The sequence below is a fragment of the Bos javanicus genome, chromosome 7 (genome assembly GCF_032452875.1).
Source record: "Bos javanicus breed banteng chromosome 7, ARS-OSU_banteng_1.0, whole genome shotgun sequence".
NCBI classification, from domain to species: Eukaryota; Metazoa; Chordata; class Mammalia; order Artiodactyla; family Bovidae; genus Bos; species Bos javanicus.
The window spans coordinates 4,829,207-4,880,557 of record NC_083874.1 but is presented as its reverse complement, the minus strand read 5'-3'; the positions used below and the strand labels follow the sequence as shown (position 1 = coordinate 4,880,557).

General features: G+C 48.2%; 1 protein-coding gene, 1 non-coding gene and 2 pseudogenes across 4 annotated transcripts; 3 read left to right on the top strand and 1 right to left on the bottom strand.

Annotated features, from left to right (window-relative positions):
• Nucleotides 1–11,677: 11,677 nt before the first annotated feature.
• On the top strand, nt 11,678–51,123 carry PGPEP1 (pyroglutamyl-peptidase I). 3 transcript variants are annotated; one of them, XM_061421550.1, is made up of 6 exons: nt 11,679–11,821; nt 12,608–12,682; nt 13,813–13,865; nt 35,031–35,147; nt 41,741–41,973; nt 46,542–51,123. In XM_061421550.1, the coding sequence occupies exons 1-6, from the start codon at nt 11,788–11,790 to the stop codon at nt 46,732–46,734; spliced, it is 705 nt and encodes a 234-aa protein (XP_061277534.1). In that variant the 5' UTR covers nt 11,679–11,787; the 3' UTR covers nt 46,735–51,123. The 3 variants fall into 3 exon arrangements, with proteins under 3 accessions (XP_061277536.1, XP_061277534.1, XP_061277535.1); XM_061421551.1 differs by lacking the exon at nt 12,608–12,682 and having other exon boundaries at nt 11,681–11,821; XM_061421552.1 differs by lacking the exons at nt 12,608–12,682; nt 41,741–41,973 and having other exon boundaries at nt 11,678–11,821.
• On the top strand, nt 22,598–22,704 carry LOC133252181 (U6 spliceosomal RNA). The gene has a single exon (XR_009737811.1). It is a non-coding gene; the product is annotated as a U6 spliceosomal RNA (small nuclear RNA).
• LOC133251755 (large ribosomal subunit protein eL30-like) lies at nt 23,808–29,329 on the bottom strand (annotated as a pseudogene).
• On the top strand, nt 29,541–30,426 carry LOC133250383 (coiled-coil-helix-coiled-coil-helix domain-containing protein 2-like; annotated as a pseudogene).
• Nucleotides 51,124–51,351: the final 228 nt, after the last annotated feature.

The window sequence follows — 51,351 nt, the reverse complement described above, 5'->3', positions numbered from 1 at the left end:
ATGTAATTCAGCTAAGGAGCCTGGGGTCATCTGGGATTTAGGTTGGAGCTGGAACCCAGTGACTGATATTCTTCTAAGAAAAGGCAGAGGAAGATTTGAGACACAGACAGAGAAGACAGAGGTGGAGACTGGAGTGATGTGGCCACAAGCCAAGGAGCCCCCAGAAACAGGGCGTGACAAAGAAGGATTCTTCCCTACAGCCTCTAAAGGGAATGTGGCCCTGTCAACACCTGGATTTCAGACTTCTGACCTCCAGGAGTGCAAGAGAATAAATGTGTGTTATTTAAGCCAGAGTTTGTGGTCATTTGATATAGCAATCATGAATCTCATACACCGCCTTCATCAAGTAATTCAGATTATGTCACTGTGACAAGTCACACGGAAGTCAGGGATCCCTGATATGGCGAGATGGGAAGGGTGCCTCAGCTCTGTGGCTTTCCTCAAACGCCCATTCTAATCATGACAAAGACACCAGATAGACCCAGACCGGGGGCAGCAGGAAGGACGCCTGGCCTGTCCTCCCCAAGACTTCAAAGGTCACGAGCAACAGGGAAAGCATAAGGAGCCATCCCAGCCAGAGGAAACTGAGGATCTGTGAGGACTTAATGGGACAAGGTTCCCTGGCCAGGGTCCTGGGCCAGAGAGAGGACGTGAATGGAAGAACTGGTGACATCTGAATAAGGCCAGATGGTTGGCTGACAGCAGTGCGCTGGTGTCTATTTCTTAGTTGTACAAACATTAGAACTGATCATGTAAGCTGTTCCTATTTGATGACTATGGGTGAAGACATAGGGAACTCTCTGTGTTGTCTTTGCAACTTTTCTGTAGATCCGAACTTATTCTAGTATAAACAACTTATTTAAAAAGTCACATAGGGCACTTTCCTGGCAGTCTGAGCTCCTAATGCAGGGTACACGGGTTCAATCCCTGGTCTGGGGACTAAGATCCTGCATGTCACAGGGTTGGGGCCAAAAAGACCAAAAAGCAAAAGAAAATTTCAAAATCATATGACCAAAACATGGATGCATTCTAAATGTCAATCAACAGGTGAATGGATAGACACATGATATATTGCATATATAAATAAATAAAATGGATATTCAGTTCAGTTTAGTTCAATTCAGTCGCTCAGTCGTGTCCAACTCTTTGCGATCCCATGAATCATAGCACGCCAGGCCTCCCTGTCCGTCACCAACTCCTGGAGTTCACTCAGACTCACGTCCATCGAGTCAGTGATGCCATCCAGCCATCTCATCCTCTATCATCCCTTTCTCCTCCTGCCCCCAATTCCTCCCAGCATCAGAGTCTTTTCCAATGAGTCAACTCTTCGCATGAGGTGGCCAAAGTACTGGAGTTTCAGCTTTAGCACCATTCCTTCCAAAGAAATCCCAGGGCTGATCTCCTTCAGAATGGACTGGTTGGATCTCCTTGCAGTCCAAGGGACTCTCAAGGGTCTTCTCCAACACCACAGTTCAAAAGCATCAATTCTTCGGCGCTCAGCCTTCTTCACAGTCCAACTCTCACATCCATTTATGATGTGAGATGGATATTACTCAGCCATAAAAAGGGCTTCCCTGGTAGCTCAGCTGGTAAAGAATCCACCTGTAATGCAGGAGACCCCAGTTCGATTCCTGGGTCGTGAAGATCTGCTACAGAAAGGAAAAGCTACCCACTCCATTATTCTTGGGCTTCCCTGGTGGCTCAGCTGTAAAGAATTCACCTGCAATGCGGGAGACCTGGGTTTGATCCCCGGGTTGGGAAGATCCCCTGGAGAAGGGAAAGGCTACTCCCTCCAGTATTCTGTCCTGGAGAATTCCATGGGCTGTATAGTACATGGGGTGGCAAAGATCTGGACACGACTGAGCGACTTTCATTTTCAGCCATGAAAAAGAATGAAATAACGCCATCTGTAGCAACAGGGATGGACCAGATATTATCATATTAAGTGAAGTAAGGCAGATAAAGACAAATATCATATGATATCACTTGTATGTAGAACCAAAAAAAAAAAAAAAGATACAGATGAGCTTATTTACAAAACAGAAATAGACTATCAGACGTTGAAAACAACTTATGCTTACCAAAGGGGATAGTGGTAGATGGGGGAAGAGAGAAGTTAGAAGTTTGAGGTTAACATACGCACACTACTACATATAAAACAAGAAAACAACAAGGACCTCCCACATAGCACAGGGAACTATACTCAGTATCTTGTAATAACCTGTAATGGAAAAGAATCTGAAAAAGAGTATGTGTCTATGTATAACTGAATCACTTCACTGTATACCTGAAATAAACACACCCATGTTAAATGAACCATACTTCAGTTTAAAAAGGCACCTGGAACATACATGCTACATGTAGGGCAGGTTATGATGTTCAGAGGCACTATATGGAGTAACTGTGATGAGGAGTAACTGTGACAAGGAGGAGCTCTTCCACAAGTTCAGGGTCTTTGAGCACAAGCCGCCGGAGCCCCCCACTCTCCTTTATGGTGCCTTGCAATAATTGTTACTCTCTCCTTCCCCACAAACCTGTATCAGTAGATTGACTTTACTGTGTGCATGTGAGCGGACACAAGTTTGGTTCATTAACAAAAGCACCCCTTCCATTTTCTAGCCTGAGACCCCTAAAGGACTCACAGGTATCAAGACCACCTGGAGTACAAAAAGCATTCACCTTTTTAAACGTGCATATCTACCCAACTGTCCCTCTGTCTAATTTGATCAAAATGCCATCCACATCCCTGAACTGGGCCCAGTCTGCCCTTTCACTTCAGTTCAGTCGCTCAGTCGTGTCCGACTCTTTCGTACCCCATGAATCGCAGCACGCCAGGCCTCTCTGTCCATCACCAACTCCCGGAGTTCACTCAGACTCACGTCCATTGAGTCAGTGATGCTATCCAGCCATCTCATCCTCTGTCGTCCCCTTCTCCTCCTGCCCCCAATCCCTCCCAGCATCAGAGTCTTTTCCAATGAGTCAACTCTTCACATGAGGTGGCCAAAGTATTGGAGTTTCAGCTTTAACATCAGACCTTCCAAAGAACACCCAGGACTGATCTCCTTCAGAATGGACTGGTTGGATCTCCTTGCAGTCCAAGGGACTCTCAAGAGTCTTCTCCAACACCACAGTTCAAAAGCATCAATTCTTCGGTGCTCCAGCTTTCTTCACAGTCCATACATGACCACTGGAAAAACCATAGCCTTGACTAGACGGACCTTTGTTGGCAAAGTAATGTCTCGGCTTTTCAATATGCTATCTAGGTTGGTCATAACTTTTCTTCTAAGGAGTACACAGAGTCTAAAGAAAGGATCCCCAAGAAGGAGTCATGGGGTCCTTTGGGCTTCCACTCTCTCCCTCCTCCCCCAAGGCCACACCCAGCAGCAGCTGGCAATGTGAAGAGTCTTGAAGATCCCAGGGGTAGGGTCTGAACCCAGGTCCAGTCCCAACCTCCCCAACCTGGCTCTGTGTGGCCACGTGTCTCTAATCTCCCAGTGTTGTCACAGTGGGAGCCCCCAGGAAAACGCAGCTCCCTTCCCAAGCCAACCTCCAGCGTGGTGGATTCTGTTCTACTTAGCACATTTATTGAGCATCTACTGCGTGCTGGGCCCCGTGTACAGCAGTGACCAAGTCACACCCGGTCCCGCCCTCTAGGGCTCACAGTCCAGAGGGAAAGAGCCTGTAGCTGCATAAGCACATGAAGAAGTGTGAAATTACAGTAGTGACACATGTTAAGAGAGATTGGAGGTGGGATCTGGAGGGAGGGCATGTGGAAGACACTGGGTAGGCTGTGGGTTTGTTGACCGACTAAGCAATACACCACGCTCATCTTTCCACATCCAAACACGCAGACCATTCTATTAAAAAAAAATACTGTATAGTACAGGGTACTATATTCAATATCTCGTGATAAATCATAATGGAAGAGAATATGAAAAAAAATGTATATGTATAACTGAATCATTTTGCTGTACAGTAGAGATTAACACAACACTGTCAATCAACTATACTAAAATACATTAAAAAAAAATATGTCCCACAAAGACACACTGACCACATTTTTATCTATGCTGCTGCTGCTAAGTCGCTTCAGTCGTGTCCGACTCTGTGCGACCCCACAGATGGCAGCTCACCAGGCTCCTCTGTCCACGGGATTCTTCAGGCAAGGACACTCCTATTACAGACTTTACCTTCCTTCCCAGGACTCACTGGGGCCTCGGCACTCTTTGATCCTTATTTTACAGATGAGGAAACAGGTTTGGAAGGTGAAAATAACTCATCCAAGAGTGCACACCGTATGAGGAGCCAGGAAGAATTTGAACCCAGGTCAGTTCGCTCTAGCCACTCTACTTCTTGCCCTCCATTCTCTCCCTGAGAAAAATGCATAATAATTTTAAGAGGGACAGTTCTCTTTTTTTAGGAACAATTCTTGGCAAAAGAACTTTTTTTGTTTGTATTGTGACTCTGTGGCATTTGGGATCTTAGTTTCCAGACCAGGGATGGAACCCACACTCCCTACATTGGAAGTGCAGTCTTAAACACTGAACTGGCGGAGAAGTTCCTGAAATGTTTTGCTGTTGTTGTTGTTTTTATTTTTTAACAACTCTGGGAAATAATATGTGGTTCCTGAATCTATTGGGCTTTCCAGGTGGTGCGAGTGGTAAAAAACCCACCTGCCAATGAAGGAGACATAAGAGATGTGGGTTTGACCCCTGTGTTGGTAAGATCCGCTGGAGTAGAAAATGGCAACCCACTCCAGTATTCTGTCTTGGAGAATCCCATGGAGAGAGGAGCCTGGCAGGCTACAGTCCATGAGGTCACAATGAGTCAGACACAACTGAGTGACTACTGTTTTGGGGCTTCCCTGGTGGCTCAGAAGGTAAAGAATCTGCCTGCGATGTGGGAGATTTGAGTTTGATCTCTCGGTCAGGAAGGTCCACTGGAGAAGAGAATGGCACCCCACTCCAGTATTCTTACTTGGAGAATTCCATGGACAGAGGAGCCTGGTGGGCTACAGTCCATGGGGTCGCCAAGAGTCGGACATGACTGAGTGACTCCACTTAAAAGGGAATGACACATGCTACAGTTTGGATGAGACTTGAGGACATGATGCTAAGTGAAATAAGCCAGGCACAGAAGGACAAATACTGTATGATTCTGCTCTTATCAGTTTCCTAGAAGTAGTCAAACTCACGAAGAAAGTAGAATGGTAGGTGCCAGGCACTGGGGGAGGGGAGAATGGGGAGCTGTTGCTTTTTCATGGATACAGTTTCACTTTTGCAAGATGGAAAGAGCTCTGGGCCTATCCTGGTGTGCAGTGGGTAAGAATCTGCCTGCCAATGCAGAGGACACAGGTTCAGTCCCTGGGAAGATTTCACATGCTGCGAGCAACGAAGCCCGTGCGCCACAGCTGCTCAGTCCGTGCGCTGCATGCAGCTACTGAAGCCCACGTGCCCAGAGCCCACGTACCACAACAAAGAGTAGTCCCACTCGCTGCAACCAGAGAAAGCCCAAGCAAAGCGACGAAGACTCAGCGCAGCCAAAAATATAAGAGTTCTGAAGACTGGTTGCACAACAATGTGAAGAATGTTCTTTTAAGCATCGCTGAAATGTACACTTGAAAATGGTTGATTTTATGTGTGTTTTACCACACACACACACACACACACACACACACACACACAATCTAGGACTTCCCTGGTGGGCCAGTGGTTAAGACTCCACACTTCCATTGCAGGGGGCATGAGTTCAGTCCCTGGTCAGGGAACTAAGATCCATGTGGCCATGCCACATACATGCTATGTGGCATGGCCAAAAAAAAAAATCTAGCGGTGTTTTTCAAAGAAGAGAGTGTCCATATCATCTTTATTTCTGAGTAGTACAATTCAATTCAGTTGCTCTTTGTGACCCTGTGAACTGTGGCATGCCAGGCTTCCCTGTCCATCTCTAACTCCCAGACCTTGCTGAAACTCAGGTCCATCGAGTCAGTGACACCAATGGGAGAAATGTGGTGTCTCCCTCCCCCACCACTCTCACCCCCACACCTTGGCTCCCTCCCCAAAGGCCCAACTGCCATCAGTTTCCTACTCTTCCTTCCTCAGATATTTTCTGCATTTGCAAACAAATCTTTTCTTTCTCTGACATTTGTATTTCATCCCAACAATGCTCCCACACTTAAAAAAAAAATCATTATGACAGAATACAGTTCAGTTCAGTTCAGTTCAGTCGCTCAGTCATGTCCGACTCTTTGCGACCCCATGAATCGCAGCACGCCAGGCCTCCCTGTCCATCACCAACTCCTGGAGTTCACCCAGACCCACATCCATCGAGTCAGTGATGCCATCCAGCCATCTCATCCTCTGTCGTCCCCTTCTCCTCCTGCCCTCAATCCCTCCCAGCATCAGAGTCTTTTCCAATGAGTCAACTCTTCGCATGAGGTGGCCAAAGTACTGGAGTTTCAGCTTTAGCATCATTCCCTCCAAAGAAATCCCAGGGTTGATCTTCAGAATGGACTGGTTGGATCTCCTTGCAGTCCAAGGGACTCTCAAGGGTCTTCTCCAACACCACAGTTCAAAAGCATCAATTCTTTGGCGCTCAGCCTTCTTCACAGTCCAACCCTCACATCCATGCATGACCATAGGAAAAACCACAGCCTTGACTAGACGAACCTTTGTTGGCAAAGTAATGTCTCTGCTTTTGAATATGCTATCTAGGTTGGTCATAACTTTCCTTCCAAGGAGTAAGTGTCTTTTCATTTCATGGCTGCAGTCACCATCTGCAGTGATTTTGGAGCCCCAAAAAATAAAGTCTGGCACGGTTTCCACTGTCTCCCCATCTATTTCCCATGAAGTGATGGGACCAGATACCATGATCTTAGTTTTCTGAATGTTGAACTTTAAGCCAACTTTTTCACTCTCCACTTTCACTTTCATCAAGAGGCTTTTTAGTTCCTCTTCACTTTCTGCCATAAGGGTGGTGTCATCTGCATATCTGAGGTTATTGATATTTCTCCTGGCAATCTTGATTCCAGCTTGTGCTTCTTCCAGCCCAGTGTTTCTCATGATGTACTCTGCATAGAAGTTAAATAAGCAGGGTGACAATATACAGCCTTGACGAACTCCTTTTCCTATTTGGAACCAGTCTGTTGTTCCATGTCCAGTTCTAACTCTTGCTTCCTGACCTGCATACAGATTTCTCAAGAGGCAGCTCAGGTGGTCTGGTATTCCCATCTCTTGAAGAATTTTCCACAGTTTATTGTGATCCACAAAGTCAAAGGCTTTGGCAGAGTCAATAAAGCAGAAATAGATGTTTTTCTGGAACTCTCTTGCTTTGTCCATGATCCAGCGGATGTTGGCAATTTGATCTCTGGTTCCTCTGCCTTTTCTAAAACCAGCTTGGACATCAGGAAGTTCACGGTTCACGTATTGCTGAAGCCTAGCTTGGAGAATTTTGAGCATTACTTTACTAGCAGGTGAGATGAGTGCAATTGTGCGGTCGTTTGAGCATTCTTTGGCATTGCCTTTCTTTGGGATTGGAATGAAAACTGACTTTTCCAGTCCTGTGGCCACTGCTGAGTTTTCCAGATTTGCTGGCATATTGAGTGCAGCACTTTCACAGCATCATCTTTCAGGATTTGGAATAGCTCAACTGGAATTCCATCACCTCCACTAGCTTTGTTCATAGTGATGCTTTCTAAGGCCCACTTGACTTCACATTCCAGGATGTCTGGTTCTAGGTGAGTGATCATACCATCGTGATTATCTGGGTCATGAAGATCTTTTTTGTATAGTTCTTCTGTGTATTCTTGCCATCTCTTCTAAATATCTTCTGCTTCTGTTAGGTCCATACCATTTCTGTCCTTTATCGAGCCCATCTTTGCATGAAATGTTCCCTTGGTATCTCTAATTTTCTTGAAGAGATCTCTAGTCTTTCCCATTCTGTTGTTTTCCTCTATTTCTTTGCATTGATCGCTGAAGAAGGCTTTCTTATCTCTTCTTGCTATTCTTTGGAACTCTGCATTCAGATGCTTATATCTTTCCTTTTCTCCTTTGCTTTTCTCTTCTCTTCTTTCCACAGCTATTTGTAAGGCCTCCCCAGACAGCCATTTTGCTTTTTTTGCATTTCTTTTCCCTGGGGATGGTCTTGATCCCTGTCTCCTGTACAATGTCATGAACCTCATTCCATAGTTCATCAGGCACTCTATCTATCAGATCTAGGCCCTTAAATCTATTTCTCACTTCCACTGTATAATCATAAGGGATTTGATTTAGGTCATACCTGAATGGTCTAGTGGTTTTCCCTACTTTCTTCAATTTCAGTCTGAATTTGGCAATAAGGAGTTCATGATCTGAGCCACAGTCAGCTCCTGGTCTTGTTTTTGCTGACTGGATAGAGCTTCTCCATCTTTGGCTGCAAAGAATATAATCAATCTGATTTCAGCGTTGACCATCTGATGATGTCCATGTATAGAGTCTTCTCTTGTGTTGTTGGAAGAGGGTGTTTGTTATGACCAGTGCGTTCTCTTGGCAAAACTCTATTGACTCTATTGGTATGACAGAATACATGTAACACTTCACATGTCAACCATGTTAAAGTGTCTCATCCACTGGTATCAAAGACATTCACCATGCTGCACGAGCGTCGCCTCTTATCTGGTTTCAGAATGCTTTCATCACCCTCAGGAGAAACCCTGTCCCCATTAGCAGTCACATCCTATCCCCCTCCCCTAGCTCCTGACAACTACTAATCCACTATCTGCCTCCACGGATTTGCCGGTTCCGGACATTTTGTATACTTAGAATGATACGCTACGTGGCCTTTCCTGTCTGACTTCTTTTACTCACATGATATTTTCAAGGTTCCTCCAGGTAGTACCATGTGTCCATGCTTCATTTACTGTTAAGCAGTATTCCACTGTTGGGAATGATGGAAAGTAAACAGTTTTGTTTTTTTTTAAATCTGCTAATGAGCATTTGTTTTCTCTTCTCCCTTTTGGTGATCCTGAATTGTACTGCCATGAACATATTCAAAAACTTTCACAGTATTTGGACACTTATTTGTAATTATTTTGGGAGCATCCCTAGGAGTAGAATTGCCAGGGGCTTCAGTAACTATGTTTAGCCTCTTACTGCTAAGTCACTTCAGTTGTGTCCGACTCTGTGCGACCGCAGAGACAGCAGCCCACCAGGCTCCCCCGTCCCTGGGATTCTCCAGGCAAGAACACAGGAAGAATTGCCAAACTTTTCCACAGTAGCTATGACTTTGCAGGAGTGGCTTTCCAATGTAACAATATATATATATATATACATTTTTTTTTTTTTAATAAAAAAGCTCTCTATCCCACCCCTTCCCTTTACCTAGGGGTGTCACAGGCACTGTGCTGCTGGTTACACTGGTGCCAAGCCAGACTGTGAACTCACAATTTGGCTCTTCCAGCCAACTTTCTTTCACCCTGCTTGTCCCTCTCTAAGGACTCAGTTATTCCTGATCCTAGTCCCAACCCCTTCCATGTGTGACTTGGGACAAGTGACTGAGCGGCTCTAGGTTCCTTTTCCTCACTCGCAAAATGGGATAAGAACAGTTCCTCCCTCCAGGGGTTTGTGATATTAAAAACAAACACACACACACTAGGGACTTCCCTGGTGGTCCAGTGGCCAAGACCCTGCATTCCCAATGCAGGGGGGCCTGTGTTTGATCCCTGGTCAGGGAGCTAGATCCCACATGCTGCGACTAAGTTTTTGAATGCCATAGCTAAAAATCCTGAATGCCACAATGAAGATCCTGAGTGCCGCAACTAAAACCTGGCACAGCCAAATAATTTTTTTTAAAGACCTTAAAAAGAAAAAAAGAACACTAGTGATATGCTTAAACGGGGACTGCATCCAGTGACCGCGAACTTTCATCCCCACTCGTGCCAGTAGCGCGTGACTCAGTTTCTCCGATCACCATTCACTCTGGGTGTTAACAGTTTCCCTTTATTTCCCCAGTGCAATGGGGGGAAAATGACACCCACTGTGGTTTCTCTCTTTCCAAAGCCCCGGCTTCTAGCAATGCATGCACTCCATCCCAGACACTTATTACATGTTTGAATGATAAAATCTGATTCTTGGTTAAGATTTTAGTTCTGTTCTCTTCTTCCCATTGGCTGAGGTCTCACTCCCAAGCCAGCCCAGGCAAGATCTCAGATTTTCTGAATTCTACCTGAAGCTGCCAGAGACCAAAATAGCCACTAAGTATGTGATCTCGGGTTTGAGCTTACAAACAAGGCTTCGGGCAGTTCAGAGAATGCTGCATTGGGTATTCTGAGGCCTGGTTTCAGAGACAGACGGTCCTTGGTCAGCACCCTGGTTAATCCAGGCCAAGGCTGCTTGGAATGAGAGGTCAGTGACCCAACTCCAAGGTCCAGCCCTGTTTCTAAGGATGTGGCCAGAAACTCAGCGTTATTTTTCTGGCTATCTTGGGAGGAATTCTGACCTCTGATGAACGTGGACTGGGGACCTACTGTGTGCCAGGCACAAGGCTCTAATGCCCCTGCTCTGGAATTTAGGGCAGGAAGTGGGAAATAAACCAGAACAGCAGTGCCTCTAAAGGGATGATTTCTGAATGTGATTGCTGCTCTGAAGAGAGTGGAACAAGGAAATGAGATGGACCTAGCAGGGTGGTCGTGAAGTGGGGTAGGGATTTCAGCCGAGGTGAGGCGGACACCTAGGGGGAGTTTATGTTCCAGCTGAGTTCTGAAGGAGAAGCATTTGGTTTTGCAGGAATCTTCAGAACACGTTCCAGGCAGAGGGAGCATCAAGTGCAAAGGCCCTGAGGTTGGGCGCTTGGAGGACTGCTGGGGTTAGAGCAGCTGTGTATTGGAGAAACAAGCAGGGGAAGGCCTGGTCTCTGGGGCCACATCAGCCTCCTTCTCAACGTGCTGCTGCTGCTGCTAAGTCGCTTCAGTCGTGTCCGACTCTGTGCGACCCCACAGACGGCAGCCCACCAGGCTCCCCTGTCCCTGGGATTCTCCAGGCAAGAACACTGGAGTGGACTGCCGTTTCCTTCTCCAATGTGTGAAAGTGAAAAGTGAAAGTGAAGTCGCTCAGTCGTGTCCGACTCTTAGCGACCCCATGGACTGCAGCCTACCAGGCTCCTCCGTCCATGGGATTTTCCAGGCAAGAGTACTGGAGTGGGGTGCCATTGCCTTCTCCGTTTCTCAACGTAGGAGCCTGCTTTAAGCACCACCCAGTTGTGCCATGTTTTCACTTTATTTCGTTCCCCTCCTCAAACTCCTGGCCTGAATGCCGCATCTGTGGCCCCAGGAGGCTTTAGGTGAGTGGCTTTCCAAACTTTGCCTCAGTTTTTCTCTGTCAAAGGGACAGAGAAAAAGAGCCTTACTCACAGGGAGATGGGAGGGGGGTTCCGATATAATTCACAGAAAGCGATCAGTGAACATTTGTGTACTAAATGACCAGCTCGTCCCCAAGGCATGACTCAGTGAGTTCGAGAGGCCACAGCCTGCGAGACGAACCGTCCGAATTCTGCAGGTGGGGAAACAGGTTGGGGACCTCGAGCAGCCACGCACTTCTCAGCGGAGAATTATGGACGCGGCGCGCACGCTGCGTCTCGGGCCGGGCACGCGCACGACCGGCGGCCCGGACGGGGGCGGGGCCTGGCGGGGGCGGGGCGGGCTCGGGGGCGGGGCCGAGCTCGGGGTTAGGGTTAGGGGCGGCGCGGGTCCGAGCGGCGGCAGCTGACTCGCCAGCGCCGACCGGGAACCGGTCAGAGGCACAGCCTGAGCCCGCCATGGAGCAGCCCAGGAAGGCGGTGGTGGTGACGGGTACGAGGGCATCGCGCGGATGGCGGCCGCGGCGGCGGCGGCCCGGGGCAGGGCTGGGTGGGGCGGCTCGGGAGGCGGCGAGGCGCGTCGCGGGGAGGGACGCGGCGGCCCGGGTGGGGTGGGTGCTAAAAGTCGCCTCAGGTTTGGAAGGTGTCATCGCCCGCGGCAGCCCAGCGCAGTCCGCGCGAAACGGAGAACGTGGAGAAGGGGGCGCCCCTGTGGTCCCACTGTCAGGGGTCGGGGCAGCCAAGGACGTGGGGGGTCCTGGCAAACGCCCCGCACGGAGCAGGCCCCTGGGCGTCCTTCCTTTCCCCGTTGGGGACAGTGACCCTTCGGACACCTGTTTGTTGTGTCTGCCCTCCCGAGGTCGGGCTTGTCACCACCCCCGGTCCCAGGGGACAAAGGCCGAGTTGCGGGCAGGAAGTGCCCCGGTGACAAATGAACGTCTTGCCAGACACTGCTCCCCGAACCCTGCCCTAATGAGGGGCTGCTCCCCCGAGGCAGGGGCAGGCGGAGTTCGGGAGACCTCGGGTGCCGGCAGTTCTTCCGGTTGTTTCAGGGACTGTCTTGATCAAAATCTTTCCTGCCTGTGGATAAGCCTGCTCCCCCTTCCCCCCGACCCACTCCTCTGTCACCAACTCCCCGAAACTAACTGCGCCTCCCCCTCCGAGAGACTCCGCCTCGGAGCCTCGTGGGCGTCAACTTCCGCCGGGCCTCTGCGGGGGGGTGGGGGTGGGGGACCGTCATGAGGGGTGAGAGTGAGAAATCTGGCCACGATTCAAACAGGTGGTGTGTGGCCCAGGAAGGTCCGGGCTGGTCCTGGAACTCCTAGGAAGATGGAAGAAGCCACTTACCTGGCAGGTGTGTCGAGTTGCCAGAGGGTCACTTTCCCTTGCAGCCCTCCTGTGTCTGCTTGTTTATTACTTTAGGGCTGACTCTGGCGGCGGCCCTGGGAGGGACATTTTTCTGGCCTGAGGTTATTACATCTTTACCGTTTCATTTTGTAGAAGGAGAAACCGAGGGTCACAGAGGTGCCCTTGTTTGTCAGTGGCTGAGCTGGGACCCATATTTGGTCCATGCAGGAGGAGGAAAGGGGTAGAGAGATTCTGACCCTACTTGGGGGCCCCCTGCTATTCCAGGGCACAGTATTCCTCCCAGGGCCATGATACCACCAGGGGCACTTGGCCCAGCTGGAGTGACCCATGACTCGTGATCAAGGACAGCCTCTCTTCAAGAGATTTATGTTTTAGATAGTGTGTGTGGGTTGGTCAGAAGAGGCAGGCCACAGACTCTGCTGGGCCTGGATTTGAATCCGTGCTCTTCCGTCTTCTCACTGTGTGACCTTGGACAGCTGATTTCACCTCTCTGTGCTTCAGTCAGGAAACACCCTTGCCTGAAAGGGAGGCACAGGGGGGCTGAAGGCCACAGGGCATGCAGAGCACCTGGCACCTCCTCAGGTACAGTCTGGTTTGTAAATGAATGGGGAGGAGGAGGATGGGATGGTGCCTGGACAGCCTGACCTGGGAGATACCCATGTACATTCCTTAAGGGCCATTCCTTATCAGACCGTGAATCACGGAGCACCTCCAGCCCTGTAATTCCAGGGTCCAGGAATGGTGCACAAAGACAGTGATGGAATAATTATATTTGGGAATCAAGGATAGGGGAAGAAACTGAGAGAGGAACAAAGTCAGCCTTTTCTGGAGCAAAAAGGGGGCACTGGCCCCTTGCTGGCACAAGATCAGGTGAGAGTGAGAACAAGATAGGACTCACAACTTCAGTTAAGAACAGTTATGTGGCAGGGCGCTCTGAAGGGACCACTGGGTGTACCCCAGAACTTGGACCAGGCCCCTGACATTGTCCCCGGGGATGGCTGCTCCTGAAGCTCCGTGCTCCATTCTCGTGGATACACACAGCCGCCTGGCCCTGGGCAGGCCAGGAGGGGCCACTGGGTGGTGATGTGCTGCTTTTCGTTTTTTTTTTTTTTTCAGGATTCGGCCCTTTTGGGGAACACACTGTGAATGCCAGCTGGATTGCGGTCCAGGTAACTGAATCCAGAGGGGAGGAATCAGGCTGGGCTTCCCCTGGCAATATTTGGTGCCAAGGAAAGCGAGCAGCCTAAGAAGAGAGTGTCTCCTGTGAAGCTTCGTGGAGAGAGATGTTAGCAGTCTGACAGATATTCCTGCTCAGATAGTTACTGCTGTACTGTTTGTTGAGAGCTTGTTCTGCGCCAGACATTTTTTCTGCCTAGAGCACTGAGTTCTTCCAACAACCCTTAGGTGTGTTTATTCTTGTGCCCACTTTACAGATGAGGAAACTGAGGCCCACAGAGTTATTTGAGGTCATCCAGCTCAGAAACCAGAATGGTCTTTCTTCAAAAGAGTTCCCATGCTCCAGCCAGGTTTAGGGGGGACCAAGCACGGATATTGGGAATTGTGGCAACCTTGTAGAGGGGATTGCAGTGATCCTCTGTGTTGCCTCCTGGCAGCTGAAGGAAGCAAAGACTGCATATTGAGGGCGGGGAGTGGGGAGTCCTTCCTGTTGTCCCAAGCCTTCTGGTTTCTTTGTCAGCTGGGGCATTTGGAGAGACAGACTGGGGAACAATGGGCAGAGAGAAAGAGAGAAACGTTTTCTCCTTATATAAATCAGATCTGCAGAGACCGGAGCCAAACTAGTGTTAATCCTAGCCCATTAGCTGCTTGATTTAAAGCACCCCCCGCCCTGACTTTCCACTCCAGAGCCCTGAGTTTGGAGAAAACTCCAAGTTGAAACCTCAGTGTATCAACACCTAGTTGGGAAACCCCCATGTTTTTTTATCACCCTTCTTCCAGACCTCAAAATCTCAGCCACATTTGTCTCTCTTTTATAAAAAAAATTTCACCCCACTTTGGAAGCAGGACAGAGGGACGGGATCCCCGGGACTCCACAGATGGGAGCATGTCTGAGGCCCTGCTCGTCGCACCCGCTCCCTGGAGCCCCAGACAAAAAGGAAACAGCGTGTTTCTCAAGGCGTGTGTGTCTGGCTTTGTGCGAGTTTCAGACAGGAGCCTTCACGGGGCTGAGTGGATACAAAGCCGTGTGTCTGAATTCCCGGGCCCCCAGACACTATGATCTGCATCTAAATAGGAGAAAAATCAATTAAACAATCTTTGGAAATCCCTCAGAGCATCAGGACTCGGATGGTGAAGGATGGCAGCTTCTCCTCCTGCTGCCGGAGGGGAGATCCACTTTCTATTTCAGTCAACCCTCTCTCCAGACCTCGCCTCTAGAAGTCTTTGAATTTTCTTCCTTTACTTTATGAGACAGCAAGAGAGGGTTCTCCACCATTGCCCAGCTAAAAAGATGCCAACCTTCCCAGACCTGATCATTTCCCTTTTAAAAAGCTGGAGGCGCCCCCAGGTACCCTGAGTGCACTCAGCTGTCTAACTCCATGATGTTTGATGCCTGTGCACCTCTGTGGCGCCTGAGCCCAGATTGAAATCTAGAACATTCTCAGCCCCTTCTGTGCTCTTCGGCATTGCAGAATCCCCTTATGTCCTTTCCCAGCTACTCCCACCACCCGCTGCCCCCCACCCAGGTGCAGACGTCTCTGCAGCCGTTATGGCCACCACAGGTGCATCCTGCCTATTCTAGAACTTGGTGTCAATGCAGTTGCAGTTGTGGCGCATGCCTTTGCACTCCAGTATTCTTGCCTAGAAAGTCCCATGGACAGAGGAGCCTGGTGGGCTACAGCCCGTGGGGTCACAAAGGGTCGGACATGACTGAGCGACTGAACAGCAACCCACACCTGCTGTACAGCAGGGCATCTGCAGGATCCGCCCATGGGGTAACTTGGAGCTGCTGGTGGTGCTTTCCAGTTACTCTGGATGGAACACATTTGCCCATGGGAGGAGTGTAGCCACTGGACGGGTCTAACCCATTCCTCAAGAAAATATGCCTAGGAGTGCTTTTGGTGTGGCCCAGACATTAGCTGTGGGCAACCACTGATGTCATCACCTCAAGCTGAAGATGGGTGTTGGGTGAGGGGAGGTGAGCAGCAGTCACCTCCTGTCCCAACTGCTTTTTCCTGAAGCTTAAGCTGCCACCTGGGGAAGGAACTCCTCCTCCTCTGCCAGGGACCGGATTGCCCCTCTCAGCCTGTCTCTCCACATCTCTGTCTCTCTCGGCTTCTCTCTGGGTGTCTCTGTTTCTCTGTTTCTTGCTCTCTGGACCTCTGTCTTTCCCCTTCTCTCTTCATATCTCTCTTCCCTTCTGTCTCTCTCTTCCAGTTTCCCGTGGCCTCTCTGGGTCTCTGTCTTTCCCCTGTTTCTGTCGCTCAAGCTCTCTCTCTCTCCCCTTCTCCCTCCACCTCTGTCTTTCGCTCCCTCCTTTCTCTCTCCTTCTCCCCACTTCTTTCTCTGTCTGTCTCGCTCTCTGTCTCTCTGTCTGTTTCTGTCTCTCTTCTCTCTCTCATCTGACCTTCCTTCCTCACGCCCTGGGTGAAGTTGTGCCCCAGCAGAGGGTGACCTGTTTCCCACCAGCTCCATGGGGGAGGTGGGAGCTCTGGGGATAGAGGGGCACCCCCCTTTCCTTTTGTCCAAGACGCCGCTACCTCTCAGCACCTCAAGCAGGAGGGGAGTGCATTTTTCAAGTGTCATATCTCCTCGCAGGTCTTGGGTGGTTAGCATGGGATGCTAGCTGTGGGTGTGTCTCTCCCTAGGAGGCTCAGGTGGGTGTCAAGGGCTGGGACCCCTTAGCTTGGGGATGTCTGGAGCCTTCTCTGACCAAGCAGGGCAAGGAGGAACTGGGTCACAGGTCCTAGTGACATCACGGGACAATTACTGCCACAGTGAGTCTAGACAGACCTGCTAAGGATATTAACCAGGGAACAAAGGGGGTCTTTGTTGTGGGGTCAAGGGAATCGGTCAGACGCAGCCGAGCAGCAGGGTCTTGTCAGGTAGATGGGTGTAGACAATGCGTTGTCTGGGGCGCCCAAGTCCCTTTCCTTTCACGATATGTGCCTGGCGGACTCGGGGTGCACTGTTACCCTCCCCCCCAGGAGAACTGTCCAGACCTTTTGGAGCAGAAAGTATTCAGAAGCCAAGAATTTAGCTTCTCCTAACCTTTCCAAACTTCAAATGAAAAGTGTAGCTATTCCTCTCCCACCCTTGCCCTTCTTAAAATTTGGGGAATCATTTGTTTAAAATCATGTACCCATGTCTTCAATGCCCCCATCACTTTGGTGAAAAGTATTTATCCTAGGACTTCCCTGGTGGTCCAGTGGTTAAGACACTGTGCTTCCACTGCAGGGGACTTGGGTTCAATTCCTGGCCCAGGAAGATCCCCATATACCGTGCTGTGTGGCAAAAAATAAAAAAAAACAAATAAATAAAAAAGTATCCATGTCCATGTCACTAATGCTTTGAGCAAGATAGTTGTTTGATTCCCATCAACCCCGAACATTCTTTCCTGCTCAGTACCCACCCGCTGCCCCCCATCGCCTCATCCTGCCCTGTAGGCAGCTGCTTCCTGAGCTCTGTCACCACAGATGGGTGTTGCCTGGTCTCAAGCGGCAAGCAAAGGAGGTGGTCCTTGGAGCAGGCTCCGTGATCCTCTCCCACTGGCTGCTTTTGCTCAGCCTGCACTGGTGTGTCTCTGGGGGCAGGGACAGCTGTCCTCTCTCCCGACCCCCCCTCTTCTCCTTGGCACTGGCACTGGGGCCTTCAGGGTTTGCTCCCCAGGAATACAGCAGCAAGGACGCCCCTCTCAGGGTCTTTGATGAGCATGTGGTTGCCTCTCTGGGGATGCTGGCCATGTGACGTGTGTGTATCTTCAATGATGATTTTCTTTTCTTTTTAAATTTCAGCGTCGGTGCTGGGTCTTCATTGCGGTGCGGAGGCTTCTCTAGTCTCAGCACGTGGGCTTAGTTGCCCTGAGGCATGTGGAGTCTTGGTTCCCCAACCGGGGATCAGACCCACGTCCCTTGCATTGGAAGGCAGATTCTCAACCACTGGACCACCAGGGAAGTCCCAGTGATGGTTTTCTTAGTTTATTTTACCCCCAGCTGGGGAGGGGGTAGGTGAGGACCCAGAGGACATGAGGAGAAAAGGTTAGAACAAGAAGGTGACCCACTCCATGACACCCTGCTGGCATCAGGTGATTTTTGAATCATCAGCAGTCATGTGGACAGTTGTTCCCACTAATGCCCGGTAGACATCACCCAGTGGGTGGGAGTGACCCTTGAGTTACTGTGTGCAGATGAGGGTGATCAGCAGGTGGGAACCAGTCTGCGAGGTGAAGAGAGGCAAAGAGAGGATCCACAGGGTGGGGCTGCTGCATGTCTGTCTGGCACATCACACTGTGGTGGCCACCGAGGGGGTTCCTGTGCCCTCTAGAGTTTTCCTGGCTGGGTTACTAACCGAGTCAGCAGCATCTTCAGTCTCCCAGCCCCCCACCCACAGAGATGGTTCCACCAGTTGACTTGCCCGCACATTGGGTGGCCCGCTGCAGTCTCGCTTTGAGGACAAGTCCCCAAGCGAAACTCTAAATGAATAAAGGTAATCCTTTGAAGTCCTCACTTAACCTGGGAGATGGATTTTTTTTCTTTAGAATTCTTTTAACAAATTATTTATTTTCGGCTGCACTGGGTCTTCGTCGCTGCGTGCAGGCTTTCTCTGGTGCTGGAGCGTGGGGCTCCCCTCTGGTTGCGGCGCGGAGGCTTCTCACTGCAGTGGCTTCTCTTGTTGCTGAGCACAGGCTCTAGGGCTCAGTCTTCAGCAGTTGCCGCACGCGGGCTTAGCTGCTCTGCTACACGTGGATTCTTCCCGGACCAGGGATTGAACCGGTGTCCCCTGCATTGGCAGGCAGATTCTTAACCCCGGGACCGCCAGGGAAGTCATGGATTCTTTTAATTACTGCCCTTTCATCTTCTGTTGCCAGAAAGGGCTGCCAGGTCCATGGGGAAGAAAAGCCGGCGAGGAGACAGGGCAATTTCAAGCTGCAGGGGGCAGGAGGGCAAGGAGAAATGAGGTTGTCGTTGACAGGATATAAAGATAGATGAAATTATTTACCTTATGTCGAGAGAAGGTCTTTGCTGGAGATTTCTCCTCTCAGCAGTGGTGGGAGAGAAAGCCATCTTTAACCCCATTCATTTAAAAAAATTTATTTTTTGACAAGTTATAAGGATAGTGCCAAGAAGGCTTTTCACACCCGGAGTCCCCAAATGTTAACATTATATTGCATTTCTCTATAGATAATTAGGGGCTTCCCAGGTGGCTCAGTGGTAAAGAATCTGTCTGCCTATGTAGGAGACTCAGGTTAGATCCCTGGGTTGGAAAGATCCCTTGGAGAATGAAATGGCAACCCACTCCAGTATTCTTGCTTGAAAAATTCCATGGACAGAGGAACCTGGCAGGCTACAGTCCATGGGGTCACAAAGAGTTAGACATGACTAAGCACATAGATAAATAGATAGGGAGAAGGCAGTGGCACCCCACTTCAGTACTCTTGCCTGGAAAATCCCATGGATCGAGGAGCCTGGTGGGCTGCAGTCCATGGGGTCGCAAAGAGTCAGACACTACTGAGCCACTTCACTTTCACTTTTCACTTTCATGCACTGGACAAAGAAATGGCAACCCACTCCAGTGTTCTTGCCTGGAGAATTCCAGGGACGGGGAGCCTGGTGGGCTGCCGTCTATGGGGTCGCACAGAGTTGGACGCGACTAAAGCGACTTAGCAGCAGCAGGTGGATAAATAGGTAGGTAGGTAGATAAATATAGTTTAAAATATTTTCTTACTGCTAAGTAATTTTTTTAATTGTGGTAAAATATATATAACAAAAACTTTACCACATTAACTGTTATTAAATACATTCACATTGTTTTGCATCCATCATCGTCATTCATTTCCAGAACTTTCTCATCTTCCAAACTGAAACTCCATTGCCATTAAACCCTAACTCCCCATTCTCCCCTCTCCCCATGGCCCCTGGCGGCTATCATTGTACTTTCTGTCACTAAGACTCTGACCACACTAGGGACTTCATGTAAGTCGAACCATCCAGTTTTGTCCTTTTGTGTCTGGCTTATTTCATTTAGCATAGGGTTTTCAAGGTTCACTCATACAGTAACATGTGTCAGAATTTTCTTCCTCTTTAAGGCTGGTTAACAGTCCATTGCAGGTATATACCACATTTTGCTTATCCATTAATGGGTCAGTAGACACGCGGATTGCTTCTACATTTGAGCACCCGTGAGTAATGCAGCCATGAACACAAACAGGGAGTATCTCTTCAAGACCCTGCTTCCAGCTTTTGTGGGTATGCACCCTGAAGTGGCATGGTTGCATCGTAAGATAATTCTGTGTTTCATGTTTTGAGGAACTGTCATGCTTTGTGTTGTTTAGGAGTCAGCTGCAGGCGCGAGACCCCTCTGTCTTTAAATATGTCACTGTATGTTTCCTAAAACACGACCTCAGCACGGTGATCAAAATCAGACTCCTTGAACGCTGACACAATTCTGTGATGTACAGCTCTGATTCAGATTTTGCCCCGCATCGTATTAAAATTCTTCATGGCGAAAGAGAATTCTGGATTGTGCATAGGGTTCAGTCGTTCCATTTCTCTAATCCCTTGTGATCTGGAAAGTTCCTCAGTCTTCCTTTGAGTCTCACGGATGATGTTGTTGGCTAAGAACGTCCCTCGGGTGGTGTCTCCTCAAGACTAGACCGGAGGCTGTGTGCTTGGGACAAGAATCCCACAGAAGTGATGTTGTGTCCTTCTGCAGGGATGGTATCAGGAGGCACTGGATGCGCTGTTGACTTGTTAAAGGCGAGAAAGGATGGGTTTCTTCTCTGCAAAGTTACTTTCTTGCCCTTTGTAAAGAAAAAGTATCCCATAGAGAGTTACATCGAGATCATATTAGGATCTCCTGGTGAGTCTCATTCAATTAGTTTTTATTTTCCTATGATGGTTGCCAAATGATGGTTTTCTAATTCCTTCTTTCCTTCGATACTTTTTATGGCTTTCTACTGGAAGTGTATTTGTATCTGTGTGAATTCATGGGTACTGACTGTCCTCCACAGATGATAATCTCTTACTGTCTTTATTTTTTAAATTATTTTTTCTTTGACTATGCCCCGTCTTAGTTGTGGCACATGGATCTTCATTGCAGTATGCAGGATTTTTAGTTGTGGCAAACAGGATCTAGTGCCCTGACCAGGGATGGAACCTGGGCCTCCTGCATTTGGAGCACAGCATCTTAACCACTGGACCACCAGGGAAATCCCTCTCTTAATTTGTTTAAAAAGATTTTATTTTATATTGGAGTAGAATTGGTTGACAATGTGTTAGTTTCAGGTGTACAGCAAACTGATTCAGTTGTACACACACACACACACACACACACACAATCTTTTCCAGATTCTTTTCTTACTGTCTTAATTTTGATGTTCAAATTGTCCCACATTTGGCCCATGGCAGCCTGTTCAGGCTGGCTCCTGTGTCTGTAGTCCATGTCCCTGTCATTCTTGTGTTGTGTCATGTCGCTTCAGTCGTGTCCAACTCTTTGCGACCCCACGGACTGTAGCCTGCCAGGTTCCTCTGTCCATGGGATTTTCTGGGCAAGTATACTGGAGTGGGTTGCCATTTCATTCTCCAGGGGATCTTCGCCATCCAGGGACTGAACCCAAGTCTCTTGTATCTCCTACATTCTCAGGTGGGTTCTTTACCACTATTGCCACCTGGGAAGCCCATTATTCTTGAGCACTTTCTTCTTTTTTTGATTCCATGCTCACTTTTTGAAAATACACTTTTTAGAAAAATAATAATCTATTTTTGGCTGCACTGGGTCCTCATTGCTGCATGCAGGTTTCTCACTGTGATGGCTTCTCTTGTTGCAGAGCACGGGTTCAGTAGTTGTCACATACAGGCTTATTTGCTCTGTGGCATGTGGAATCTTCCTGGGCCAGGGATTGAACCTGTGTCCCCTGCACCAGGAGCGTGGCATCTTTAGTCACTGGACCACCAGTAAAGTCCCTGGAAATACATATTTAATTTCCCAGTAATTTTAGATCTACTGATTTCTGCCTGAGTGTTGGATGTCAGATGCTTTGTGTGCTTTTTAAAGTTGAGATATAATTTTATTGCGATATAATCATGTACCATAGATTTCACCCTCTTAAAGTGTATAATTTAGCGATTTATTAATTATAGTCACAAAGTTGTACAACCATCACCTCAATTTAATCCAGGACATTTTCATCACTTCAAAAATGCCTCATACCCACTGACTGTCATTCCCATTCCTCCTTTTCCTCGGGTCGCCACTCATTTACCTTCTGTCTCTATGGATTCGCCTTTTCTGGACATTTCATAAAAATGGAATCATATAAGACGTGGCCTTTTATGTCCCTCTTTTCTCCTCTCAGCACAACATTTTCGAGATCCATTCCTGCTGTAGCATGAATCGGTGCCTCACTCCTTTTCGTGGCTGAGTAATATTTCACTGTGTGGATGAGATCATGTTTCATTTATTTGTTCACCTGTTGACGGCCATGTGGCTTATTTCCACCCTTTGGTTATAAGAGTAATGCTGGATGGACATTCACACACAAGTTTTTGTGTAGATGAAGGTCTTCATTTATCTTTGGTGTGTATGTTTGTATTAGAAGGGGAGTTACTGGGTCATATAGTAACTCCAGGACTACCTTTATACTCTCCCTGCCCCATCCCTGAAATTAGCCACTTCTCCAAGAAAGCCTTCATTCTTAGTGGATAATAGTATTTAAAACTGAGAGCTAGAGCTCGCTTCTGTAGCACATATAGTAAAATTGGAACAATACAGAGACGATTAGCATGGCCTCCACCCAAGGATAACAGGCGAATTCGTTAAGCATTCCATATTTTTGGCAGTGACGTATATCCACTACCATGTGTAAAGTAGATAGCTAGTGGGAAGTTACTGTATAACATAGGGAGCTCAGTCCAGAGCTCTGGATGACCTAGAGGGAGGAGATGGGGGTGGGGTGGGAGGGAGGCTACAGAGGGAGGGAGCATATGTATATTTATGCCTGATTCACATTGATGTTTGGCAGAAACCAACACAACAGTGTAAAGCAATAATGAAATCCTCCAATTAAAAATTTAAAAAAAATCATAAAGCTGGAATCGGGGAGCTGTGTGTGCTCATTGCTACTCGGATGTCATTGTTTCTGAGCTCTGTCAGTGGGCAGAGCCAGAAAGTGGAGGTGTGTACATTCATACCCACTCACCCACCCCTGCACCTCCTTCTTTAAAAAAAAAACAAACACTTTTTATTTTATATTGGAGTACAGTTGATTAGGGCTTCCCTGGTGGCTTAGTGGTAGAGAATCTGCCTGGCGATGCAGAAGACGTGGGTTCGATCCCTGGGTTGGCAAGATCCCCTGGCGAAGGAAATGGCAACCCACTCCAGTATTCTTGCTGGGGAAATCCCATAGACAGAGGAGCCTGGCAGGCTAGAGTCCATGGGGTCGCAGAACAATGAGTTAATTGTTAATCACCTGCAAAGTGATTCAGTTATACATACACATATATCTGTTTTTTTTTTTTTCAAATTATTTCCCTATTTAGGTTGTTATATAATATGGAGTAAAGCTCCCTATGCTATACAGTGGGTCCTTGTTGGTTATCCGTTTTAACAATAGCGGTATTTTGAGAGCATCCAAACTCACACCCATTTCTGTATCAAAACCCTGAAATTTGCACGGATACCTCCAAATTGGATCCAACATCACAGACATATAACGCCTTCCTCCGACAGTGTGGCCCTCCCCCGCCATGATCCCCGGTGTGTTCACTTCTTTGATCGATCCCAGAATAAATAGAAAGAAACTTCAGAATGGCTAACCCACACTTCCCCCAAGGAAAACCTACTCACTAGAATTTAGTATCTGCTGACGGTTCTTTTTGTCTTTAACCTGAGGGCAGAGTCCGAACACTGTGTTCAAAAAAATTACTTCCGTTAGTCTTTTTTTTTTTTTAAACAAGCTCTGGCCAGTTTTATTAAGGAAAAATTGTACATGATTTACTTGTCACCAGTCTGTTCTGGCATGCTTCTAGTAATATCAGAATCACCTGGCTCAACGATAGCCAGCGTGCGTACTCTGCAGGATTTTCCACATGCTGTGCCCAGTTCAGTATTATTGCCAGTGTGGTGATGGACACCAGTGCTGTTGGCCAACATGGCGAATACTCTCTCTCAGATTTCCTCAAGGCTGGGCAGTTGTTGGCGAGGATGGCCAGTTTCGCTTTGCCTTGTCTGATCATTTTCAGAGTCTGTTTGTACCCCAGCACGTACTTTCCACTTTTCCTAACCAGCTGGAGCCTAGAGCTGATCGACTCCAGTGACTTTTCCGTCTTCTTTGCGGCCACCAGCTTCCTGCCTTAGATGCGGGACGCCCCCAACCAAGAGCAGCCGCCAAGATGGCCAGGGAGCGAGAGAGGCTTCAGTTAGTTTTTATTTATATATTTTTAGTAGAAATATAGTTGATTTACAATGTTGTGTTAGTTTCTGGTGTATAGCAAAATGATATGTATATATATACACACAATATTATATACATGTATATATTCTTTTTCAAATTATTTTCCATTATAGTTTATTACAAGATATTGAATATAGTTCCCTGTGCTATACAATAGGACTTTGTTGTTTATCTACTTGAGTTAGTTTTCTTTTTTTTTTTTTTAACTTGAGTTAATTTTTAAAGGAATAACTTAAAAATACTTTTGGAGGAAGAGAGCAGTGCTTTAAATTATTTTTGAAATATTTCTTTTATGAAAAGTATACGCACACTGTATATAGGTCAATCGTGAAATTATGGTGGCCATGTCTTTAATAATACACAACTGGTCGACTGAGCACGAAGCACATGTCTTTAATATATAATGTATCTTATATTAAAGTTGCCCTGTAACTCATGGGTATTGTCACCTAGTATTTGTGTGTGCGTGTGTGTGTGTGTGTGCACGTGCTCCATCACTCAGTCGTGTCCGACTCTTTGTGACCCATGGACTGTAGCCCGCCAGGCTCCTCTGTCCTTGGAATTTCCCAGGCAAGAATACTGGAGGGGGCTGCCATTTCCTTCTCCAGGGGATCTTCTCCAACCCAGGGATCGAACCCATAACTCTTGTGTCTCCTGCATTGGCAGGTGAGTCTTTACCACTGTGCCACCTGGGCACCTAGGGATACAGCTAAATGTATTTAAGGGAAAAAATTAAATGATTGCGCTTGAGGAAAATATTAAGTAGTATTAGCTCCACTGGGAGAACGAACTGAACGTGGTGGACTGTCCGGCCTGAGGCTTGGGCGAAGGTGCACTGTGCTCTGAACCCATGACTTTCTGGGAAATTCACATTCCTTGCAAATGAAAAGTTTGTACATCCCCATTTCCCCTACACGTTCAAGATCCTGACAAAGGGACACAGTTCATCATTTAAGGAAACCGAGGGGGACTCCACACCGGGGCCTTCGCATGTCTGGCTGCTTCCTGTGGGAGACTGAAATCATGAGTGTGTGGAGGGCTTGGAAGTGGATGTTTACTCTGTGGTGGCGGTTTAGTCACTCAGTCGTGTCTGACTCTGTGACCTCATCGCTCCTCTGTCTGTGGGATTTCCCAAGCAAGAATATTGGAGGGGGTTGCCTTGTCCTCCTCCAGGGGTTCTTCCTGACCCAAGGATCAAACCTGGGTCCCCTGCGTTGCAGGTGGATTCTTTACTAACTGAGCTACCAGGGAAGCCCATTTACTGTGTAGATTTTATTTTGTTTTGTTGATTTATTTGGCCATACTGCGTGGCATGTGGGATCTTAGTTCTCTCTTGCCACCTGCAGTGGAAGCTCAGAGTCTTAACCACTGGACAGCCAAGGAAGTCCCATCCTGTGTAGATTTTAGATTTTTCCATTGAGCTTGAGAGAAAAAGCAGGAAGGAATTCCAGAAAGTTCTGGAGGATATATAATTAGAATCTAATAGTTCCCAGGTTTCAAAAAATGAAGTACAGTTGGTAAAGAGCCAAATTAGAAATCTCCAACGTGGAGAGTCCGGTGCGCAGGGAACAGCTCAGACCACAGGGAATCATGTGCTAAGATCCCACAGTCAGGGAAGGAGGCCTGATGGAAGCTGTTTGTCTTCCTGATAACAAGTGCCTGAGAGTCCTTGGTGTCAGCACTTCAGCAGATGCCTTTAGTGTTCCTGCTCAGTAAGGTGATTGACACAGACTGTAGCTTCCAGCTTTTTCTTTTTCAAATTGCAATAAAATATACAGAACATAAACGTTGCCCTTTGAACCGTTTGCAGGTGTACAAATCAGTGGCACTAAGTACATCCCCACTGTTGTGTAGCCATCTTTACCGTGGGCTTTCCAGGTGGCGCTACTGGTAAAGAACCTGCCTGCCAATGCAGGATGCTCCAGAGATGCAGGTTTGATCTTCCCTGGTTGGGAAAAGATCCCCTGGAGGAGGAAATGGTACCCCACTCCAGTATCCTTGCCTGGGAAATCCCATCGGCAGAGGAGCCCCATCGGCAGGCTACAGTCCGTGGAGTCACAAGAGTCAGACACGACTGAGCACCACACCATCACCACCTTTCATCTCCCGAACTTTTTCATCTTCACAGCTGAAACCCTGAAACACCAATTCCCCATCTTCCCCTCTGCCCAGTCTCTGACACCCATCATTTTAAATACTTTCTGTCTCTATGAATCTGACTGCTCTGTGCATGCTCGGTCGCTTCAGTCATGCCTGACTCTTTGCAACCCCATGAACTGTACTATCTATGAAATTCTCCAGGCAAGAATGCTGGGGTGGGTTTCCATTTCCTACTCCAGGGGATCTTCCTGATTCAGGGATTGAACCCAGGTCTCCCTCACTGCAGGCAGATTCTTTACCTGGGAAGCCCTAGGTGGCTCAGATGGTAAAGGGACCTCATATAAGTGAAATCATTCAGTTTTTGTCCTTTTGTGTCTGGCTTCTTTCATTCAGCGTAATTTTTTCTTTTTCTTCTTTCTGGCCATGCCCCATGGCATGTGGGATCCTTATTCGCTGACCAGGGATCGAGCCTGGGCCCCCTGCATTGGAAGCATGGAATCTTAGCCACTGGACCACCAGAGGAGTCCCTGATTTTTTTTTTTTTAAGGAAACACATTATTGTTTTAAAATATGATTTAACATGTTTTGAGCCCTTTTCAGCACTAGGCCTTTCACATGTGTTGTTTTATTATTTTTTCCCCTATGATATGGGCACCACTGTTCATCCATTTCCAGGTGAAGGAACTAAAGTGCACAGAGTGTGAGTGCCTTGCCTGGAGTCACCCAGCCAGGAAGGAGGGGGAGAACAAACCCGGTCCCCTGGCTCTAGAGGCTCTGCCCCAACTCCCAACTTCCACCATCTGCGCAGTGAAGAGCTGCTTTTTTCCCCTTTCTTAAAAAAAAATTGAGATGAACTTACATAATATAAAATTAACCCTTTTAAAGTATACAAATCAGGGGCATTTATTACATTCACCATGCTGTCCAACCACCGCCTCTAATTCCGGGATGCTTTTATCATCCAGAGAGGGAGTCCTGTCCCCATTGGCAGTCATTCCCCACCCCTGGGCCCCAAGCCCTTGCCACCACCGATCTGCTTTCTGTCTCTGTGGGTTTGCCTGCTCTGGACATTTCGTGTAAGTGGAATCACTTAACACGTGACCGTTTGCGTCTGACTTCTTTCACACAGCATGATGTTTTCAAAGCTCGCCCACGTTTTAGTGTCCGTGTTTCCTTCCTTTTCATGGCTCAGTAAAATTCCACTGTGTGGGTGGACTGTGTTTCGTTTATATCCTTTCATCCGTCGATGAACACGCAGGCTGTTCCTGCCTTTCAGCTGTTGTGAACAGTGAGGCTACTTTTATTTTATTCTATTAATGTTTATTTATTTAGCTCTGCCAAGTCTTAGTTGTGGCCCGTGGGATCTAGATCTAGTTCCTGATCAAGGACCACATTCGGGCCCCACTGCGTTGGGAGTGCACAGTCTTAGCCACTGGACCACCAGGGAAGTCCTGAGGCTACTTTTTTAAAAAATTTTATTTATTCTTAATTGTAGGATAATTGCTTTACAGTATTGTGTTGGTTTCTGCCATATATCAGCATGGATCATCCATAGGTATACATCTGTCCCCTCCCTCTTGAACCTGCCTTCAACCTCCCACCCCATCCCACCCCTCTAGATCGTCACGGAGTGCTGGGCTGAGCTCTCTGAATCATGCAGCAAGTCCCCGCTGGCCATCTGTTTTACATATAGTAACGTGCATGTTTCCGTGCTCCTCTCTCAATTCGTCCCACCCTCTCCTTGCCCCACTGTGTCCGCAAGTCTGTTCTCTGTGTCTGCGTCTCCATTGCTGCCCTGCAGGTAGGTTCATCAGTATCGTCTTTCTAGATTATGGAATATATACGCATTAATATATGGCATTTGTCTTTCTCTTTCTGACTTACTTCACTCTGTATAATAGGCTCAAGGTTCATCTGCCTCATTAGAACTGACTCAGATGTGTTCCTTTTTAGGGCTGAGTAGTATTCCATTGCGGAGAAGGCAGTGGCACCCCACTCCAGTACTCTTGCCTGGAAAATCCCATGGAGGGAGGAGCCTGGTAGGCTGCAGTCCATGAGGTCGCTGAGGGTCGGACACGACTGAGCAACTTCACTTTCACTTTTCACTTTCATGCATTGGAGAAGGAAATGGCCACCCACTGCAGTGTTCTTGCCTGGAGAATCCCAGGGACGGGGAGCCTGGTGGGCTGCCGTCTATGGGGTCCCACAGAGTCGGACACGACTGAAGTGACTTAGCAGCAGCAGCAGCAGTTTTCCATTGTGTGTATGTACCACAGCTTCTTTATCCATTCACCTGTTGATGGACATCCAGGCTGCTTCTGTCCTAGCTATTGTAAATAGTGCAGCAGTGAGTACTGGTGTACATGTGTCTTTTTCAAGTATGGTTTCCTCAGGATTTATGACCAGTTGTGGGATTCCTGGGTCATATGGATGAGGTGACTTTTAGATGTAAGAAAGGATAAAAAGGAAAGAAGCGTCTTAGCCAACAGCAAGTCCAAACCCATTTACAGTTAAGGAAAGCAAGGCACCCTCAGGGGCACCGAGTACTTGCCTAGGCTCGGCTAGTTCTGTATTTGTTGTCAGCCCATGCTTGAGCTGCTCACTTGTTCAGCTGACATTCATCAGCACCGAATGCGTGCACATCCTGGGCTGTGGCTGGGACCCCTGTGGGGTCAAGAGAGCATGTAAAGTGGGCTGGACTTCCAGAAGGTCTTGGGAGGCTGAGACATGAGGGCTGAGAAGTCAACTGACTCCTCAAAGAGAGGGAAGAAGCATTTTAAGCAGAAGGAACAGCCAGAGCAAAGGCCCTGAGGCAGGAGTGAGTCTGGTACATAGGCGACTGCACTGGGGGGATGGAGCAGAAGGGAGAGGAGGGCAGTGTCCAGACCCCCGGGCGTCATGGGCCATGGTGGGGAGTGAAGAGTTGTATTCTGAGCGCGGCAGGAGTCACAGCAGGGAAGAAGCAGGAAAGGCTGTGATATGACTTGGTTTATTTTTTTTAATATTTATTTATTTATTTGGCCAAGCTGGGTCCCAGTTGCAGCACATGAGATCTTCGTGGTGGCATGAGAACTCTCAGCTGCCGTATGTGGGATCTGTTTCCCTGACCAGGGATCAAACCTGGATCCCCCGCATTGGGAGCACAGAATCTTAGCCACCAGATCACCAGGGAAGTCTCATGATGTGATTTTAGATTCTGCCTTGGGTTGGGAGGATCCCCTGGAGAAGGGAATGGCAACCCACTCCAGTATTCTTGCCTGGAGAATTCCAAAGACAGAGGAGGGGCAATTCAGGAGAGGAGAGGAGATTTGGTCTCCAGTCAACTTGCCAAACAAAACTTGTGCTGTGCTGTGCCTGGTCGCTCAGTCATATCTGACTCTTGGCGACCCCATGGACTGTAGTCCACCAGACTCTTCTGTCCATATGATTCTCCAGGCAAGAACACTAGAGTGGGCTTAGCAGTGCAGTCAAGATGCCTCGTGGAAGCCGAGGCCATACTTCCTGCGTGGCCCCTCCTGCCAGCCTGAGATGAGAGCAGCGCCCAGGCCAGGGCCCACAGCTCAGCCGCCAGCAGCGGCTCCCCCACCTGCCGCTGGTACCCGCGCTGCTCCCCAGCAGTCAGGTCTGCTGGCCCAGCTGGCAACACTGCTGCCAGTGTGGCTGTGGCTTCTGCCTTGGGCCGCGCTCTGGGTCACACCATCACGGGGGACTTCAGTGGAGGAAGCAGAGCTGAGTCCCCAAGGCCTGAATCACTTAGCAGGAGCCTCAGGGAACCCAGCTGGCACAGCTGCAGCAGAATGGCCCCTGCTTCTATGCGGTGAAACAGTTTTTAGAGTGTGCCCAGAGCCAGGGTGACCTTAAACTTTGCGAGGGTTTCATCGAGGTGCTCAAACAGTGCAGATTGGCCAACGGATTAGCTTAATCAAGAAGTGCCAATTGAAGACGTAAAAATCACCTCTCTTGACCGTGTTGATTTAGCAATAAAGTAAAATTAATAGTGAAGATATGAAGTGTGAGACCACCCGTTAAACTTCTCCTTAATTATTAATAGCTTTTGTGCTTCAGGACTGCAGTGGAAGAGGGCGTTGTCACTATATGGAAGTTCATTGGGATGGTATTGAGTTTGGGTTTGGGCAGAAGAAGCAGTTATGCCCTCTTAAACGTGATTTTCTGCTGTTATTGTTTGTGAACTAATTAGAATGAAGTGATTTTCTTTCTAAAAAAAGAAAACCACTAGAGTAGACTGCCATGCCCTCCTCCAGGGAATCTTCCCAACCCAGGAATCAAACCCTGGTCTCCCTCATTACAGGCAGAGTCTTTATCTGAGCCACCAGGGAAGCCCAAACAAAACTTGGGTGTATCCAATAAGCCTCAAGCAAAGTGGTCTGTAATGTCTTTTTTTGTTTTTTTTGCCCACACCGAGCAGCATGTGGAATCTTAGTTCCCAAACCAAAGATTGAACCCGATCCCCCTTCAGTGGAAGCACGGGGTTTTAACCCCTGGACCTCCAGGGAAATCCCAAATCTTGTTATTTTTAATGTGTGGCCATTCAGAATAATCGGCCTGGGCATGCAGTGTGCAGAAACAGGGTGAATATTGATAAAATCATGGGAATGGGAACAGGGAGCACAGAACTAAAACTTCCAGCTCTTCTCAGGGGTTCGATGGTGTAAAAAACAGTATGGTCAGGTAGAGATCGTGTCTGTGTGCCGGGAACACCAGGCCTGTCTCATCTCTGGATCTGCAAACCTTTAAGGAAAGTCCCCCCTGATTCCCATCTCCACAGACCGGGGAGTTGAGAGGACAAGGGAGCATGAAGAACAGAACTATTAGTGACCAAGAAAAATGATTGTGCGAGAAATTACATATTTTACAAAGTTTTTTCTTTAGCGTGTTTTAAAATAGATTTCACATAAAATATAACCCCCTTGCCCCCCAGTCATCTATCCACCAGTGTCTGCAGCTCACCATGCACCAAGTCTGCATTCTGCCCTTATCTCTCCGGCTGTGGAATTTCTTGGGGGACCCCTCCTGATCTTACATGTCACTGGGCTTGGCAAGAGGGTTGGGGTCCTAGTTCCTGGTGTTGGCATTTGAGACCCCCCTACACCCGCCACTACCCTCCAGATGTTCTGGTCTCCAGATGACCTTGACACACCCTCTTTGGGGAGCAATTTGGAGTTATCTATCAGTGAGGGGGCGCTTCCCAGGTGATGCTAGTGGTACTGTAAAGAACCTACCTGTCAACGCAGGAGACATAAAAGACGTGGGTTTGATTCCTAGGTTGGGAGGATCTCTGGAGGAGGGCATGGCAACCCACTCCAGTATTCTTGCCTGGAGAATCCCATGGACAGAGGAGCCTGGCGGGCTACAGTCTATGGGGTCTCAAAGAGTCGGACACGACTGAAGTGACTTAGCACACAGCACATCAGTGAGGAGAGACCCGCCTTTCCTGGACACTCTCTAGAGCAACTGCAGTCGATGGGGCACAGAGTTGGAATAGTGTGGGTAGCAAGGTCAAGGTGACTGGAGAAGGAAATCCTGCAGCCGCTGTAGGAGATGCAAGAACTCACCTCTGGGGACTTCTCCTGGTGCTCCCGGAACCATTCACCTCTGACTGGGGCTTGAACCCATGTGCCGCAACTTGAATCAGGCCAGAACTCACGGTCTTCCAACTGAGATCACAACACCGGGTTTCAGGACTTAATGAAGCTCGAGTTCTTGAGGTCTCAGCGCAGAAAGAATTCAGTGAGAGACAAAGTGAGGCAAGAAGTAGATTTATTAGTATAGCATGCTTGGAAGAGATGCAAGCGAGGGAGCTCTACCCTGAGGATTAATTGGCTACAATTTTATAGTCAGAGGAAAGGGGGCAGGGAAGACTGTCTCCCTCTAGTAGATATGAGGCTTACATCACTAGCTCTTCCTTCATTTTGGGCAGGAGAATATCTGACCCCCTGAGGTCAACTCAGAATATTGTGATGCTTGTTCAAATCAGGGGAAGGGTGGTAGGACTCCCCAGGTGGCACTCAGTCAATTCAGTCGCTCAGTCTTGTCGGGTCTCTCTGTCTGTCACCAACTCCCAGGTGGCGCTAGTGGTAAAGAATCCTACCAATGCCGGAGACTCCAGAGACACGCGTTCAGTCCCCGAGTAAGGAAAATTCCCTGGAGGAGGAAATGGCAACCTGCTTTGGTATTCTTGCCTGGAAAATTCCATGGGCAGAGGAGCCTGGCGGGCTACAGTCCCTGGGGTCACAGAGTCAGACGTGACTGAGCATATATACATACATAAAAGGGTGGTGACATTTTTCTTCCACCTAATGGCCTGGGGCATATCTCATGCTCTTATTTTTGACTTTATAGTTAAGCATGCTGTTTCATTCCATGACATTCCAATAGCTTACATGAGTGATCATTAACTTACAGTAATCTCCCCAAAATTCTTGGGTTTCCCTCTCTACTCTCTACCCATAGTCCCCTCCTGGAACTTCCACAGTCACCTGTTTAACTATCCTATTCTGTCCCTACCAGTCCAGTGGTTAGGACTCCACAATTTCACTGCCAGGGGCCTGGGTTCGATTCCTGGTCGGGGAACTAAGATCCCAGAAGCCATGTGGCATGGCAAAAAAAAAAAACAAAACATAAAAACTCACCTCTAGTGAATCCCACAAGTGTTAGGTATACAACTCTTTGTGACACTTTGGACCACAGCCCACCAGGCTCCTCTGTCCATGGAATTCTCCAGGCAAGAATATTGGCGTGAGTTGCCATCAACTTCTCCAGGAAATTTTTCTGGGTCTGCTGTGCACTGGGCCTTGTGCCAATCTGGGGGAAGAAGCCCAGTCATGAGCACTGCCACACTGAGAATCTGAAGAAAACACCTGTTTTCCCAGAAAAGTACCCCTGTGGTGGTCCATTAATAGCCCCTTTTCCCAGATATATGTTTATATGCCTGCATGTGTACTCAGTCAGTGCCTGACTCTTTGCAACCCCATGGACTGTAGCCCACCAGGCTCCTCTGTCTGTGGGATTCTCCAGGCAAGAATACTGGAGTGGGTTGCCATTTCCTCCTCCAGGGGATCTTCCCGACCCAGGGATCGAAACTGCGTCTCTTGTGCCTTCTGAATTGGCAGGTGGATTCTTTACCACTGAGCTACCTGGAAAGCCCCATTTTTTATTTATGTAAATATATATATAATATGTGTATCCATATGTGTATCTATGCATATAGATTTTTTCCATTATAGGTTGTTACGAGATATTGATTATAGTTTCCCGTGCTATACAGTAGGTCCTTATTGTTTGCCTGTTTAATATATAGTAGTTCGTGTATGTTAATCCCAAACTCCTAGTTTATCTTTTTCCTTGACTCCCCCCCGCCCATCCCCTTTGGTAACCATAAGTTTTTATCTATGTCTGTGAGTCTGTTTCTGTTTTATAAATAAGCTCATTTGTGTCATTTTTTTTTAGCATCCAGATAAGTGATAAGAATAATATCACTTACATCATACAATATTTGTATTTCTCTGTCTGGCTTACTTCACTTAACATGATAATCTCTAGGTCCGTCTACATGGCTGCAAATGACCTTATTTCATTCTTTTTTACGGCTGACTAGTATTCCATATATATATGTACATATAACACACGCGTCTTCTTTATCCGTTCATCTGTCGATAGACATTTAGATTGCTTCCGTGTCTTAGCTACTGTGAACAGTGCTGCTATGAACACTGGGGTCATCAGAGCCCATTTCTTTTATAATCCATCACGTTCTTACACCTCTTCCATCCTGAGATGGTTAGAGACTCTCTAATGAGTTGGGTCCATCTGTAAAGATGTTGGGTCCTGCTGTATACCCTGCACCAAGATCATAAATAATTCTTAACAGGTATAACAAAGGAAGATCGTAATAACAAACAGCAAAAATAATAGGAGTAATGGCAGCCAATATTATTTGAGCACTTATAATATGCTAAGCATTGCAGCATTGCTTGAACCTCTTTACTGTGAATTGGTTCCTTCAATTATTACAACTACCTGGTGAAGAAAATATGTCACTATCGCCATTTTAAAGACGAGAGAACTGAGTCAAAGAGAGGTTAAGTGACTTCCCCAAGGTCACACGTGTGCTCAGTCACTCAGTCCTGTCTGACTCTTCACGACCCCGTGGACTGTAGCCTGCTAAGCTCCTCTGACCATGGGATTCTCCAGGCAAGAATACTGGAGTGGGTTGCCACACCCTCCTCCAGGGGAATCTTCCCGACCCGGGGATTGAACCTGCGTCTCTTGAGTCTCCTGCATTGGCAGGCAGGTTCTTTACCACTAATACCACCTGGGAAGTCCAAGGTCACACAGGGAGGGTTCAAATCCAGGAGCCTAGCTTCAGAGGCCACAGCACCGTGCTGCTGCCCAGGGAGATGCTGAGAGAATGGGTGCAGAAGGGGCTGAGGGAGGAGCTCTGGGGTGGATGAGCATGGGTGCCTTCCTGCTCTGCCGTGAGTCAGGAGCCCTGCTTGTTTTCTGAGGACAGGTCAGCTTATCCCCAGAGACTGTGTTATCCCTGCAGCCTGGACCTAAGACCACAGCGTTTCCTCTGCTTTGCTTTCAGGAGCTGGAAAAACTAGGGCTTGGGGACAGCGTGGACCTACATGTGTATGAGATTCCAGTGGAGTATCAGACGGTCCAGAGGCTCATCCCTGCCCTGTGGGAGAAGCACAGTCCGCAGGTGAGTGGGGCAGAGGTGAGTGGGGTAAAGGCAGGTGCTTCCCTAGCAGGATCTGCAGCTGGTGGCCCCAGGCATGGATGGCTTGTGCGGCTTTGTTCCTGCTCTGATCACATGGTTGATGCCACAGTCTTATCCCCCCAAGTGCCACACTTTTCTGGGTTACCCTTGGAGGTGAGAGAGGAAAGCAAACATCTGAAACTTCACAGAGGCTGATTCTGTCCCACTAGAGTTCTGTATCAGTCACAATGTGTTTCATTATAAGTGACAGTCAAAACACACCTCAACCCAACTTGAGCATCAATGTTTGTATGCTTCAGGTACAGCTTGATCCAGGTGCTCACCCAATGTCATCAGCCTCCTCTCTTGACCACTCATCTTTGCTTTGCACTTTGCTTTTGTTTTGGCAATGATAGGTGGCTGCTGACTGATACCCTCTCAACTCAGTTCAGTTCAGTTCAGTCGCTCAGTCGTGTCCGACTCTTTGCTACTCCATGAATTGCAGCACTCCAGGCCTCCCTGTCCATCACCAACTCCGGGAGTTCACTCAAACTCACATCCATCTAGTCGGTGATGCCATCCAGCCATCTCATCCTCTGTCATCCCCTTTTCCTCCTGCCCCCAATCCCTCCCAGCATCAGAGTCTTTTCTAATGAGTCAACACTTTGCATGAGGTGGCCAAAGTACTGGAGTTTCAGCTTTAGCATCATTCCTTCCAAAGAAATCCCAGGGCTGATCTCCTTCAGAATGGACTGGTTGAATCTCCTTGCAGTCCAAGGGACTCTCAAGAGTCTTCTCCAACACCACAGTTCAAAAGCATCAATTCTTCAGTGCTCAGCCTTCTTCACAGTCCAACTCTCACATCCATACATGACCACAGGAAAAACCATAGCCTTGACTAGACAGACCTTTGTTGGCAAAGTAATGTCTCTGCTTTTGAATATGCTATCTAGGTTGGTCATAACTTTCCTTCCAAGGAGTAAGCGTCTTTTCATTTCATGGCTGCAGTCACCATCTGCAGTGATTTTGGAGCCCCCCAAAAATAAAGTCTGGCACTGTTTCCTCTGTTTCCCCATCTATTTCCCATGAAGTGATGGGACCAGATGCCATGATCTTAGTTTTCTGAATGTTGAGCTTTAAATCAACTTTTTCACTCTCCTCTTTCACTTTCATCAAGAGGCTTTTTAGTTCCTCTTCACTTTCTGCCATAAGGGTGGTGTCAGCTGCATATCTGAGGTTATTGATATTTCTCCCGGCAATCTTGATTCCAGCTTGTGCTTCTTCCAGCCCAGCATTTCTCATGATGTACTCTGCATATAAGTTAAATAAGCAGGGTGACAATATACAGCCTTGACGTACTCCTTTTCCTATTTGGAACCAGTCTGTTGTTCCACGTCCAGTTCTAACTGTTGCTTCCTGACCTGCATACAGGTTTCTCAAGAGGCAGGTCAGGTGATCTGGTATTCCCACCTCTTGAGGAATTTTCCACAGTTGATTGTGATGCACACAGTCAAAGGCTTTGGCATAGTCAATAAAGCAGAAATAGATGTTTTTCTGGAACTCTCTTGCTTTTTCCATGATTCAGTGGATGTTGGCAATTTGATCTCTGGTTCCTCTGTCTTTTCTAAAACCAACTTGAACATCTGGAAGTTCATGATTCACGTATTGCTGAAGCCTGGCTTGGAGAATTTTAAGCATTACTTTACTAGCATGTGAGATGAGTGCAATTGTGCAGTAGTTTGAACATTCTTTGGCATTGCCTTTCTTTGGGATTGGAATGAAAACTGCCCTTTTCCAGTCCTGTGGCCACTGCTGAGTTTTCCAAATTTGCTGGCATATTGAGTGCAGCTTTTGTACAGTTCTTCTTGTATTCTTGCCACCTCTTCTTAATATCTTCTGCTTCTGTTAGGTCCATACCATTTCTGTCCTTTATCGACTCAGCCCCTCAGCAAAAAGACAATACCTGTCTTCCAAATAATTCCCCAAAGTCTATAGCTGATTCTCACTGGCCAGCTTGGGTCACAGTCCAGTCCCTGAGCCAATCACTATGCTGGGGAAGAGGGAATGCTGTAATTTGTGAAGCCTGGATCCCACATGCCCACTCTGGTGGCCAGGGGGTGGTGTCACCTCTCTCCAAACCTCCTAGAATGAGCAGGAGTCGGGGGAGGGGGTGGTGTTTCCAAAGGGAGAATGGTTGTGGGAGGGAGCTGTGGTTTTTAACCGCATGTGATGGATTGGAGGCCGGACAGGCAGGGATCACACCGTCCTACCAGAGGTAGTGGTAGCCCAGTCAAGACCCTGGGCACAAGCTGGGCAGGAGCTTGGCTGGTGTCTCTGACAAGTGGGGTCCCAGTCTCCTATGGGGGCCTCAGTTCTCCACTCTAGCCTGTTACTTCAGATTCTCCAGGGCTGGCTAGAGGCATCTTCCTTTTTAAGGAGCCCTCTCATTGCCCCTCAAGTGGAATTTGCCTGTTTTTACAGGGGCGGGCCTGGAGGCTTAGTGAGAATTGGCTGAAGTTTCTTTGAATGAGCTTTTTCCTCTGCTGTGTCTAGGCAGCCCTGCCTTATCCTAGTTAAAAAGAAAACCTCATGCATGAAAATGTTTTTAGGAAACTTCTCACCATACAGAAAGCCTTCCACATGCCTCAGTTTCCTTCTGTTACAGGTGGAAATAAGTCAAGATAGTCAAGATTCAACCCAGCACAGATCAAAAATATTAAAAAAAAAAAAATTCCAGGGAATTTCCTGGTAATCCAGTGGTTAGGACTCTATGCTTCCACACCCTGGGTTCCATCCCTGGTTGAGGAACTAAGATCCTACAAGCAGTGCGGTGCAGAAAAAAGAAAAATTCCTGAAAGTTCCAAAAAGCAAAATATGAATTTCCTTGAATGGAAAGCTATTTATTTACACAGTGCTTACCTTCTGTTAGGTATTATACGTAATCTGGAGATGATGTCATGTATACAGGAAGATATGAGTAGGTTATGCAAATGCTAGGCCATTTTAGATAAGGAACTCGAGCACCCCCAGATTTTGGTATCCAAGGGAGGAGAGGTGACCCGGAAGCTATCACTGGTAGATACCAAGCCAAGGGGTGACTGTAGTACTGAAATTCTACCACCCAGTTCAGTGTGTGTAGGGGATTATCCGCACACCATGAAATTCCTGGACAGCAGCTGGGAGTCCTAAAATTCAGCTCAGTTCTCACACTCCAGGACTTCCCTGGCTCTCTAGCAATTAAGAGTCCGCCCTTCCACCGCAGGGGCTGTGGGTTAGATTCCTGGGTAGGGAACGGATCCCACATGCCTTGGGTGTGGCCAAAAATATAAAAAATAAAAAGAATCAAATTCCACAGGTTGAGGACTGCCCTCCAGATTCCAATCTTTTTTTTATTGAAGTACAGTTGATTGACAATGTTGTGTTAATTTCTGCTGTATAGCAAAGTGATTCAGTTATACACACACACACATACACACACTTCATTTTAAAGCTATTTTCCATTATGGTTTATTATAGGATATTGAATATAGACCTTGCTGCTTGTCCATTGTATATAGAATAGTTTGCAGATGGCAGTCTTAAGTCCAGGCTGTTACCTGTGCTTCTGTCCAATTGACTATAAATCAGATCCCTTCTTTGGGTTCAGTTAATTTTGCTGAAGCGGCTCACTACTCAGGAACCCATTTACTCACTGGATTACCAGTTTATCATAAGAGCACGTAACTCAGGAATAACCACTCAGATGAAAGAGATGCCTAGGGCAAAGTATGGGGGGAGGTGTGTAGAGCTTCCACGCCCTCTCTGAGTGCCTCACTCTCCCCAAATCTTCATTTGTTCACTAATTGAGAAGCTTTCCCAACCCTGTTGTTTAAGGGTTTTATGGAGGCTTCATGACATAGGCATGACTGATTAATTCTTTAGCCACTGACATCTGGACTTTCCGTCCGGGGCCTCTCCCTTCCTCTGAGGTTTGGGGGACGGGTTGGAGTTGAAAGTTTCAGTGTTCTAATCATGTGGCTGGTTCCCCTGGCAACTAGCCCCCATTCTAAGGTGCTTTCCAGAAGTTATCTCATCGGGCTTCCTTGGTGGCTCAGTGGGTAGGAATCTGCCTGCCAGTGCAGGGACACGGGTTCGATCCTTGGTCCAGGAAGATTTCACAGGTGGCAGAGCAGCTAATCTCGTGCACACGACCACTGAGGCCCGTCCACCTAGAGCCTGTGCTCCACCAGAGAAGCCTCTGCAGTGAGAAGCCTGAGCGCTACAACCAGAGGGGAGCCCCCGCTGTCTGCAATTAGGGAAGAGGCCCAAAGCAATGAAGACCCAGTGCAACCAGAAATAAATTTTTAAAATATATTTTTTAATTACCTCATTAACAAAACAGGGGATTTCCTTGGCAGTCCAGTGGTTAAGATTTTGCACTTCCCTCGCATGAGGGATGGGTTTGATCCCTGGTTGGGAAACTAAGATCTCGATGCCACGCGACCCCCCAGAAAACACAGCAGGACACCTTTATTGCTTTCATCACTTAGGGAACTCTAGGGGTTTTAAGAGCTCTGTGCCTGAAATAGTGGACTAAGAACAAATAAATATTTCTTTTAAGATTTTCTTTTGGATGTAGACCATTTTTAAAAGCTTTATTGAATTTGTTACAATATGGTTTCTGTTTTATGCTTGGCTTTGTGGCCACAAGGCATGTAGGATCTTAGCTCCTGGAACAGGGATCAGACCCGCACCCCCTGCATTGGAAGTCGAAGTCTTAACCACTGGATCGCCAGGGAAGTCCCTATATTTCTTATTATAGATCAGAATATCACCAGTACCAACATCCTGAGTTTGTGGTGGTGATGAGGGAGATGAAGCCAGAAGGGCGATAAACGGTTCCTTAGCCTACCCCAGGATTTCTCAGCCTTGCTGGGGCCAGAGCCTTCCCTGGGATGGGCCGTGCTGTGCACTGTGAGTGGGGCTAAGCACCTTACCTGGCCGCCACCCATCACGTGCCAGGAGGTCTCTGTCTCCAGTCTGATACCCCGTAATGTCTCCAGATATTGCCAAACCACTGGTTGAGAACTCCTGGCCTACAGTAGGCTCTCAATAATGGTTGACTGATACCAGGGTTGTTGCCATCACTCGCATCTTCTTCTCGCACGTATCTGCGCATACAAATGTGCCCGCCTGCAAGTAGTACTTAAGCAGGGTCCTTCTCGACTAGGGCTTTCGGGTGGCACAGTGGTAAAGAGTCCTCCTGTAGCGCAGGAGATGCAAGAGATGCGGGTTTGATTCCTGGGTCAGGAAGATCCCCTGGAGTAGAAAACGGCAACCCACTCTGGCATTCTTGCATGGAAAACTCCTCGGACAGAGGAGCCTGGTGGGCTACAGTCTATGGGATCGAAAAGAGTCGGATGCCACTGAGCAACTGAGCATGCGCTACATGGATTAGTGTGGCTGCTCTAACAGTTGACTGCCGACGAGGTATTTTAAAGCAGCAGAAATTTATCTGCACACGGTCCTTTAGGGCAGAAGTCCACAATGACAGGAGCTGTGGCTCCTTCCAAAGGCTCTAGGGGAGGATCCTGCCTGTCTCTTCCAGCTCCTGGGGGCTCCAAGCATTCCTTGGCTTGTGATTGCGTCACTCTATCCTCTGTCACTGTCTTCACATGACTTTCTCCTTCCCTCTCCCTCTGTCCCTCCTCTGTGTGTATCTTTTAAGGGCATTTGTCAATGGATTTTGGGTCTATCCAGATAATCCAGGAGTACTTCATCTTAAGATCCTTTACTTCATTGCATCTGGCATGACCCTTTTCCCAAATAAGGTCCCAGTCACAATTTCTAGGTATTAGCAGAGGGACATACCTTTTTCGTGTGTGTGTGATGGTGGCAGAGTCCCCCCTCAGCCCTATAAAGTACACACTGCAGCTGCTAGTGTGTTTTTACGTTCACAGGAGATCACTGTGTCATCTGTCCTGCTGGTTATGGAGCACCAGGTAACAGTGTTAGTGCCAGGCAGCCAGTAGCAGATAAAGCAGCCCAGGAGCTTGTAATCGCACAGGTCATTAAAAATTCTCCCTCAACATTATTTTAATAGCTGGGTTTTATATTTAGTAATTAATATGGCCATTCTTCTATTTTGGGGCTTGCTCTTCATTTCCATGTTTTTTTTTCTCATTTTTATAAATTACACTGACGTGACCATTGGCAGATTATTATCTCTGACTATTTTTAGGTTAGATCCTTGGAAATTATACCTTGCCTTTTGCATCTGGCAATATGTCTTGAAGATTATTCCATACAAACTTGCCGTGAGCACAGTAGCTCATAATTTATTTAGTCAACCCCCCTCCCCATGAATGGCCAATTAGGTTGTTTCCAGTATTGTAATGACAACGCTGCTATGAACATCTTGGCGTATTTCACATTCTTGCGTGTTTCGACTGGCACACCTTTCTGTAAGAGTGATGGCAGGATCTATTCCAGCAGCAAGATGTCAGAGAGCACATAACCGCCAGCAGGGCTCTGTGAGGCCACTGTCCTCTCCTTGGCCTGGGGGGATTCCCCAGCCCCCTGACACACCTTATTAAGCTGTACCCATCTGTCTGCAGCTGGTGGTGCACGTAGGAGTGTCAGGCATGGCAACCGCAGTCACACTGGAGAAGTGTGGACACAACAAGGGTTACAAGGGCCTGGACAACTGCCGATTCTGCCCCGGCTCCCAGTGCTGTGTGGAGGACGGGCCGGAAAGCATTGACTCCATCATCGACATGGATGCTGTGTGTAAGAGGGTCACTACACTGGGCTTAGATGTGTCAGTGACCATTTCACAAGATGCAGGCAGGTAAGGCACCATGGGGCTCCTGTGGTGTAGGTGTGAATGGGCTTTCCCTCCTATCAGCCCAGGCTGAGTGTTGAATAAGCCAAGTGTGTTTGACTGTGACCTCTTTGGGCCAAGTGCTAACTTGTTTATTTATTTATTTTTACTTTTGGAAAGGTCATTGATTTACCACTTGATGGACTATTTATTTATTTTTAATTTTTAATTATGAAAGTGCGATAACGCATTTACAGGAGACTTGGAAGATACAGAACAAGGTTACATATAGTTCCGCTACCTGTTAGTTGCTCATTTGCGTCTGGCTCTTTGGGATCTTCATGGACTGTAGGCTCCTTTGTCCATGGAAGTCTCCAGGCAGCATTACTGGAGTGGCTTGCCATTCCCTTCTCCAGGGGGTTTTCCCAATCCAAGGATCGAACCCAGGTCTCCTGCATTGCAGGCAGATTCTTTACCACCTGAGCCACTAGAGAAGCCCAGGTCCTCTATATATTACAATTATTTTTTAAGTAGATAAATTAAGATTTTTTTAGTTGGAATTTTAATATCAAATCTTCAAAAATTAATAGAGTAAATATACAGAGAAGTAGAAGGATATAGTAGACCTGAAAAGCACTGTGAACCAATTCAACATAATTAAGATTTATACAATTTGCACAGAGCAGTAGGATACAAATTCCATTCAAGTTCCCATAGACTGTAAACTAGGAGACATTGGGACATATCCAGGGATGTAAAACAAGGTACAAAAATTTCATGGTCTAAAGGTATTGAAATCAAAGCACAGACTATTTAAACAATATGGTCGAGAAGAGTCTGACATGACTGAAGTGACTTAACATACACACGTGCTAAGTCGATTCGGTCATGCCCAACTCTTTGTGACCCCCTGGACTGAAGCCCGCCGGGCTCCTCCATCCATGGGATTCTCCAGGCAAGATTACTGGAGTGGGTTGCCATGGCCTCCTCCAGGTTTCTTCCCGACCCAGGGATCAAACCAGCATCTCTTACATCTCCTGCATTGGCAGGTAGATTCTTTGCCATGGAGCTGCCAGGCAAGCCCAGCACACACACATGGTATTTTACACAGTAAACTTTACATGGGATGTCACAGTATATAATTCTCCATGTGCATAAGGCACACAGCTAAGTATGTATTCCTAACAGGTCCCATCTGCAACTCATTATGCGTGGCTCTGCCCACTTTTCCCAGCCCAGGCCCCTGGCATCCCCTGGCCGTGGCTCCGGCTGCCTCCCTACTGCTCCTCCCGCCGCCTCTGCTCCAGCCCGGATGGGCTCCTCCCCTAAGCAGTCAGTTTCTGTGTTAGTTTCCTGTGGCTGCTGTAACCAATTACCATGTTGGTGGCTTAGAACAACAAACATTTATTCTCTCCCAGTTGGAGGCTAGAAGTTCAAAATCAAGGTGTCAGCAGGGCTGGTTCCTTCTGAAGGGCCTGAGGGGGAATATCAGACCCTCTCCTGGCTTCTGGTGGCTTCTGACAGCCCTGAATGCTCCATGGCTTGAGACACTTTACCCCAGATCGCTGCCTTCATCTCCACATGGCTTCCTCCTGGTATGTGTCTTCACATGGCCTTCTTACAAGGACACCAGTCATTGGATATAAGACTTACCTTCATCCAGTGTGACCTCCTCTTAACCAACTATGTCTGCAAAACTCTATCTCCAATATCAGGTCACATTTTGATGTTCTAGGTGAACAGAGATTTGGAGGAGAAACTAACTATTCAGCCTATTAGAAAGTCTTTTATTAATTTAAGGCAGATGAAGTCCCTAACTTGCTTAATTCTTCCTGCAGTTCCCACCGCACCGCAAATAAAATCCCAACTCTCTGCCATCCACAGGGCCCATGTGGCCTGGCCCCTGTCCGCCTCTCCAGCCTCCTCTGCCTCTTCTCCCCTCACCCGTTGCCTCCACACCCGCAAACCACTCTCCTCCTGTCCTCACCTCAAGCTCAGTCTGGCCTCAGGGCCTTTGCACATGCTACGGCCTCTGCTCAGAACTCACTTCCCGCTGGCAAGACTGTGTCAGGTCTTAACTCCGTGTGTGGCTCTTTGGGAAGGCCTCCGCCGCCTCCCAGACTTCTCTGTTCTGTGTTCTCTCAACACCAAGTGCCTCAGTTTCTCAACACCGTGTACACCTCACCAGCCCAAAGGCAGCAGGGAGCAAATCCAGTTGACAGAATGAAGAAGTAACTGAATTTACCATCAGTCTTTTTTTTTTTTTTTTTTAATTGAAGTGTAGTTGACGTACAGTATTATACGTTACAGATGTACAGTACAGTGATTCACAATTTTAAAGGTGTATATACTCCATTTATTGGAGAAGGCAATGGCACCCCACTCCAGTACTCTTGCCTGGAAAATCCCATGGAGGGAGGAGCCTGGTAGGCTGCAGTCCATGGGGTTGCAGGAGTCGGACACGACTGAGTGACTTCGCTTTCACTTTTCACTCTCATGCATTGGAGAAGGAAATGGCAACCCACTCCAGTGTTCTTCCCTGGAGAATCCCAGGGACGGGGGAGCCTGGTGGGCTGCCGTCTATGGGGTCGCACAGAGTCGGACACGACTGAAGCGACTTAGCAGCAGCAGCAGCAGCAGCAGCATACTCCATTTATCGTTATTATAAAATATTGGTTATATTCCCTGTGTTGTACAATATACGCTCTATTTTTGTAGCTTATTTTACACCTAATAGCTTTATTTTGTACCTCTTAATTCCCTACTCTTGCATTGTCCCTCCCTTCTCCCATTAGTCTTTTTTTAAAACTATTTTTTCTTTTTGACTGGGCCACACACCTTGCGGACCCTGTCAATGAAAGCCTGGAACCCTAACCACTAGGCAACCAGGAAACTCTCCTGAAGCTAATTTTAAGTTACTCAGATAATTCTGAAATATATTTTCATGTGTTCCCGTTGTGAAGGATTCTCTTGAAGTCTCTCTCCCCACCTCATTCCCTGCCAGTGATCCCTCTCTTAAATCAGACTTAAATTGTGACACTTCCTTCTTAGCCACACGTGTTTCTATACATGTGTAGGACACTTGGTGTGCTGCTTTTGCATTTCATTCTGTTTTTGCTTTGCTTTTTACGTGGATGAGGCTATATGGTGTGGATTTCATGAGAGTGCCCTTCCTCGGCTTCATCTGTGGGCATGTGCTAGGGGTCTTGGTGAGTTCTGTCTTCCTCTGGAAGAGGAAGTATCCCACTGTGCAGATGAACCAGTTTATTAAGTCATTCCTCTGTCAGTGGACGGGCTTCCCTGGTGGCTCAGCTGTTAAGGAATCTGCCTGCAATATGGGAGACCTGGGTTCGATCCCTGGGTTGGGAAGATCCCCTGAAGGGAATGGCTACCCACTCCAGTATTCTGGCCTGGAGAATTCCATGGACTGTATAGTCCATGGTCCCAAAGAGTCGGACACGACTGAGCGAATTTCACTTTCTCTGTCAGTGGACATTTAGGGGGCATCTTATTCTATTCAGGCCTCTATAACCAAAAAATCCCAACTGGGTAGCTTGTAAACACCAGAAAGTTATCGCTTATAATTCTGGAGGCAGGGAAGTTCAAGATCAAGGTGGCAGCCCAGTGGCATTCTGATGGAGGCCTCCCTGCAGGTCGCAGACTGCTGACTGGCTGTGTCCTCTACAGGGTGGGAGGAGTGTGGGAGGGGCCACCAGTGCTCACATCTACCAGTTTGCTTCCTGCTTTTCTGTTTTCACACATCACGCTGCAACAAATACCTTGTTCATCATCCTGCTCTGGTGCACATGGTTCCTGAGATAGATTCCAGAAACTTGAAACATCAGGTCATAAAGTCTGTGCATTTGTAATTTTTTTGAAAATTATTTTTTTTAAATTATTAAAGTATAGTTGATTTACAATATTGTATTAATTTCTGCTGTACAGCAAAGTGATTCAGTTTTATATATATATATATATATACACATACCTTATCTACATGTGTGTGCGCATATGTGTGAAAGTCTCTCGGTCATGTCTGACTCTTTGCCACCCCGTGGACTGTAGCCTGCCAGGCTCCTCTGTCCATGGAACTCTGCAGGCCAGAATACTGGAGTGGGTAGCTGTTTCCTTCTCCAGGGGATCTTTCCAACCCAACTATTAAACCCAGGTCTCCCACATTGCAGGTGGGTCCTTTCCCATCTGAGCACCCAGGAAGCCCATAGCTGTGTGCGTGTGCACATACATGGTATATATATACATATATTCTTTTTTGTATTCTTTTGCATCATGGTTTATTGCAGGACATTGAGTACTGTACACCTGTAATTTTACTAGCCTGCCAGATGGCCCTCCCCTGGGGCAATTTGCATCCCAACCAACAGCATCTCCTACTGCTTCTTTCTCCACATGTACACCAGGCCTGGGAGTTACTCTTTTGTTTTTCTCATTTTTGCTGCCTGGGGAGGGAGGAGCAGCATTCCATCTTGCAGATGACTGGTGAGGTTGAAGGGCTGTCTTATGGTGGATTTGGATGGAACGTTCACTCTCTAACCCCATTTTGGTTTCCCTCCCATCCCCAACGCCCTGTGGCTTAGGTACCTCTGCGACTTCACCTACTATACCTCTCTGTACCAGAGTCACGGCCGCTCAGCCTTTGTTCACGTGCCCCCTCTGGGCAAGCCGTACAATGCAGACCAGCTGGGCCGGGCACTTCGGGCCATCATTGAGGAGATGCTGGACCTCCTAGAGCAGTCAGAAGGCAAAATCAACTGTTGCCATGAACACTGATTGCTGCTCAGGCCTCCCAAGACCTCATCCTGCCAAGGACCCTGAGAGAGACGTCCACCCTCCAGGCCCTGACCAGGAAAGACAAGCCCATCCAGCTGGGGATCTGATTTGGATCAAATATGCCAGCTTGCACACCTCCTCTCCCTTTTTCTCTGTGTACTCACTGGTTGGTTTAAGGGCAGCAACTGAAGTTTTTTTTTTCTATTTCTCTTTGCACCTGGGGATACAGCTGGGGCAGTCAGGAAGCTGGGAAGTCCTGACTTCTACCAAGAACCCCAATCAGGTGGATCTCTACTCTGCGATCCTGTGGCTGGGGCCACCTGCTTTTCTGAGTCTATGGTGGAAGGATTCCAGAATTCCCTCTGTCCATGACTGTTTTTTTCCCAAATTGAAAATCCTCATGAAGACCCTTTGCCCTGATCCATGTCCCAACAGCCTGGATAGCTCCGGCAAGGGCCAGCTTGGGATCTGGCGTGGGTTCTTTTTCTTTCTTTCTTATTCTGTTTTTAAAAGCAATAGCGCCAGTTTGGGCACAGAGTTATTTATATTCCCTTTGGTTAAAATGAGGGCTTTAGCCGAACACAAAAGTGTCTTTTCTCTTTCCTAGAGTGCAGCTGCTTCTGCCTCTGGCTTTGAACACTGGACCTACATTTTTTGTTTTTGGGATGACATTAAGATCCCCTTGTTCAGAGGGGGTGGAGGCTAGGCCCTTGGCCAGACCACGGGGAGAGGGGGTTGCTGCTGCCCCAGGAGACTGAAAGGGTTGGCTAATCCTTTCAACAACCGAGCTGTGAGCTGTACCCAAAGGACCTCCGGAGCTAGGCCACTGGTGGGAAAGCAGACTGTCATTTCAACACACACACTTTTTTTTTTAATATGGAAAAGTGTGTAGCAACTACAAACCTACCCCACATCTGGCCTGGATTTTCAGTCTTGGTCTTGGGGACCAGCTTCTTGTTTTCCTTAAGAGGGGGACAGACTGGAGTCTGGGGGCTGAGCTCCGTGTGTGCTGGTGTGTTTGGCCAGAAGGGCCGCGGGGCAGCCAGCGAGCTTTTGTGTAGCTGGATTTTGGACATGCCTTGGACTTGGTAAATTTTTATCTTACTCCCTGATGACTTTGAACTGACCAGCCAGGGATGCACATCTCCCAGGAGGCAACTAAATTCAGCTGGACCTTGACACCCATCAGAGAGAGGGGGTTGGCAGCAGCAACCATGAGGAAAACAACGGTTTGGAAAGTATTCTTCTGTTTCTTTGGAGAACACGCAGTTTTATCACTTCCCTACGTGTGAGGCGTGCTGGTGTCTGATGTGGTGTTAGATCATGTTGGTGTTTCCCAGCAGGCGCTTCTTTTGAAAACAGCTGAGATTTTTGTTTTGTTTTCTTATATGTTCACCCTCTTTCCCTCCTGTTCCAATGCCCAGGGTAGTTGCTGCCTCCGCTGAGCTGCTGTGTCACTCCGAGACCAGGTTGGTGGGTTTCTGAGTGAAATGCATTTTCTGAGTCCTGTGTTTTCTCTGGAAGGGAAGCGTGATGTGGGGTCAGCATATGGCAGTGTGTGGAGCATGCCCTGCAGGGTGAAATGATCAGGACCTTCTCCCTCCTCCATGCCAGCCCTCCCTCTTCCAGAAACCCCTCCTCCACAAGTCTGCAAAAACAAGTCTGTGTTTGCAGTCTCCTGAGGAATCAGGAGTATAGGATGCCATTGCATCCACTCAGTCAGCCAGCTTCCGTGAGCAGAGCTTGCGGCTCTTTTATATGAGGGTCTCCCAGAGGTCTCATTCAGAATGGCATTAAACTCTGATGAGCTCTGTTCTCTAAAGGTCTGATCTGGGGGACTCTGAGGAAGAAATGGATCTAGGCAAGTTGGAGAGGGGACAGGGGACTAGAAGTGAGTCAGGTTTGAGCTAAGCTGGGTACCCACGGGAACCCGGACACACCATCCCCAGGTTCTGCATTTCCATCTTTCTTTTGTCCTTATTTCTTCTGTTTAAAGCACCATGAGATTCAGCCACTTAGAGATGTGACTTATCATCTGATCATTATCGACTGTGTGTGTGTCATTGTTCTGTTCCTGCGGTGGTGTTAGATTTCCTCAGCGAGTCAAGCCAAAACCTTGTCCTTTTCATGATGCAGAGCATATAGCTCGTTTTTATTTAATTAGACAGCCATTAAATATTTCACTCGCTCCCTGCAAGCTTTTTAATGTTCCTGTTTTAATTATTTTTATCTTTTTCCTTTTGGGCAAATTCATCCATTCACTCCATGCCGTATCTGTCTGCATTTGTTGGGTCCTGGACTGAAATGTCCTTGTGTAAGAAAGGGGGGCCAAGTCCCATTACTTCTCCCTTGTCATTTCAGAGTCTCAGATTGTGGGGGTGGTGGTGGGGGGCACAGAATAGGCAAAGGGATGGTTCTGTGAAGTGGGTGCAGCCTGGCAGCTATGAAGGTGAGCAATGCCAGAAGGGGTGGGTGCAGTGAGTGTTAAGGGTGGGAAGATGGGCTGAGCGATGTCGTGGGAAGGCTGGTGGAGGAAATGTGAAAAGCGCTGCTGGAAAGTGGAGGGGGTCCTGTCGCTGATAAGCTCCTGTGGAGGGTGCGGAGGTGGGGGGTGGTGTCAGGTAATGGCGTCTCCCTTAGGATGCCGGAGCCTTGGCCCCTTATACCTTTATTCTTCTCTAAGCCCCTTTGCTTCCCCACTTCCCACCAAAGAGAAGGCCGGTGGTCTGTGCGTAAGTAGTTTGAAAAAGAAACTTAAAAGAGTGGATAGAAAGCAAGCAAGGTGGGAAGCAGCAGCAACCCCCGTGGGTGAGGGCTTGCTGCCACCCGGCTCATGTGGTCCAGTCAAGAAACAGCCAGGGTCCCGGCCACTGAGAGACACAGGGCCTGGGGGGCGGGGGCGGGAACCCCCATCAGTGCCACGTCTCTGGGGGAAACGTCAGACTCTGACCTCTCTGATAGTTTCAGCAAGGAAGATAGTTTTTCGCTGCCCTGGTGCGAAAACTTCTCTAACATTAGAAAGGACCTGCTCAGGGGGATGACTCAGAAAGTACACGTGTGATGCCTTTTTGTCATCTTGGAAGTTTCTGCCAAGAAGCCAGGCCAGAGGCTGTGCCTGTGCACCCCCAGGCCTGTGCTCCCCGCCCCCTTCCCGACTCAGGGGTACCCAGGATGGGGAGGGGAGCTGCTCCTGGAAATCGGCCCACCACACAGGCCTCCTTTTTCTCTGCTGCTGTCTAGACTGTTGACCTTTGACCTCCCCGCCCCTTGGAGTGTGTGAACCCAGAAGTCCCTTGTTGTTGTCGGGGTTGGTGGAACAAAGCCTCATTCTTCTCTGTGGCCCCAGCCTCCCCCCCGAGACCACTGGACGCTCTCCTGAGCCTGCAGCCAGCATGGGGCACTGATGGAGGTGCCTCCCGTCGTGGCCACGAGCCCCGTGGCCTTCATCCCCAGGCTTCTGTGCAGCCGCAAAGGGCTTTGGTTTTATATCCCCAATTAAATTTCTCTTCTCCTGGAACAAGTACCTGGTAAAGGGCCTGGGGCTGCCGCCAGGAGGAAAAGCGTCTCCATTTCTGTAGAAAGTGTGTTAGAGGCCAGGATCCCCCTCACGACTCCACGTCTTGTGAGTCGCTTCTTGGATGAACGCCACTCAGAGACCCCATCCTCCAATTCGGGGGCAGTGGTCGCAGCTGAGTTTCAGGAGCTCCCAGACCTCCAAGGGCTCCAGTCCAGCCTGAGCTGCTCCCCCGATTTGAAATCCGTTTCCCCTCCTCCCTCTCCTCACCCAAGCCTTCCCTTCAGCTGCCCAGAGATCCCAGAGATCCACAGAAGTGCCTGCCCCCTCAGTACACATGGGGCACAGACAGGGAGACAGGACAGGAAAGAGACAAACACCCCCAGACCCTGGCTCCCTGCTTTCCTGGGTGGGGCTCACCCAAGCCCTTCTCAGGGGTGGGATCTGGGCCAGGGGCTTTTGGGTCCTGCACGCTTTGAGGAAGCCCCAGGGAAAGCTGGTGGGGAATTGGGCTCTCTGCCCACAGGGCCTGGCTGGAGGCCACAGGAGATCCATCTGGGTCTTGGGGGTACCTGGCGTGTTTCCAGGGCTCCCTCCACATCTCAGGTTTCAGTCTTGTCCTAAATCTCTCTCCAGGAAGAACCCTGCCTCCTGGAGGTGACCCTGTGTCCTGTCCCCAAAGGAGAGACCAGCCCCTGCAGCCTTGGGGTGGCCTCTCCCCGACCCCAGGGAGACCCCTTGAGTGCCTTGTCTGAAAGCCCTGTGTCTGGGACCCCAGGCCAGCCAAGGTTCTGCCGGACTTTGCTGGCAGCTGGGCCCTGGGACACCCCAAACTTGACATCCCAGAAAGCAAATAAAACAGTTAAAATATGCAATCTCTTGTGTGTCTTTATGAGCAGCTGGTGTCCACTAGGGTCACCCTCAGCCTGGGGTTGTTGGCTGGCAGAGCGGGCCCCGAAGTGCCAGTGTTTCTGTCTGGCGTGTGACCTGGTGCTTGGTTTGTAGTGGCTGCTACGAGTGTGCCGAATGGATAATGATGAGAGCATTTCTGTGCTGAGTGTTTTTCCTCCTACAGCCAACCCCCTGCCTTTGTTTTGATGCCC

What these genes read in the sequence shown, in the direction of transcription:
- PGPEP1 (XM_061421550.1), top strand. Translation starts at nt 11,788, where the DNA reads ATGGAGCAGCCCAGGAAGGCGGTGGTGGTGACGG. An exon ending in GGGAGAAGCACAGTCCGCAG is followed by an intron (nt 35,148 to 41,740) that starts GTGAGTGGGGCA and finishes ATCTGTCTGCAG; the next exon opens with CTGGTGGTGCACGTAGGAGT. An exon ending in ATTTCACAAGATGCAGGCAG is followed by an intron (nt 41,974 to 46,541) that starts GTAAGGCACCAT and finishes CCTGTGGCTTAG; the next exon opens with GTACCTCTGCGACTTCACCT.